Below are 71,756 nucleotides of genomic sequence, written 5' to 3' on the forward strand. Positions count from 1 at the left end.
TGGATAAAATGAGAGTTCCTGTGGCCAGGATCCTAAACTGGCCATGGTTGACTAGCTCACTGCACACCTGTGAGCAATACATGGCTGTTGACTCTATAAAAAGAGCTCCACCCAGTGTTCTGGGTGCGACACAGTGGGGTGGCAGGGCTGCAAGGCTGCAGGAGAGCAGAGCAGAGGCTGGAGTGGTGGCAGCGCCAAGGACAGAGGCCCAGAGGACGGCTGTGTGGGACGACTTTGTAGAGAGGCCCAGAGGATGGCTGTGTGGGCAGAGAGGCCCAGAGGTAGAGACCAGCTTGCTGCATGCAGACTTGCTCTGAGTGAACGGGATTTTAGTGACTGACCTGCCACCTGGAAATAAAGTTGGGTGATAACCCTTTCACCCCAAGAACGTTTGCTGTCATTTTTTTTGGTCACACTGAATCTATAGTGAACTTGCCCAGGGCTGAAACCCATTGGCAAGACAATCTGGAAACAGTTTTTCGGAGGCGGTTAGTGTAAGTGACCCGAATGGGCAGGGCCTTCATCTGACAGGACTGGTGGCCTTATAGGAGAGGAAGAGATACCTCCTTCCCTCTCTGACCCTCAGCATTCACAGAAGAGAGGCCATGTGAGGAGGGGGCCCCCCAGCACGTGACTGGCCCGGACCGCGGTGGGACTCCAGCTCCCAGAGCCATGGGAGGGCGGTCTCAGGTGTTGGACGCACCCAGTCAGCAGTGTTTGCCATGGCAGGTGAATGCACAGGTTATTGATAGAAGCCAGAGTCTGAATTTTTCCTCTGACACCCTATGGTCTCGTGGCTGTCCATCCCAACCCACTTGAAATACCTTGTGGGTATACTGGTTTCCCATGATTAGCCAGCATCTTCAGTAACAGAGCTAAACTGAATTGTCAGAGGACCAAAACGAGGTGACAATACTGTACAAGGTCACAAAAAGGCAGGTGATCATTCATTGGTAGGTCTCAGGACCATGTTCACCTTCTCAGAAAAGGCAGGTGTGCAGTGAAGCTCATGAAGCTTTACCTCAGGGCTCCACATTTGTAGGGATCCCTTTATAAGCTCTGAACCTCATTCTGTATTCATATATATTTTTAAATTTTTTTCTAGAGTTGCCCCTGCCCCTCCACCCCCATTATAGTGTCTCATATCCCCACATCTCCCCTTTGCATCCAGCAAGTATTTATCACATCAGGCTTTACATCAGAACAGAGGATATGGGAGGGAACAAGACAAGCCATCACAGGACAGGTGAGTGAGTTTCAGAATAAACAGATGACCTGTATAATTCAGGTAAAAACAACCAAAATACCTATTAGTAGGGGTGGGAGAAGAAGAGTTTACGTCCACTCCACAACCTAGATCTGGTTTGTCCCTTCATGCACCTGAAGGCTTTTATGTGCACTTCTTAACTGGAGGAAAATACATTTATCGAGAGCCTGCTGTGCTTCAGAGAATATTCAGTATTTTGCTTATGTTATCTTAGTCATTTCTTACAACATCCATGTGGTATGAGCATTATTATCTCCACGTAGTGAGAACACTGAAGCTCAGAGGAGTTAAATACGCCTCAGGGTGGAGCTAACTTGATATATCAGGCCTGCCTGATTCTAAAGTTTAGGAAGCTGCCGATTTGCCAACCCTTCGGCTGATAAAACCCCACGGCTGGGGCTGGGCTGTGGTAAGGGAAGAGATGATGGAGAAAGGTTGGCACAGGGACATGCAAGACTTACAAATTATTCCTGCCCCGTTCTCCAAATGCCATTCTGTTCACATGGCTGTTACTCACATGAGACCCAATTTCACAGGGCGGTGCCTGAAGGCAGTGGATGAGCGTGGGCTTTGGGCACCACTGAGTCTTGGGGTGCCGTGTTCTGGAGCTTCTTCTACTCTTGGTAGGGCTTTGAGCTCTGTAAAATTTGGAATTTTAAATCCATGGACCCCCCTGGTTATGATTCACACTTTGGTCATCTAATTCCTTAAGAACATTCCAATTTTGAAAAATTTGGAACTGAATTAATCATGCTTGACTATAAAATCTCCCTGTGCAGCCCTTATATAAGCTCCATCAAGGATGGGTCCTTGTGCAGACAAAACAAATAGTGTCAAATGATCATAAACCACCTTCTGTGAGGGTAACAAGAAGTATAGTATGACATGTAGTTTTTCTCCTTTTATCTTCTTAAAAGACCAACCAGAAATCCAATGCGAAAAAAGCTAATGTGATACTAAGTTTGCAAATTTAGACGAGGAGTTCTGCAGTCAAGACATGTAAAAGTTTCCATAGCAACATTAGCTCTCATCTTTTGGATTTTCAGTTATATTAAAGCTATTAAAATCATACTTTTGTATACACAAGTGCATATACAATGTGGTGGGATTTAAGGCTGAGGCTTATTTTCCATATTTTAATTATAAGTGACTCCTGTCATGGGTTTGCATGCCTGTTTTGTAAATGTACCTTTTGTAAATGGATAGTATTAGGTAGCAGGTTGATATTTTTTGTTCTTCCCCTAATATTATCCTCTTTTATATTCCAGTCCCTCAATGCCCTGGATGCTGAGAGAAGGAAAGATATGAACTGCACGAGGTACCCACCTTGCTGTGATCATGATACCACCTCCCAAATAATGCAAAACCAACTTCCTTAGGGAGGCGGGCTGGGGAAGGATACACACACATTCACCAGGTTCCCACCGACTGACCTACTCCCGCGGGCTGCGCCCCACAATGGGTTTCTGTATCTTTTAAAGCTAGAAAGGAAACTGGTTTGCCAGTGGCCCCAGAGTCAGCCAGCTCCAGGAGAAAGAAAAAAATGTCTCCTCAAACTAAGTCTGAGTAGGGAACCTAGTAAAATCCTGCACCAGCTGGAAAGGATGGTTGTACTCAATATTTCATGAGCTAAGCATAGAAAAATCACATGTGTAATGAACATTTCCTTGAAGAAGAAAAAAAATCCCTAATAATTAGATTCTTGCTCGCAATGTGGATGGTGTTTATTTTTCCAAAAATGAGTGAAGCGGGCGGGGTGGGAAGGCAAAGATGCTGGAAGATTCCTGTGAGTTCCCCTAATGGGAAGCTGTGTCGGACAGTTGGGGACATCTGGAGTGAACATGGGGGAGAGAGAGGAAACATTTCTTCACTGCACTTTTCATCTGAAATCGTATCACAGTGTCACAGACAAACAGAAACCCTGAATGAAACAGACAAATGGATGTGGCAGAAGGCTTAAAGTGAAACCAGCCCGCAATGATTGGGGCTATTTTTAGTTTTCTAATGAAGAAAGCAGCTGTCTGCAGAAAGGCTGTCACTCGCTGCTGTGAGACCAGTCAGTTCTGTTCCGGGGTTCTAGCATCCATCACCCACAATCCTCCCCTGGGACCCCCAGAAAGGGGCCCATGGCAGCCATCGCTGTGGGTTTGGGGTTTTTAAAGGGACTTGGGGAAGATTCTTAAGAATCTGAGTTTAGAGGCCTATTAGAACCAGAGAATGATAAGCTAAATAATAAGCTATTTCTATGCCTTGCTGGTACAAACCTGGTCCCATACAAATTATTTCAAAGCCTGAAGGAGCAAAGGACAAAATTCCAGCTTACTCTTTCGATGTCCTAAAAGGTGAGTCTCTGTCTCCTTCCTTCCCTTTGTCCTGGGCTGCTAAACAAGAGAATGGAAAACAGGAGACATTTCCCAGACTCTGAAAGGCAAGTACTGAAGAGTGACCCAGTTTTAGGAAGAAGAGCAAGCCAGAAAGCAATTTACTGGTGTATAAAAGAGGTATTGAAGGAGAAGAGGTAATTGTAGGTGAGAAAGTTGTTATCTGAGCTGTTTCAGCCCAGAGGCTGCCGTCTTTTGCTGGGATGACAGCATCTGTGTCCTTGAGTCTCTCCTCACAGGAGTTTGTCTAACACATCAGACCCCAGACAGGACCTTCATGAAATCTGCTCTTATTTGGCAGTAGAGTACATCTTCTTATCTCTAATATGCAACTTCCTGGCAGAAATTGCCCATTATGTTAGCAAGAACTTGTGAAAATGCAGTAGTCCTGACCATGTGGGTCATAAATCACACTCACAGGTCCAAACCTTTGTGTGCTTCAGGGGGAGGGGGGGATGGACAGAGCCCCTCCCATAGCCAGGATGAGGACTGAGGCCTAGAGGGATGGTTGCTCCTCACCCTCTGTACCCAGCACACCGTCCAGTGTGGCCCACATCCAAGAAGAAAGCCTGTGACTGCTCAGAACTGGTGCGTCATTGGCACAGACCCCCAAGTTCAGCTCGAACGAAATGAGTTTGAACATCTCATCTGGGCTAAAAAAAATAAAGGGGAATAGGGGGGATGAGGATGTAACCAAGTCAGCAAGCAACAGAGTCACCAGTAACCACCAAAGAGGCCCCATGTGGCCTTCAGTTATTGGAAATCATGTCAGACTCCATGATATTTAAGTTCCTTCCAGTTCCTAAATTTGGACACACAAGATAACAGAACCTCCCTGAAGCTTTCATCTGAATTTGTCAGAGCTCTCACTCAGGGAATTCTTCCTCTTGTCCAGTGGGTCTTGGCCCTGGATGCACATTAGATGCACTGGGAAGCTCTTACAACATACTCATGCCTGGACCCATCCTGAGCCCATTTATGTCAGAATCTCTAAGGTAGTGGTACCAAGGCCTCCCTATGTGTAGCCACCTTCAGCCTCATTCCCCATCCAAACCTGCACTGTCCCCTTTGTAGCCACTTGGCCACATGTGACACTGAGCCCGGGAAGTGTGGCTTATGCAAACTGAAATGCCCTGTGATAAAACACACAGCAGGTTTCTAAGGCTTAGCTTGAAGAATGGAAAACATCTCACTGAAATCATTTTATACTGATTATGTATTGAAATGATAACATTTCAATTACATTGGGTTAAATAAACTCACAATTATTTTTACCTATTTCTTTGGACTTTGTTTCATATGATGACTAGGCAATTTTAAATTACTTTTGCAGCTCACGAATGTTTCTGTGGACATGTGCTAGACAAACTTTAAGCTACTGTTAATCTCTCTATCATCCTCTTCCCTACCCTGGAGAGTCCCAATTCTCATTTTTCTCCTAAGTTATTTTTCCAGTATGTAGGGCTATTATTGCTGTGCTCTGACCCTCTTTCATGGTGGGGCTTAGAGTAGATATATTTGGACTTACAATTTGTTCAGTTCATGCCTGGTGTTGGGAGCTGTTGAGGGGGATGTTTGAGGACTATCAGAAAGTCTCTTAAGCCAAACATACCTCCTACAGTTCCGTAAGACTGTTAGAAATATTCCTTTGGGTTAGGGTACTAGTTCCCCAAAAGCCTTCACCAAATGTTCCCATAAGGATTCAATCCACTAACACCCATCATATTTGCAAAGAGCAGTGTCCTGAGGGGATGAGACCCAGAAGAGACAGCTTTTCTCGTGAGCATGCACAGATCAGAGAGGGCCCGTGTGGGATGGGAGTAGTGACAGGGTGTGTAAACCTGGGTGGAGTCCTCACAGGCAAGCACTCTGGGCTGCCAGGGAACTCATGAGGTTCTAGAGTTCCCTCAGGAAGGTAGAGAAAGCTGGGAAGCAATCAAGAAAGATTACCTTCTCTGAACAATTTTGCCAAACGATTGTTCCCTTTTTAAAAAAAAATTTTTTTAATTCAATTTTAGAAACAGGTAAAATAGCATATAATTATTTTGCCAGAGAATCCTTCCTTTCAGATAAGACTGGCTATCTTTTGCCTTTAAATAGCAACTCCCCTCCTAGACATATTTTTTTCAGGATTCTATTTACAAAAAGTCTTTTGGATCACACCCCCAGCATAGGAGGAAGCCCTGCGTCCCAGAGTGGGTCAGCACCATGTCACGGGTGACGGCAAGGTTGCTTTGTGAGGCACTCTCATCTCATCGGCCTGCATGCGGCTCAGGATTTTTCTTCACTGTTCACCGTGGAACCCCTGGGGGTCTCAACTTCCACCCCTCAGGCAGGTTCCTTCCATAGTCCTGGGCATTGCTCCTCAGGGTGACCCTGTCAAGGGCTGGATTTTGTTTGTCCCTGACATTCCCTTCTCCTGATCGAGGTGCTCTCAGATGCAGGCCTCCAAGGGTCACCCTCCCTGCTGGGGTCAGCTGCAGGGCACCCAAGCGCTCTCTCTGTTTCCTCTTGTGGGTCATCACTCAAAATATGGAGCAGCCTAGGATGACACCACATGGTGGGGTTGGGCCCTCAGCAAAGTTGGGGTGATTCTAGCCTATGGCTTCTAAGCTTCTCCATCCAAACCCAGGTCTCAGATGCCATTTAACCTTGAGGTCTCTCCACTCATTTCACATTTAGCATGCGAAACCCCCATTGTCACTTAACACTTAATATTCCATTTGAAACCCCTTCCAAGGTGCAGACTTTATTACCCTCCACAGCACACTGCTGGGCAAGACTGACTCTCTGGTCTATGCTCTTGTTCCTGTACATATAAATCAATCTCATGTCACCAGACAATAATGATGAGAAGCCTCCAAACCCAAACTCCAGGGAAATGGAGGACCTGCAATCTTAGCCAGCCATGTGGAACTGCACCCTCCTGTGCTGATCTCAAACAACCGCATCTGGCATCTGACTCTGTGTTTGCACACATCACACTGAACTGGGATTTGTAGTATAAGCCTATTTCCCCTACCACTCCTTAAGAGAAGGAATAGGTCTTATATCCCTCCTTATCTTTAAATCCAGGATAGTGCTAGTCACATATTAATTACTCGATAAATGTTTGGCAAATGGGTGAATGAATTAAATATGTTAATCAGTTCTGTTCAGCAAATGAACTGAAAAAGAGATATCTCTCAGACCAAAATCAGAAATCTGGTTAGTGAGCCATTAAGAATGTGGATATTTGAAGCAGAAATGATGGGTTTCTTAGGCTGGTCCCCTTATGGAGTATCCAGGAGGGGTACTCCTAGATACACCTAGCAGTCAGCCAGCAAATATTTTTACCAAACATTACAGGGCAAGGAGAAGCAATGGGATGTGGCCACAGGACTGACACCCACCCTCTATCCCCGTCAGGGGCACCAAGCCATCCATGGGGATCTGAAGGGAGGCATCAGTTAGGTGTGAGCAGGACAGCACACTGCCCAAGGGGAGACCAAAGTGTGGCAGAGCCCCGGGGTGGAGGGGATTGGGTGAAGGGGAGAGCTGAGACTGAAAACTGGGAAGAGGGTGCTAAGGGAGATAGAATTCTCCAGAGCAGCGTACCTCCTGCTGGGCAGCTTGAGAGAGCGTGTACTTCTCAGATGGGCCGGAGTCCCTGGCTCACTGCTCAGGACTACATGGAGCACCTGATACATGCCAGGGAATCACTGACTCGCTGCTGAGCCAGTCTCACCCCTGCTAACCAGTTCATAAAAGTGTTTCCCATCACCAGCACTTCTCACGGGGAGGCACCGCCTGGGCACCTCACCAAGAACTGTCATACGTGTACGTTCTCAGGTGTCCAGGGCCCAGGCATCTGTTTTCTTACCAACACTCCAGGACATTCTGACGCAGGTTAGTCTTGAGAAACACTGTCCTCAGAGGCTCTACTCGCTCTGGAGGCTTTGTCCCCAGGTGATTCTCATTCACAGCCAGTGTTAAGAACACTGCCTTTATGGCTTCTACAAATTTGTATAACTTGAAGCCAGTTCCTTCCTCAGCCTGGGCTTGTTACCTCTGTAAAGTGGCAATAAAACCATCTTATTTATTTCAATGCAAGGTACTGAGTTAGAGGATTTTTTGAGCTCTGGAGAAAATGATTCCTTGAGTCCTTGAAACAGAAAAAGGAAAAAAAAGGAAGAACGAAGGAAAAAAGGGGAAAGGAAATAACCAATAGAGGCTGGTGTGATGAAGAGCCATGGGGCTAATGCCCCACAGACCAGGAGAGGCTTACAGAGGCAGTCAAGCAATAATTGCAGCCAAATCAAATATGTGGGACAAGGACCACTGCGCTCTGTTTGTGACTGAAACATGCTTTCTTAAGATCTTCTCAGAGGAAGATGTAAGTGTATTTTAATGAAAGGACCATTTCAAAATACAGCAAAAGACTCTGGAACCGTCTGCAGTTTCCTTGATGAAAACTCTGTTAAGGGCCAGACCAGTACTTATTAACAAGGTGGGCCAGAATGGGAGGGGTTTGCATCTTTGTAGAGATAATTTAGTATTCCCTTCTTCTTTCCTCTTCCCCCATCCTCTACTTTCCAAAGGAGAGGATTCTGGGAAGCTTCTCACTATTTCCAAACATACCTGGGATCCAGGAGGACTAGACAGGCAGGAAAGCCTGGGGTCTGGGAGTAGGGATCTAACTGGAAATAAAAACATAAGCCACAGATCTATCGATGGCCCAAGAAGCAGAGTCCTGGCTGGGAGCCACGCTGCACTGGGAATCCCCAGGCATTGCCAGGGGCAGAGCAAGCACCCAGGTCGAAATGGAGCGAACTGTGTGGATGGACACCCAGCTTCAGGAAGTTGACTGAGACCAACTGGGATGATAACTAGAGTGGCTACGAAAGACCCATTTGGAGGATTGAGTGCAGATCACAGCCGGGGGACCAGGATTCAGTATCAAAGAAGGAATGTCAGTCATCAGACCCATACACATAAGGTCACGACAGGAACAGTGTCCCCAGTCTGGGCCGTGCTCAGCATGAACAGCTATGTGTGGCCACACTGCAGACCACTACAATATATATGAGCTGTAATTGCAGGAGGCACTCTATTTCTCCCAAATAATGTCTTTTCTCAAGTACTGATAAAGAATACTTCTTACATTAAAGATACCACACAGAGGACATAAATTTAATCTATCTCCTGATTTCCTTTTCCCTCCTTTTTTCTCTTCTTATTACCTGCTTCCTTAGCTTCTCAAAGACTGACAGAGTAGCTGGAGGAATCAGCATTAGCAAGAGCCCTTTGAGATTTAATTAGATAACCCTTTAAAAAATGTTAACTTTGAATCAATTTGGCACAAATTTAAACTAGAAAGCTTGAATCTTTTCTACCTGCTAATGTGATTATTTTGAGCTGAGAAAAGAAAAGCAGATGACAAGATCATTACATTTTGTAAACTTCTTTCTGAAGAGATGATGCAGAAGTCCCAAAGTGGGTACCAAATACAATCTTGGAGATAAATGAAATCTATAGTTTTATTTTGATTGTTACCAGTGAGCTCTGAGAGAATAAAGCCATCTCATAAAAGAGAGAAACATGAGCACAAGGTCAGCTTGGAATATGTCTTGGCATGAGATGGCCAAGATACAAAGAAAGAGAAAAATATACCCTCTTTAGAACAGAACTTCATCTTATGGAAGACATAATTATCTGCTAACTTCTCCAGTGCTGGCTGTCTAGCTAATTCCATAGAGACAGGTTATTTAAATGTAGGAATGCCGCGCTGGTAGTACTTGCATATGAAATGCAAGGCCTCCCAAGGAATTTACAAAGCAGTGAGAACTATGATGCATAATTCTATGGAGTGAATAGCTTGACAGAACTAAAAGTAGGCACGTTTTGCTTTTTTATAATTCCATGCATATTTTAGAGACTGTATACATTTGTTTGTTATATTTATGGCTATATCAAGGTTAAGAGAGAACTCTGACTGATGTCTGAAATAAGGAATAACTTAGAAAACCCATTCGGTGAGGGTCCTACTGTATGTACCTGTGGCATAGGCCCTTTAGCTATGAGGGATAGTGGATGCAAATACTCATTTTCAGAAGGCACTATGGCACTATGGAACATAAGCTCCGTGAGGGGAAGGCTAGTGGGGTGGTTCTGATTTCCTACATCAGTCAAGGCTACGTCCCATTTCCAATTGTCCCAGTTAATGGCAGACACAGTGACGATCCTCGACATGTTCCTATGGCAAGCTACATTTCCACACGGTCCCGTAAATAGGGCCGATGCTCTTTATGGACAACCCCAGCTAGAGCAAACTTCCCAGACTGTCATCCAACTTACGCCGTGTTTAAAAAGAAAGTTTGGGGTTATGCCTTCGTGCTGTTTGTGAAGATATATAGGAACACAGACTTCTCTACTGTTACGAATGCTTCCTGAACTCAGTTAACTACCCCGCCCCACCCAGGCACGGGAGTCACCCTGCTAGGATTTCTGTGGTCCTAGTGTTGTGTGTCAAGAACCCCAGGGGAGCCTCCACGTTGTAGAGAGAACCTTACTGGGGGAGGGGCAAGGCTATTCTGGGGGTGGGGAACGAATTCAGGGGATGTTAGCCGAAAAGCAAGAGCGTACCAGTCAGGGTCTTGGGAATCCCCAAGAAAGTGATACAGGAACAAACTACGAAGGACTCCTTGATATTCCTGCTTTCTGGCAAAATGAATCGATACTTCTATTGTTTTTTCACTGAGTTTCAAAGCATCCTCCACAGATGAGTATTAGCAGAGGCATCAGGCACAGGCACATCCAAGAAGTGCTTTAATTACAGTGAAGCCCAGAGCGCAGTGCAGCAGCTCCAGCCGCCTCCCATCAGAGAGTGAGTCTGAGCCGACAGAGCAGGAGGGAGGCTCGTCCTCTCCTGCAGGAGGATTTTCTTAGGGCTAAACATAGGCCCAGCAGTCAGCAGGTCGGCACGGGCCGTCGCTGCCCAGGCACCTTCTCCTCCTCTTCCCCAATGGGCTTGAGCACGACCCCACACCCCACGGCCCCGTCCTGTTCACAGCAGCGGAGCAGACCGCCAGCTGCAGCCAGCGCTTCCATCCCAGCCCTGCCCTTTCCAGCTCTGAGCTTGGCCAGGTGGCTGAACCAGTCTTGTCTGTCAAATGGGGTGACAACAGTGCTCCCCGCTGAGTGTGAGAATGAACTGAGTTAATGTCTGTGCACTGCTTAGGACTCTTCCTGGCACATAGCAAACACTCAGGAAATGCTGAAGTTTCCTTTATTACCCTAATTTCCTGTTTTTCTCAGCATTGCTGAGTCCTCTAGTGATGACCACTTTTCTTCATAGGAGGCAAACTTGCCAGTAAATTAGAACCTTAATGGATGACCATTTGGGGGATAAACACATGTTCTTTCAAAAGAAAAATTTCCAGGCTTGAAAAATAAATTCTACCCTAGGACAGGGGTAGGCAAACTTGTTCCATAAAGGGCCAGATAGAAAATATTTTAGGCTTTGCAGGCCATCAGTCTCTGCTGCAACGACTGGATTCTGCTGTTCTGGTGCAAAAGCAGCCACCGGCCATACATAAATGGATGAGCATGGCTGGGTTCCAAATTAAACTTTATTTACAGAAACAGGCACTAGGCCAGACTTGACCCACAGCTAGAGTTTTCCAACCCTGTCTAGACTATAAACTCCAGAAGAGAGGGACCAACCCATCATGTTCACCTCTCTCTCTTAGTGCTCAATGTGGTGCCTACCACAGACTTGCTGCTCACATTCTGATAATTTCTGAGGGAATAAATACTCCAGAGGGATGGGTTTTTCATTTCTTTAAACAGTGGACTTTGGTACATCCATTCAAACTGTGAAATGCACACTCCTCAGTTCTGCCAACAGTCACAACAAGTTTCTAGGGATGGTGGTGGTATACCATGTCCAACTAGGGGTTCAGGTTCTCTGGCAAATAAAGGGTATGTCCAAAAAAAAAAAAAAGGAAAAAGGATTTAAATAATGACAGAGACCAACAATCCACAGAGCTGACATTTGTAAACCTTTATCTGATTGTCCATGATGGACTCAGAGACATGTCAAAAATAGTTGGGTATCTCCTTCCACTGGGCAGCCCCCAAGTCTGAGGAGCGTGAGGCCTGAAACTCTGCAGTAACCCTGTGAGCTGCAGCAAGTGACTTCACCTCTATGCACTGGGCTCTTCACCTGCACAATGGAAACCATGATACAACCGACTTCCATGGCTAGAGGTGAAGAGGAGACAGGATGATGCTCTGCATGTTGCCTGATTAACAAGCACACAACCAAAATTAGCTTTATTATTTCTGGACCAGCACCTAGTCTCTGTGGACATAATCACTAAAGGCAATTTTGGCCCTGGTCTGAATGCACAGCTGATGCCCAGAATAGGAGGCTGGGAGGGGGCACTTAGTCCTTCCCTCCCCCTTCACTTAACCTCCCCTCTCCTCTCCAGGGGCTTCCACATCTGCAGGAGGGGACCGTGTTCTGAATCCTTTGGGGACCAGGGAATCCTCTGGGAAGTCAGAACAGACCCCAGGTGCTTAACAAGAGAGAAGGGGACACTTGGAAGCTTACGTGACCAGGTGGGAAAAACTGGGGCCATTTGTCAGTAGCTTTTCATGATGATCTGGAATTTGCAAGGCAAGCGCTCCATACCCAGCGTGAGCAGCTTCTGAGGCACGAAGCCATCAGGTCCTCATGGGCCTCAGTCTCCCAGACTGAAAGTAGGACTGTCTAGGGCATAATTACAATGAAGGTTAAAGCAACTTGCAAAAGTGAAACATAATCTTCGTAGGGTGGCCTTATTTAATAAAAGTGATAATATAGATGGCAGGATAAGATATAAGCCACCAATAGTCTAAAATAGTTTTAGGAACAGCTCTGTCCAGAAGCTAAACAACCTCAAAGCACCTTCTAACGGATTCTCTCGGACCACAGTATAATCTCATCAATTCCAGAGTAATGGGAGTGGGAGCAAATCTATTGGAATTAAGGAAGAACTGGACTTTACTGCAATCAGTCTGCCAAATCGAGCCCTTTTAGGAATAAAATAACCAAATGTTCCTCTGAGATGTTTGCTTAGAAACAGATAAAAACTATTTGCAGTTGCTTGTACCTGAGTAGGTGTTTATAGACAGTTCCAGGGTACTTGAAAACTGTTTATTTTCTTAATTAATGTAAATTTTGTCTGCAGTCTCTGGCCCATCCTGGGGGTGTTGTTTTGTTTTTAGCTAGGTACAAAAAGAAGACAGGAATTCCTTTAGTTTGCTTAGCAAACCCTATCTTCATAAATATTACAAATGTAAGCTTCAGGCCTATCTAAATCACCACAATTTTAAATTTATGGAATCTGCATTCCTAAGGGCTTCAGGCCCCTGAGCTGCAATTAAAGTCCCCAGGAATGCTGAGGACTCAGCTTGTGGCCTTTCAGGAGAGTGTGGGTCACACACAGGGCCCTCTTCCCCACAATCCCCTCACCCTGACCACAGTGCACTTGGCAGCTGGGCTGTGGATGAATGCTTAGTCTCTGACTGGCTAGGAGTTAAAGCAAATAAAGTGGAATGACTTATTAGCCCATCTGTAGGCCCAGGCCTACAAGAACTTGAGCCAAGGTCCAGACCTTCTTCTCTTCCTGGACCAACAGCCAGAGGATTGTGAGCGAGCTCACGTAGCTTCCCTGATAGATTGGGGTTGCCCCTAGGTGCCCCCTGTGTTGACCAGACTGGGGTTTATAGGGAACAAGGCAGGTTCAGAGCAGAGGTGCAAATTCCAATGAGCAACTTCCATTATCCCAGGGATGTGTATGCTGGGGAAGAAGGACAAGAGGCATGGAGGGGGCTGGCCGATCACTCTGATTCAGTAGAGAATCAGGATAGGAAAGGTGCCTGGCCAATGACAGCAGGGATGAGGAGGGCTCCAGGCCCCACCTGCAGTTTGTTTACCATCATTGTCCTGTGTCCCCAGCTCCAAGCCCACGGCCTGTTGAGAATGGGCCCTCAATTGTTTCTTTGTTGAATGAAGTTTCCAGCCCATGCAAGGGTTGGAAAGTCTGAGAGGCAGTTCAGCAGTGTGTATCCATTCTGAAATTGCTTGCTTAAGAGGCCAGTTTCCAAATGTCCAGTGTCTACCTCTTGCTGAAAGGTGAGCCCACCACGTTGGTTCTTCTGAGACACAGCCCTGTGATCTCTGCATCATCCTTTTTATAACTTCAGTGCTTTTTTTTCCCTTTTTCAAGAGTGGAAATTGCCATCTATGAAGTTGATGATACACCATGGGCAGCTCAGGTTTGCTGAAAGCGGTCCACTTCTTAGGATCAGCCAAGTATTAGCTTGCATCTGGTAGATGTCATTTTGACAACAAAAGCCTCTGAACTCATTGTGGAATTCATAATGGCTTTTTAAATTCATCTAAATTTTCAAAATAAGAAGAATCAAGCCACAATCCACAATTGTGGTTATAGATGGTCAGTATTTGTATATAAATAAAGCCATAACTCTCTAAAGCCCCCTAATTTCAGTCTGAAGATTCAGGGAGAGGAAAAATTTCCTGTGAAAAATCTAAGGCAAAATCATTCCAAACCCTGAAGAACACTGAAAGATACAAGGTCACAGGAACTTCCCTAGAGCAACAGAGTTTATGTTGGGTGATTTCTTTCTCTGCTACTAAATGTGCCATCTGCAAGCAATCCTTCCATCTGGAAGGACACTAAGTGGGCTCCAGATGGATCTCCCTTTGATCCCTTTGGGATAGAGAGGAGAACACCTCAAGCAAACTCTACCCATATTCCAAGTTGGCTGCTAGAACGTAGATCTTCCAGAACCCAGGCTAAAACGAAGTCCTGTATGGGTATGTTAGCAGCAGGCTCTTCAAGAAGAAAGGACAGGCCATGGGAGAGAGAAACACCTGCAGAGAAGGGCCAATATGTGAAGTCAGAGCTTGAGGGCACCCAAGTATTTACAACACTACAGGCCACTGCCTTGGAGGACTGTGTCATCATTTCAGGCTTCACTTTGCCTTAGCTGGAAGGTCATGGTCTGCTTTCATTGTCTGGCACATTTGGGAAGAGTGGAAGAAAAAAGGTAAAGATAAGCTCAATTTTTTTCCTACATGGCTACGCCAAGCTGCTACTCACACGATGCTACAAAGTGGAGGAGATGAAAGTCAAGTGCAAGGTGCCTCGTGTTTCTTCACAGGAACCCCACCAGCCCTAGAGCTGCAATCTGAGGAGTGAGATGAGATTACCTGGCAGTAAGAAGGCAAAGAAAGGCTTGGGAAATGTGAGCAGCAAGTCTGTCCTTAAATGGGTACAACACCTGCTTCAGGAGATTGTTGGGAGGAACAGAGACAGGCATGGGTCCTGGTCCGATACCTGGCACAGAGCAGATGCTCCATGAACTGCAGAGTTTTTCTTTTTTTTTTTTAAGTTAAACAACGCCTTCCAGCCACAGTTTACAGAGTACTTTTATAACACTCATGTATCTGAGTGTCACAATAACTTTGTGAGATAAGAGGAACGATTATCTTGATACTGTGTCACTCGTGAGGAAAATGGTACTTGGTGAGTTGTAATGAATTGTCCAAAATCACATGTCTGCTAAATGGAAATCTTGGACTTGAAAGTGACATGATTGGATTCTAGTTTCAAGTGGTCTTTCCACTGCACCCACTGCACCCTCTTTATAGCTTCAATGCTTTCCTCCTATTTTCCTGAATTCACCATCTATGAGCCTAGGAAGTTGGTGAAGAATACTGAGACTTTACAGTGTTTTTTCAGAGATGCCTCATTTCAGGTTATGTATAATATTGACATTTCTGATTATTTGGAGATACAGTTATCTATGTGTGAGTGGGCTTTTTCTGCTCTGGCCTACAATACTGAAGATAGCAAGAGGCACTTCACCCTGATACTATTCAAAAAGAGAATCACTGCTGTAATTCTATGCTAGACACAAAATTTAGTTTACTATGCATTTTGTAAACAGCATATAAAATGAAACACTTACAGGATTTAGTGTAAATAGATAGATAACAGTGATACATAATCCAAATTAGAAAATGATAAAAGAAAACTCCATAAAGAAAAAAAGGTATCCTTTCCATGTTTTATTATTATCCAATGTGAAGTTATATAGTTCTAATTTGTTCCTGTAACTTTACTGAAGGCTTCTGCAAAGTCTCCTCATAAGGCTCTATTTATGGGGAGCTAAAAAAATTTTTTAAAGCGAACCCTTTTCAAGGGAGAATTTTCTATGTGGTTGGACACAGTCTAATTTTTGCTCAAAAGATGGCTTTTTTCCAGGCCTGTTTAGCTGTTGGAACAAACCTGGGTGCCTCAGCCACAGACACTTATTCAGTCTAATAAAAACATTGTAGAATTTGCATAACATATTTCGATACCCCGGAGGTATGTATGTATGTATTTATTCATTCATTCATTCAATCTTATTTCTGAGAAACATAATAAAAAAACAGAAGAACATTAAAAAAAAAAATCATACCAGAGAGGCATATGTTGAAATCATTGTGTCTAGCGGTCTTTGGTCCATGTGCCGAGGAACAAACGTGCCCAGTCTTTCTTGGCATGTGACACACCTCAGGCTCTTTTGCAGAGTTGAAATCTGTGGTTCCTGGTGGGAAAAATATGACTTGGCTCCCATATCTTTTCCTTCCCTGGGAGCAGTGGTTTAATTAATGATGTTGGAAAACTAAGCTGGAAAACACAGACACTGTTGCAGTAGGAGGGAGCAGTAGAAAGACACAACCTAGGGTTTGGGGCCTTGAGCCAACAGGAATTCCAGAGAAAAGTGGTGCCATCTGCCCAGCTCCTTCAGGGATTGCAATGGCCAGATGGAAAGCTAGGCTATAATGGTGTCTCCCCTTCTCCCGTGAGTTAAGGTTAGTTACAAGTGCTTCTCACCTTCTTGTCATGTCACAACACACTGCAAACAATATTTGAATAAGGACACAGGGGAACATGGATGCTGTCCTTAGACTGGAGGCGCTAATTCAAAGAGCTCAGTTCTTTTCCTTCCCACTCACAATGACTCAGTGACCAACTTTCTTGGTGCACCTGTAGACCATTCATGGTACACCAGGAAGCAACTTCAAATTTGGGTCCCAGGGAGTCAGGAAAAGAAAGCAACAGAACATATGAATTTCTAACTAAAATGCAAGTTGGTATTCATAAGACTATTAATAAATTCTCTTCATCATCATTTTTTAATGGTTCTTTTCAACTTAAAATACAGTATTCATCTAAGGTTGAAGTTAGAGAAAGGAGATATACAACTGTACCTGACTACTCAATCAATCATAGTACCCTCCAGTAATCAAACCACTTCAAAGTCTGGTCTTCAAATTCTCAAAAAGATCTGGATGTTTGATTTTTTTCAGTGCAGCCAGATTCAGAAGGTCTGGTTCACATTAGCCACTCCCATAAGAGACTGATGCATAAACCGTAATATCAATTTAGAAGGTTGTAATAGAAGCTATTTTTTTCTTGTGCTGAAAATTTTAAGCTTATTATCTAGACCACTCCCTTTCCAATATCAGAAAAGTCCATTTGGAACCAGAAGGTTTTTTGGAGAGCACAGAATCAGAGCATAAAAGGGTGGCTAGATTGCCTTTAGAAATAGTTTATCTAGGCCATGGGAAAGCCTGGTGAATGAATGATCCTTACTTTACCTATAGCACCCCTCTCCAGTGACCATGATACTCATGAATCCCAGATCCAGTGTCTCAATCTTTGGATAATACTAGATAAACACAATTCTTACCCTCTGATTTCCACTTTTAAACACTCTAAGCCAGCCATCCTCTATGATATATATAAATGATCAGGTTAGTAAAAATTGCAGTCTAGACACACGCCCCTGAAATTATAACCAGGTTACTTCAAATGCTCCTAATAGTTTTTCAGATCTTCTTTCCTAAGACATTCCTATGGTTGAGGTAGGTATGGATTGTTAATGTGTTTCCATGCTCTGGGGACACCTTACTTCACTATACTTCAGCAGCATCTTCCAGTGATAAGTAATGAGATAAGATAATAAAATCCATTTTCACCTGAAAATTTGTGGGTCAGTACTTTCTATCTAATAAAAATTGCAGACATTCAAAAAAAAATCAGCTATAACTACAGCTCCTTAATTCAGCTTAATTGGGGAAACACTGGTTTGAATTAGCAAAAGTCTTAATCACAGCTTTTGTTTTTTAAAGCTCTTATTTAATTAAAAGTACTCTGAATTGAAATGAGATCTCTATTCCATTTCCCTCCTCCATTCCCTTGGCCAAGACCATTACCATCTCCAAGTCTCAGTTTCCTATCTGTAAATGACAGGATGAGCCAACTTGCCTCCAGAGACCCTTGTAACTCAGTGTTCCTTTCTTTAATGTGTCTACCTGTAGCTCTCAAGCAAAAGAATTGCCATGTTCAGACCAGAGTCTACAATAGTCAGATGGTCTTGCCCCAGTGAAACACAATGTTCAGTCCCTGAAACTTCCAGAAGTTTAGTGATGACAACAAATATTAAATTCCAAAATTAGTTCTATGTTTACCTTCAAGAATATACAGCATACTGAATTGGACTTGAATGAATGCTAATTGTTCAAACAGTTTATGCTTTATTAAGCACATACTATTTACCTGGGTTTGGGAGGTAAAGGGGAATTACAAAGATGGAAACAGCATGGTCCCTGCTCTCAGAGCTCAGACCCAGCAGGGGATACAGCACATGCATGCCTACTCTATATGATACCAAGTGAACAGACTGATGTGAAGCCCACTGAGAAAGCACAAAGGATGGAGTAATTAACTCTGACTCAACAGGAAAAGGGGAAAGAAGGTTTCCCCAAAGAGGTGACATCTGCACCAGGCCTTGAAGGATGAAAACGAAAGATGGTAGGGCTAATGCATGAGGAAGGGTAGTCTGAGAAGCAGGGGATTGGGAGGAAGGTGAGTTGGGAAGGGGAAGAATTGCTACAAGATGTGGCTGGAAAATGTGTGTAAGTATGTGAGTGGCCTTTGAATGATATGCAAAAGCATTTGAACTTTGTCTTTAATCAGAAGAGTAATGTGACCAGATTCATGTTTTTGGGGAGGCTAAAATGTCATGAAGAAAGGTTTTGAACAGGGAATATCTGGAGACCAGAAGAATAACCTGGAGACTGTTACAATAGGCCAGGTGGCAAACAATGAGGGCCTATGCTATGATGGTAACTAGGAAGGGTAGACCTAGGAGACATCACAGGAAGCTGGTAGCTAATCAGATGCAGGAGATTATAAGGAAGGGGGGCGTGAAAAAGACAGGTTTTTTTTTACTAGATCAGTGGGACCCAGTGGACAGTGGTCTTTAAGCTTGTAGACACTGATAACGTGCACTATATGGAAAAGCAGTGCTTATAAGAGCTCAGTGAACTTCAGCTTGGTCCCATTTGGATAATCACAACGACTCAATAAATAAAACCCACAAACAAAAGGATTCCCAATGTCTCTAGACTTTACATGTCAGTGAGAAATTAATGACATGAAAATTTAAATGACCCAAAGAAATGATGAGCTTTTGAGAAAAAGTGGTTTTGAGGGAGGTTGAAGTTATTGTTTGCTTAGGGTTTTGTTTGTTTGCTTTGTGTGTGTCTTTTTTTCTGTTTGTTTAGTGCTTTTTGCATGCTTGTTAGTTTGCATAAAGCATTGTTATTAACCTTATTATTGTTAACCTCTAGTAACATTCTTAGAAAGAATTTATATCCATAGTTCAACAGTGATTATCTCTAGGTAGTGGAATTATTGGTGATTTTTATCTTCTACTTAACAATTTTCTGTTGTTTTCAGATTTTCTAAAATAAACTTTAAAAGTCACATTTGAACTTCCAGTTTCCAGTCCAACTTGTAAAGAGCTTGGAAGCTGTCATCCTTACCTTCAAAACAAGAAAAATGCTGAACAATCTAACATTCAATGGCCTTCCTTAAATTCACCACAGAACTGAGGTCACAGAGCAAACTGCTGCCCCCCAAACTGGAGAAACAGACTGGCAGACACTGAAAATCCCAGCTTACGTGGAGCAGAAGCTCAGAGCAGGAGCCAGCATCTGTAGAAACACGTTAAAGTGGAACTGACAAATTATTGGAGGCTCAGTGTATTCTAGCTTGTGAGTTAAAAACTTCTAGGAAGCTAGCCTTAGAAAATAGGAAGCCTATTTTCCTGAGTTTTACCTCCAGAAGCCCTACCAGCTCCCACTGTGAAAATAGATGAAAAATCCCCTCATGCTTCTGGCAAGGGGAAGGAGAAAGTAAACATCTTGAAACATGCCCAGAGCATTCTGTTCTGTTGTAAAGACTGTGCTCAAGAGAAACTGTTCAACCAAGTGTAGTGGACTGGGGTTTACCAGAACATAACCAACCCACGGAATGGGAAATACCCAACTCCAGCCTGCTCTAGCCTTTGGCATAGGGGAAGGGAAATACCCACCACAGGCTCATTAGAAGACTGAGACCTAATAATAGACTATAGAACACTTTCCCTTCCCCATACCTTACTTCCATATCGATTAGGGCTCCTGTACAATAACAGGGGATTACAACTAAAAGAACTGCAAACCTCGGTCCCTATTTAAGGAGTCTTTAGGTGAACCCAAAGACTACAGGGGAGACAAAACTAAGGACATCAAAGGAAATGTTAGCCTCTGATGCCACAGCTACAGCAAATAAACATGGCCCAGCTGCTTAGCTAGATAAACACAAAAGCTCATGATAAAAGCCTACCTATCTCAATTCCCTTTACCCCATATATCATGTCCCGCTTTCTATAAATAATTGCAAGACATAGTAAAAAGCAAAAAAACATGGTCTGCAGAGACAAAGCAAACATCAGAACCAGGCTAAGATATGGCAGATATTTGAGAATTACCAGGACTTTATTAGAGTTATCAGGGAATTTAAAAATAACCATGATTAATATGCTAAAGGTTATAATGGGAAAAGGAGACAACATGAAAAAAAGATGGGTAATATAAGCAAGTGAAATTGAAACTCTAAGAAAGAATCAAAAGGAAATTCTAGAAATGCCATAACAAAAATAAAGAATGTCTTACAGGCTTATCAGTAAACTGGACATGGCCAAGCAAAGAATCAGTGAGCTTAAAGATATGTCAATAAAAACATCCAAATCTGAAATGCAAAGAGAAGAAAAGAATATAAAGAACAAAACAGACTATCTAAGAATTGTGGGATAATTACTAAAAGTGTAACATACACATAAAGGGAATACCAGAAAGAGAAGAAAGCTAGTAAGAGAAGAAATATTTGAAGTATTAATGGGTGAGAATTTTCCAGAATTAATAACAGACACTAAACCACAGATCCAGCAAGAGAATACCAAGCAAGATAAATATTTACAAATCTATACCTAAACACGTCATATTAAAACTGCAGAAAATCAAAGACAATTAACACAAGACCCACCTTACCCACAGAGAAACGAGGACAGGAATCATATCAGACTTCTTTTCAGGAACCATGCAAAAGAAGAGTGGAGTGAAATATTTAAAGTGTTTAGAGAAAAATCCACCGACCTAGAATTCTGTATCCAGTGAATTGATCCTTCAAAAGTGAAGAAGTAAAGATTTTCTCAGACAAACAAAAATGAAGAAAATTTGTCACAAGGAGACCTACCTTGCAAGAAATGTACAAATAAATTCTTCAGAAAGAATGAAAATGATATAGCTCAGAACATCAGATCTACATAAAGAAGAAAGAAGGTTGAGGAGGAATAAAGGAAGCAAGCCAGGAGCCCATACTTAACACCAAAGTTTCAGGAACCTGAAGTCACCAACCATTGTCACCATCAGTGACAAAGTCAGAGCTCCACGGAGGCAGGGCCCCCTGCACTGCAGTTATAGGAACTGCCCTACCTGAGTAGGAATGCAGAAGCTTCTGGAAGCCCCATAAGAAGCAGGAAACAAGAAAGGGCTTCTATCTTTAGTCACTCTCCCATTAGTCTCCCACAAATAACCAGAAGAGTCTGCCCTTTTGGCTACTCAGCAGCATTCCCACCATTCTACCAAATTTAAACTTCCATATAACAAGAATAGAAGCAACATCAAGGGTCTGACAGCAGGAAGCTGTCCCTGTAGAGGTGAAGATGCCTTCCTCCTCTTCCTACAAAAAGTTGGCATGAATCCTATTGTTATCATAGCCACATCTTGGAGATGATAATCCCACTTCTAGTTCAACCACAATCCTACCTGGATATTCAGTAATCTAAAGACTAAAGCATAAAATTAACAGCCACCTGGCAGACCTGTAGCTAGACTGATAAAAAAGAGAGAGAAGACTCAAACAGACAGCAACACTTTTTAAATAAAGTAGGAGAAAGAGAAAGAGGAAAAACAGTTTGTCTGATACACATAACAAGTGTCATGGGTTGAACTGTGTCCCCCAAAAAGATATGTTCAAGTCCTAACCCCAGTACATACCTGTAAATGACCTGACTGGGGAATAAGGTCTTTGTAGAACCTGGAATGAGGAGCCTACAAGCCGAGGATCTCCTGCAACCACCAGAGGCTGGAAGTGACAAGGGAGGATTCTCCCCTTGAGTCTTCAGAGGGAGCAGGGCCCCACCAACACCTTGATTTCAGATCTCTAGCCTCCAAGAACTGTGAAAGAATAAAATTTGGTCTTAAGCAAAAACAATAATAACAACAACAAACAGTTTTATCTACTTTACAATTTTTAAAAGCATCCCCCTCCTGCTCCCTGGCCAACTGGCCTGGCTTCCAGTGGCCACTGAGACACAGTTGGGTACTTGGATCTCCATCCCCTGTTTTAGTTTAACTTGGAGCCTGTCTTACAAGAACCAAATTGTGCTTTTTATTCCCCAGTACACTATAAACTGCCTTCACTCTTCAAATACACATTTAATTTTCAGGTAAGTGCTTAGCTACTCTGGTGTTCAGAAATGTAGATGAAAATATTAAAATGGTTTTTAAAATTATTCAATTCCCTCTATACATTTATCTGAACCACTAATTTCTTTTCCCCCATCTAATTCTTATCTGTGTCAGTCAGGTCCCAGCAGGAAACAGGTGACACTCGAACTTTAGGATAATTTGAGGAGGTGTGAAGAAGGTTTTGGAAGAAGAACACGGGGTACAGTGAGGAACCCTGGGACCCGTTACAGCAGAGCCTTTACCACCCCTGAGACAAAGAGACAGATGACATGAAATGGAAGAATTTCTCTTAGAACAAATATTTGGACTCTACCATGTGGTAGAACACAGGGTGCTAGATGCAGGGCATAGAGTAATACGTACTCTCCCCTCTCTCTTCATGGGACTTTACAAGCAGGTGGGAGACAGATACTCAACAAATGACAACACAACACATATTGCAGATAGTGCTTAAGTCCTACAGACCAAAAGTAGAGGAAGCTCTAAGAGATTTCAGCAGATGGGGTTTGAGTCCCCATCAGGGAGGGGCTTTCCTGAGATAGTGATGTCTGAGCAGAGAGCTGCAGGATGCAGAGGCGTTTCCGTGGTAAAAGCGGGCAGGAAGGGACACATGTGAGATGGTGGGAACACTACATGCGGAGACCATCACATTAGATGGGACACAGAGCATTAAAGAGTCCAAGAGAAGCCCATTCTGGTTGAAATTCACCCCACAAGGGAGAGGGACAGGACATGGAACTTCAAAATGAAGCGGGATCAAATCACGCTAGGTCTCTAAAGCTAGGTTGGGAATTTGGAACCCACATAAAGAGAGAAAAGTGACAGAAGGATATACATAGGGATCCAGGATCTGCCTGCATTTCTAAAATATTCTTAAAGACAAGGGCTGTGTTTTGCTCGTTTTCATATCCTGCATGGGTAACCTTACACAGAATTGGTGCTTAACATATTTGTTGAACTGCATGTCAATTCTGTGAGAAAGGGGTTTTACAAATTGTGTTTAGTAGTAGAAACGAAGGTACGGTCTATAGAATTAAATTTGGGATGAAGAAATACGTAGGTGCTCTCTTTCCGGAAATCCGTGTTCTCTGATTACCATATTGTCAGGGTCACATGAAATGAAAAAGATGCAATTCCTTGTAACAACCTAATAACGGCATAGAAAAGATAATTATTTCTCACATATGCTGGTTAAAACCAATCAGCTCTGACATTAGAATTCACTTACTACTTATTAGCTGTGGGTCCTTGAGCAATTTATTTGGCCCCTCCGTGCCTCAGTTTTCATATCTGTGAAAGGAGATTATAATAGTACCTGGGTCATCTCTTTGTTGTGATATTCAGTGAGAATACATGAAAAGCATTCTGAAGGCTGCCAGGCACAGAGTTAAGGGCTCAATAAATGTCACCTATTATTAATTGCATCCAAATTTCATGGTGCATGTAAAAATGTTTTCCCCAACTGTAAAATCTCTTTTAAAATGTTCTCATCCTTGATTCTTAACAGTAGCTGTTGTTTATGCACTCGTAAGAATTATAGAATGAAGATATGACTATCACAGAAATGTTTCATGCATCAGATTTCAGTTGGACTTTTTTACACCAGGTAATAAGATCTCTCCCCAGTATTAAATTGTGTTCTGATATGTTCTGGATAGTCCATTTTAAGAAATGTTTAAAGCTAACAACATGTAAACACATGGCACCTTAAATTCCTTCATTTCCAGATGATTTGGGGCTTTACCAGTCAAGTCTGGGCTTCAGTGGGCAAGCATGATCTTTTTCTCCTTTTGCCCATCTCTTAACTTGCAGAAAGCTGAGCATTTTAATATTTTTTCCTTCCCCATTCTCCCCCGACATATTCATAGGTGAAAATATGCACATTAGCATTTGAACATTCACACAAATTCATCACTGAAGCTCACGAATGCTAAAAGTTGTGTCACAGCTCAGTACGTAAGATACTCTTTTCTTTTCTTCTAGCAGCAAAATAAGACTCCTAATCTGTCAGTCTCAGAAATCATTCTCCACCTGGTCCATGACATACAAAAATCAAAGAACAAGTTAGCACTAAACGGGTGAGAGATTAGAAATCAGGGGACAGCAGGCCCGAAAGGGGTACACTGCTGTGCATGGGTTAGCACGCCCATACTTGTTGACAGAATTATTTTTAGAAAGTAATGCTTTCCCATTTATAAAACCCAGAGAGAGGCAGCATACTGTGTAGGCGGCAGTTCTCAGCCCTGGCTGCAAATCAAAGTTACCTGTGGTGCTTTTAAAAATCTGCAGATGCCGCGACCTCACTCTAGACCAATGGTTCTCAGCTTGAGCTGCACGGGTGAATTGCCTGGAGAGTTTTTGAGACCTAGGCTGCCTGCCAGGTGCCCCCGCCCTAGACCAATTGTATTGGAATCTCTGGGGGCAGGGCCTAGAGAGAGGCAGTGTTTAATCACTTCTGCCCGTGATTCCAATACACAGCCAGACCTGAGCACCACTGCTCTGGATGGACTGAATTCACTTATTCATTTAACAAATATGTAAGGACGGCTGCCATCAGCAAGGCATTGTTGGCGACATAGCAGATAAGGAAATAAACAGCCTCTGCTCTCCTAGGTTTAGAAAGCTGAATCAGAATCTTCAGGGGAGGGGCCTAGGAGTCTGAAGTTTCTAAAAGCCGACCCGCCAAGACTGAGACTCAGGGAGCAGCAGAAAGAGCAGAGTCAGGCAGCTGTTTGAGTCTTGGTTCCTCTGCTTATTGGCTGCTTGAGCTTGGGTAAGTTACGTAACTGTTCTGAGCTTCTGCTTCCTTATCTTTAAAATGGTGGGGAGCAAATCTTCCACGGTTACGCTGTTAGGAGTTTTAAATGAAAAACAAGAAAAGATCAATAGAAACCTTGGTGCAGTAGCTCATACCTACTGGGCATTCAATAAATGTCGTTTTCTTCCTCCTCCCTTTCATTTCTTCCTTTATTCCTTACAGCAATGTGTGTGCCAAGTGTGTATGATGTACACCTGAAATACCAGACACTAGCCCCTGCTTTCCAGGAGTTACTGTGTAATAAACAATTAGAGAGCAGCCACACCCTACATAAGCTATTCCTTGGTGTGAGCTCTTGGCTGCTTTGATTGCTGCAGGGGTTCTGAATGAAGAGAAATCATCAGTGAGGATCAGGAGCCAGAGATTTCCTAAAGAAGGAAAATTGAAGAGGGGTCTTAAAGGCCTGTAGGTTTTGCCAGAAGAGGAAAGGGAGGGCATTGCAAGTTGCGGAAACAGCATAGCAAAGGTTACTTCTAAATGCTACTTGCCGTTAGATCATGTTTAAAGACAACACAGACTTTTCAAACATTACTTGACACCTGTCTGTGCATGTCATTGATCCAAGAAAGTAGAGTTAACATGTTTAAGGACAAAAGGTTTATGTTTTTAATGATACATGTATTTGTTTTGAATGCATTTTTCCCCACTATGTTACTTAGGAAAATTTTGCATGCATCTATTTTTACTTGCCTTCTCCTGCGGGGTACCAGCATGCCTTCTTAGAAATAACTCACTAGCCTCATAAATAACAATGAGTTTTCCCAGCACGAAGAACAAAGAGCTGAATCAAGATGACATCATCCTTCTTATAGTGAGTTTTCATTCAGGTTAACACTTAAGTCGTGCTGGAGCTTCATCCTGAATAGTTAGTCCCTGACTGGGTTGTGAAAGGCTGAGAGAGTGGATTTGCTTAAAAGCAAGCCTGTCTGGTGGCTGTTTGAGGACGGTGAGCAAGCACCCTGCAGGGGCCCTCCCGCGGGGCAGCCCCGAGTTGTGCCCTAGCCCTCAGCTGAAGGGGCTGAGCCTTCCCGCAGTCTCCGTGGGCTGTTGCTGACAGCGTAGCCCTCCTCTGCAGAGATGACTTGAAATGACCTACTTTGAAAATGGTGTGAACTCGGCAGAGTGCCAAGGAATTGGGTGCAAACAGGCCTGCCCAGAGGCTTCTGGCAGAAGAGAGCAGACTCCCTGGGGACCCCTACATGATGCTGTGTGTGTATGGTTTTGTTTGGTTTTGGGGAGGGCAGTGGAAGTGAACTCTTTTTTTTTTTTTTTTTTCCTAATTCCCAGGGCCTTGGCTGTTACAATTCATTTTTATGCTTTTGGAGTGCAGGGTATTGATTGGCTGGGCCTCCTGTTACATCAGACAAAGGCAGCCAGTCAGAGTAGGGCTCTCTGCCTGTCTCCTGCTGCAAACAGCTGAAGTAGTAATCAACAGCAGCGGGAGATGCAGGCCGAGGTCTCAGCCCGCCAGGAGCGCTCTTTCCAGGGTAAAGCCGGAGGAGCAGGCGAACTGGAGGTTGAATCACAGATCGGGGCCCTCCTGAGGCCTGTGGCCGCGTCCCTACCTAGAGCTTGGCTAAACATCCCTTCCTTCCAGGTTCACTTTTCTCTGAATATCTGGCTTTTACAACCAAATGGATGTCTTTGGGGAGTGGGAAAGGGAGAAACCAGGGGAAGGGGACGGAAATGTGAGCGTTACATCACCTCCACCACTTGAAGTGATGACTCTAGATGACTCCTGGTGTTTTCCTACCTTCAGGACTGCCTTCTAAAAAACGAAGCCAGTTTTGAATCTAGGGAAATTATCTGCACTGTAAATCAGCTTAAAAACGACTTATTTTCCAGAGCAGCTGCCTGGAATTCAGAATAAGTAAATTCCAAGTGTTTACCATTTGATAAGACTCTTCTTAAGATGAAGTGCTCATTTATACACATAGGAAGAGAGTAGGAGCTGGTTTGTCCACTTTTCCCTCCAGAAACCGACAGCATGATAATTTATCTTTGTTGAATCACCTTGGGCTGTTATCAAATATGAAGGAAGAAGGAAATTTTACTTTAACTCCTCTATTTGATCCTAAAGTGGAATATTCAGCATTTATCAGACATCACCATTTAAAGTTATATACATATAACAATTGTGACCTGCTGCTCTGACTGCCTCTCTTCTTGTTTATTTAAAGCCATACAACATTTTTTTTTGCCATGATTTTCCACCCTGAGTCCTCTCATTGCCAAGGACTCTCTCCACCTTCAGCTTCAGCCCAGCATGGTCTTTTCTGACATTGGTTTATGGAACACAATCAACTGAGAACTAGAGAAACTATCCTGAAGGAAAGACCTGGTGAAATGTTAAATATGGAATTCTCATCCCGAAATACTATAGGTGGTTCCTCATGTAAATTCACAGTTGGTCACACATGGGTAAATGTTGACAAAAGTGTGCTATAAGGGTTTTAAAATAGGGAGAGATAAGCACATTTTTACCTATCCGGAGGCATATGGAATCTCTTCCATGCACTATGCATGGAACAGTGGACAAAGTACGTGGGGGAAATGAGAAGAGGGAGAAAGGGATAGAATTAGAACATGAGTTCGACACACAACAGTCGCTGGCTGTGCTTAATATATGGGCCAATCCAGATCCTTACATCATCTTTGGCAAATCCTCCTCTCTTTTTATTCAGTCTAACTCCCTGGGGCCTGCTGGCCAACAGATGTAAGAATAGAGGCTACAGTGGAGCTGACAATTTCATATCAGCAGGATCACTCACATAAGCTTCACACTGGCAGAGGGTTTTAATTTGAAAAGCTGAGTGGAGCTTGTTATGCCCAAAACTTGATGGCCACTAGGCAAAAAAGACCCAAACCCCTCTGGTGGGACAGCCAGTGAGGGAGGACCAAGCCCTAGGCTGAGAATGGCCTTTTGGATGCAAGAGCAGAGCCAAGTGCTGAGAAAAAGAAGAGCCCACAGTGGAAGAGGCCATGTGTGTGTGAGCGTCCTGAGCTGGAGGGCAGTCATGTAAGTGACAGGCTGTGGGGCAGCTTAGCCAGACAGGATGGAGAAGGTAATGTGGTGGAGTAGACATGTCCATATTTTTTTCCCTAAAGAGCTCAAAGTGGCTTCTGTTTTAATTGTACAGGCCACGCAAAATGTTGCAGGCTTTGAGAAGTTCTCTGTCATTTTAACCAATTAATATTCATTAACTTGTTAAGCATCTGGATGCAGGTGTCACTCAAAAGAGTTTGGCAGCCCTAAAAGCCTCTTGGAGGCTGTTCGCTATAGTGCCACGTCTTCCTCCTTCTTCCATGAAGTTCTGTAAATGTTTGTATTTAGAAGAGCTGCTTCAGTTTTCACTGGATGAGTCACGGAGTAATGATGACAGAAAGGAGGGGAAGAAGGGAAGGTGAAGGCTTGGCTCTCTGGACAAGACTTAGGGTGCTTGAGCTGCTCACATGGTGTACCCATCCTCAGCCTGATGAAGAGACCCACCTACAGCTGGAAATGCCTCAGTTTCTATCTTTCCAACCGTCCTGACATTTTCAATGTTTTATCCTTCCTCCAGAGGAAGGATGACGGGCCCGAGGTTCACAAACGGCCTGGCCTGCTGCAGACCCTCTGGTGTCCCGGGAGTCTGGCCTGCTCGCTGGCTCCCCCTCCCTTCTGTTCTCTCTTTGTCCTACACCTTGCTCACTTAAAGAACCACATTGAATTAACTGGTAGTAAAAGGAAATGCTGGTAAACAGACATGGAAAAACATTTCTTTTTTTGTCATTAGAGATTGCATTGATTGGGAAAGAGCAGGACTTCGGAAGGAAGATCACGACTCTAGACGAAGGCTTCAGTGCACACGCACCACCAGGATCAGGAAGAAAAGCATTCTGATTTAATATCTGGGGTGCAAATTTTGTGAAGCCTTCCAAAGAAATAGGTGAGCAAACCCTGAAACATGTATGGGGAAATGACAATGATTAGATTTTGCTTTATCATCTTCCATACAAGGAAGCTCATTAGTAGGCAGATAATGTAGTGTTGTCAAATTTTCACTGGGGTGCACAAAGACAGGATCTCCTGATATCTAGTTCCCAGAAACATGCATAAGGGAAGGTAGGAAGCTATGCCCAAAACACAGAAACAGGGAAAACAATGCTGCGATTTCTCATGTACAAAGACAAACAGGTAGTGGAGTGCAAATATCAGTTAATGCTTAGTAGAAACTTCATATTTGCTGGTAACAGAGTTTAGCAAGGAATTCTCTTTAATTCCATGATTGTCCGTGGGAAGAACTGGTCTAGGTGTTGCAAAGGTCTTTACTGACATCAGTGTAGGGAGGTTGTTGATGTCATCTAGGAGAAAATAAAAAAATAAGCTAAAGCCCAGTCACCAGGTATTAGAGCTACAGGAAAGAGATTTTCTTCTTTAGATTCTGTGCTGAGCTCTTCTGGCATCCTGCATTCACATGAAATTAACAACACACTACGCACACAGAGCCTAGCATCTGAAAAAAAAGCTCACATTGGGCTTTCAGCCCTTTATTACAAAATAATAGAAGTCATGAGGTTATAGTTTGTTCCTGCAGTTTTCTCTGAAATATCCGTACAGTTTTGTATGGGGGTGAATGTACCTCTCATGTGGATCTTTTGTCAATTGCAAATGCAGCTGAAGGACTAGTGATTCAATACGAAGGGCCACTTCCTGACCCCACCCCAGTCACATATATATATATATGTATATATATCTGATTTCTGACTTCCGAGCACTCCAGAAATTTTTTTCTAAAATAAGAAATAGCTTTTATGTTTATAGTCACTGTCATTATTGTTATTTGCTGCATCTCAACAGTGTGACTCATTCCCACTAAAAACCCCCAGGAGAAAAAGAGAGGAAGGTCAAGAAGCAAATTCCATTCAACAAATTTCTATTGAGCTCTTACTATGTTTAGCACTCTGAGATTAGAGTCCCTAAAGAGTGTGCAATCCACTAGGCTACATAAAGCAGGTACACAAATGACTATAAATCAGGGCAGAGTAGGGTAAATGTTTTACGGAAGTTGGTAAAAACATGGAGAGATGATTATTAGAAAAGGTTCTGCAAAGAAGATGGTAAAGGGGGAACAGGTAAGTAAGCCTGATGTCAGCCGGGCTCTCCCTGCCATCAGATCAGGATCAGACTGGCCTGAATCCCTACTGCAGGCCCTGGAAAATCCAGTGCCCTCCTCTCTGTGTTCTCATAATCTCCTCTCCACTGCATTTTTCACCTTCATTTATTCCCTCCCCTGGAGCTCCACCTGCTTTCTTGATTTCCACTAAAAGCTGCTTACATAAAGACTTTCTGAGATGTATTTATTAGAGAAGGTGTTGGAAAGACAGGGTGTACAGCCTCCTAATGTGCACATCTTAAAACTGAACATCAGCCATCCTTCTTTTTAAACATCCCTGCCTTTTTGCTCATTCATTCTCCCCTTTGCTTCCTCTCTTCTTTTGAGGGGAGGTAGGGGGAGGGAAAGGGAGCAAAAAAACCCCCAAATTCCTTTCAATTTCTTAAACACAGTAATTTACCCTATATTTTAGTCTGCATTCTTCCTATAAACTGTGGATTGGGGCTTACTTTTCCCAACAAAATGACCAATTGAGTTTTATTTTATTTAATCAAGACTTTGTTTTTGCCTCCTCTAAGATCTATTCTGGTTGAATATACTTTGTTTTTACCTTGCTACAGTGCCAACTTGCAAGGCAGCATGGGAAGATAAGGATTTTATACAGGGTCATAAGTTTTAAGACCTAGAATAACTCTTAGAGATTTTTCAAATACCTGTCAGTCATTTTACAAAATGAAAGCTGAGGCCCAGGCCTGCTCAGGGTGCTAAGTAGCAGTGGAAGAACTCTGCCCATTCAGTGCTTTTTCTCCCCTGACAGTGGGGGGCGGCAAGATGAAGATACTGAGATTGGAAAACGGGGCGTTCATGGTGGCAGGTGCAGTTAGGAATGCTGTAGGGTGTCGTGGGTGTGGTAGATCATTCTTCACTAAAATGTGCATAGGACAGGAAGCTCCTTTGTTTCCTTGCAAGTGACTTTATGAGCCACTATCCCTTCCTGCTGGTCAATGGGGACTACCTAGGCTTTTCAAATAAGAATGTCTCCATCTCTTCCAGTTCAGTTGCCTTGAAGTTTAAACACTGTCAATTCAAATGTCAACTTCCTATCAGGGTGAGCTGACTCAGACTCTGTGAGTAAATACTCAGTCACATAGGAGACATGCCAAGTTCTCATGGCAGAAGAGAAGGGTCTGTTGGACTCTTGCTGGAACCTGGCAGAACTGGTCTGCTCCACACACTGGTGACCATGAAGGGGCGGCTTGTCCAGTCTGGCTTCTGGGGGTGATGTGCTGGCCCCTACCACTGGAGGATGTGACCCATGGCTGAAATCTTCAGCCACAATGGCCCCCTTATTCCAAACTTAGACCACTGGGGCCTTTGCAACATCTAGAAAATATGGAGAATACAAAGGACCTTAGGACTGGGAGATGTTTCCTGAGAGCAGAGCATCAAGGTGACTGCCTGCCTTTCAGAGAACTCCAGCCTTGATCTTGGTGCCCTGTTTGGGAAATAGTGATGGCTTGGAGGTGGTTAACAAAGGTGTGTAACAGCTGAACCCTAGGCAGTGTCCTGACTCCACCTCAAATCCTGCCAAAGTCCTGGTGATCTGGTATGTGGTGGGGTAATCTAACTAGCACCTTAATTTTTTTTTTAATTAGAATTTTTATTTGGAGTTAACAGTAGATACATTTGCACTTGTAAGAAATAATACAAAGATCCCAGTGTTTAACTGGGTAAATACCCTTTACCCAGGTCATTCCACCTGCAACATCTTGCAAAACAGTAGTGCCCTACCACAACCAGGATGTTAACCTTGACACACTCATGGTACAGAATGTTTCCATCACCACAGGGATGCCTCAGGTCATCCTTGTACAGTCACCCCAGCTTCTCTCTCACCTCTATCCCCTCCATGACCCTAGAAGCTACTTTTGGTTCTCCATTTCTATAATTCTGTCATTTTAAGTACGTTATAAAATGGAATCATGTAGTATGTACCCTTTTGGGACTGGCTTTTTTAACCCCACGTGATTCTCTGGATATTCATCCAGTTGTTTCTGCATCAATTGTTCATTCTTCTTGCTGAGTGGTATTCTTTGCTATGGCTGTGGCACACTTTGTTTAACCATTCACCCTTTAAAGGACATCCACGTTGTATTCAATTTGGGGCTATTGCAAACGAGATTACTGTAAAATTTGTGTACAAGGTTTTTGTGTAAACATTAAGTTTTCATGGTTCTGGGATGAATTGCAACGAGAGTGCAATACCTGAGTCTCAGGATAACACATACTGATTTTTAACGGCCACTGCAAACTGTCTTCCAGGGTGGCTGTACTATTTAGGATTACGTCCTCACCAGTAATGTATGAGTGATCTAATTTCTCCATATCCTCACCAGCATTCGATGATGTCAGTACTTTTCCTTTTAGTCATTCTGATACCTGTGCAATGATATTCCATGTTTTATTTTGTCTTTTCCTAATGGCTAATGACGTTGGACAGATTTTTTACGTGCTTATTTGCCATCTGTATATCCTCTGGTGAAATGTCTGTCCATGCTTTTTGTCATTGGATTGGTCTTTTTCCTGCTGAGTTTTCAGTGTTCTTTATATATTCTAGATACTAGTCTTTTGTTGGACGTGTGGCTTGCAAATATGTTCTCTCTGCCTGTACCTTGTCTTCGTTTTCATTCTCCTAACAGGGTCTTTCACAGAGCAAAAGCTTTTCATTTCTACGAAGTCTAATTTACCAATTTATCCTTTTTTGGATTATGCTTTCAGTGTCAAGTCTAAGAGGTCTTTGCCAAGCCCTACTTACTGAAGATATTCTCCACACACACTGAAAGTCAAGGGAGCAGGAAGCCCAGAACCTAAAGATTGTCACATCAGTGAGTCAGCTGCAAGAGCTTCCAGGCCTAGCGCTGCCATGATTGAAAAAGGTGACTTTAATCAAATTATGTCTCCTCTTTAAACCTTCCCTGGTAAAATGAATGGGTTGAACTAAAACCCCTACTAAGTTTCCTAATGCTAAGGCTTTATAAAGCCATGTAACAAGAACATACATTTCTGGTTGGAATTTTTCAGAAATCATGAACTTGGGATATTTCTTACTCTTTTCTCACCAGAAAAGAATTTGGGGATAAAAATATAGAAATATAAAGAGCGTAGGCATTCAGGATTTCTCTTCACTACCCCTCCATCTCTTTATTAATTCAATGTTATTGAGCAGCTAGTGTGTACCAAGTATATAACACTTTTTGGTTTAGACATTTCATAAGATGGTGATAAATAGCAAGTAAAAAGATCAAAATTCTCTGGGAGGACCATTTGACATATAATTTTCCAAAGTTCAGACAGAAACGCAGTGACTTCCTAGGGGAAAACTATATAGAAGGTGCTAAGAATTGCTCTGTACAGTTGCATTTAGAAACAGTTATGTAACCATTACATTGAATAAGCATGACTCATAGGATGTAATCAATCATAAAGCAACACTTCAGATTTATTCCACATAACTCTGTTACTTCACACTTTCTCTGCTCTTTAATGAAAGTTAAAGCAAATTTTTATTCTTCTGGCCACTTCCAGGTAGTAAAACATCCTTTGGCCTTTAGTCAGTCATTAACGTGTCTAGATTTCTGTCACAGTAAAAACATCAATTTTGTTTTGCCCTGAAGCTTCCCCCGTCCTCAGCTCATCTCCCATGAAAGGCTGCACTGGGTTAGGAGAGCAGCCAGTGGTTTTCCTCTTTTCCCCATCCTGCCCCTCCCAGCTTCCTAAGGGAGATTGCACACTCCTCTCAGGTCAGGGTACTGGGAGGAAGATGAGGAAGGGGGAGCAGGAATCTCTTACTCATATGGCAGTCTTGTGAAGATCCAGTATCAGAGTTCTCTGGCCTTGACAAGCATTCGAAGTGGCCTCTCTCACTGGTGACCGACGAGTTCTTTGGAGGAGCTCCACGGTGGGGCTTCTCTCACCTGCATTTCCATGGGGACAGATGGGAACATCTTAATATGGCTGCTCACTCACTCTTTCCTCTGACCAGCACCAGCATTTCTCTGTTGAGTACTGGGCACCATCCAGACGGTCCTCTTAGAAAGGACAGACAATCACCCCATTCCTGCTTTCTCTTGTGGGTGGCCATGTCTGCTCCAAGGGACCACTCACCCTTTCCTTGCTTCTGTCAGGCTCAAGAAGGCAAGAGAACACCCAGAACGCAGACTGTACAAAAGAATCCTCTCCTCGCATCTCAGGTTCTCATTTTCTTAATGTGCTTTTGATTTGTGTAAGGGGTTAAAAGGCCATGCAACCAGATTCTGACAACTTCCTTTGCAAGTTTTGCAAGATGAGGGTTTCAGACCTCACTTTAAAATGTGGTATTAGTGTCTTAGTGCTTTAGCTGAAACTTCATTCTTTTACTGCCTTGCAGTGTTAGGATGACCAATTTCTGATCAGGTCTTTGGCCCATACTTACCATGTTGCTGTGAGGTAGCCCTTTCCTCTTCCTCTTCTGGTTTCATCATCTAAGGGAAAGTTAATGCCAACTCTTTGTGTAATTTAAAGTACTTAGTTTCATAATCTGGAGATTGGTCATTGTATTAGCTTCCTAGGGCTACTGTAACAAAAGGCCATAAATGGGTGGTTTAAACAACAGAAATGTACATCTCACATGTCTCACAGTTCTAGAGGCTAGAAGTCTGAAATCAAGGTGTCACAGGGACAAATCCCTCCCAAGGCCCTCATCTAGAATCTTCCCTAAGCCTCTAGCTCCTGGTGGTTACTGGCAATCTTCACATCACTTCAAATTCTGCCTCTGTCTTCATGAGAAGAACCTCCATACGTCTGTGTCTCTGTGTGGTCTTCTTACACAGATTTAAGCCCCATCCTATTCCAGTGTGCCATCATCTTAATTTGGTCACGTCTGTAAGACCTTATTTCCAAATGAGGTTATATTCACAGGTTCTGGGTAGACAGAGATTTGGGGGTGGGGGATGCTATATGATCCAGCACAGGTGCTATAATGTTTTCTGTAGAAAGGTTCAACATCAGTGCAAATATGATGTTGCATGGCTTTTTCCTGAATAATGTTTTAAGAAATAGAAGATTACATTAATTTTGGAAAGGGCTATGGAAATGGGTACCTCTGGAGAACACTGCATAGCAAGAGTCATATTCATAGGGAAATAGAAGGCATACAAACTGCTTAATAAGCATGGGTATATATCACATGAGAGAATCAAAGCAAGCTAATAATAGCTACCCTGGAGATGAGTGAGCGATGCTTTTCCACAGCTGAATCCTCAGAGGGACGATGTAGTATTTGTTGATTTCGCCATGTGACTCGTGAAAACAAAGAGATACAAAGAAGAGAAATGACATTGTAATTTTAAATGGTTTGACTATAACTACACATACTAAAGTTATCATAGCACACATATTGATGCATTGTTCTACATAATTATCAATTTTTAAGCTTCTACAACATGTTAGAAATTTTCCTTGGGAGTATTCTTTCCCCTGTACTGGGTTTCTCTTTTTCCAAAAGTTCAAAGGTTTTGATGGAACCTTGTTCAAATAATGGCATTAACAGCAGGCATCCCACTAAAAGCAGCTAAAGGGGAACCTTCACAATATCCAGCAAAACCCGTCCTTCACACAAACTGCAAATACAGGTTCCTCAGGATTTACCAACAAAAGTCTATCCTGGGGAAATGTGAGCCTATAGAGAGGTACAGTGAATAACTATTATATGTTCTATCTCCTAACCATTTGCTCTTCCTAGTCTTGAGTAACTTTCTCCTAGGACCTATCATTTTGCTTGGCCAAGAATGCCTTTTGGAAACCATGTGTTTATCTATTCCTGCTAATTCAGTGAGGTTGTTGAGCGACCTTAGACACTTGGAGTGACTTCATGACATAGCGTGTAGTTATTTAAAATGTTTTTAAACATTTTTTTCTTATCGCTGCTTTAACCTGGTTCACACAGGACTTCTTTTCTGAATGTGGCAAACAGCACAACGTTCCGACTTTGTATGTGTGAATGGAGTCAGTGGACATTTATCCATTCTTTCTGTGCAAATGATGTATGCCCAATTTAAATCTTCCCTTGGGTAACTCTTTTCTTTATGCTTTTCTGTGTTACTTCATCTTCATTGCCATTTGTATTGTATTTTCTTTTGTAAGTCGTTTGGGTTCCTGTGAAAGTGTTATGTGTGTAAACAACGGAAACAACAACCATTACTTAGCTTCTGTGGGTGCTGTCACACATCTTTCTCTTCGCTTTTTTCCTTCCTTCTTTTCCTTCTTTTTCTTTTTTTTTTAATCACCATAGGAATAGTCCTTCGGAATAGATGATGCAACCATGTTAAAGATACAGTCAGTGCTCTATTATGAATTAAGGGAGAGTAATGTTTATTTAAAAATTAACCTCTACAACTGACAGCCAACCTGATTGTTTCAAATTTCATGACATTTTGTGCTGGCTTAAAACACAATGGCAGGTACAACACATTTTGTATAATGGTCTACCATCAGTTGAGTATGGCAGGGGGTATATACCATCAGTCCAAGGGAACCAGCTGTATGGTAACCAGAGAACTTACTTACTGAACTTCTATATGGATTGGCCTGTTTTTATAAAATAAGTCAGGTAACCAAGAAGATTTTTCTCCATCTAGGAAAAAGGACCAAAATTAGTACTTACACAAAGCCTCTGAGTCTGTGTGTACTCAACAGTCTTCTAGGACTTTTAGAATACCTTTCACCTAAAGGGCTCCAAGGGCAGTGTTTGGAACTGCAAGGTTCACACAGAAGCAGGCCCATGTTGTCCTGGAGGCATAGATGTTAAGGGAGAAGGGACTGAGGCCTGCTTTCCTGGGTCTCTACGGCCTCTTCCTCTTTTGTAGGAGATGTGTGGGTGCAGGGCAGCCTGGGACCACATCAACACAGGCCATGGGAAGGGGGAAGAAGCCAAGATCTAGTGGGACAGAGGGTTCAGAGCATGTCTACAGAAGCTGCTGGGAGGCAGCTAGCCAGGCCAGTGTGTGGTGGTCAAAGGGCATGGCGAGCTCAGGTGGGGCCAGGCTTTCTGGATATCTGAGTGAGTCCTATCTGCCAGCAGAACACAGCTCTGGAAGAGATCCAGGTAATAAAATTCACAATCAGCCTCAGTTCTAAGTGCTCAGTCCACTCACAGCAGGACCCCCCAGCCAGAAGTGGAGAAAAGAGTAGGAAATCACATCTTGCTTCGTAAAGGGAAGAGGGAGAGCAACAGTTTGGCAGAGCATCAGGACCAGAGCCAAGGAAGCAGGGGTCCAAGGCAAGGATCCAACCTGTGCAGAGAACTGCTATGCTTAGCAGAGAAACTGAGGCCAGCTGGAGTCACATGGCTTTGGCCAAAGTGGTGACAGACATTGAGACTTGGAGTCTGCACCAGGAGCCAGATGTGCAGGTGTCTAGGCAACCAGACCAGTTTCACCTATCCATAGGCCTAGGGCTGATGACACTGATCAGGACTGGCTCAAACAGGTTGGGGGCAACTAGGAGTTCCTGGGATTTGAATGTGCTTAAAAATTGCCTGGAGATCTTGTGAAAATTATTTCCGATTGGGTAGATCTGAGCTGGGGCCAAGGTTCTGAATTTCTAATAAGACCCTGAATGCTGCTGCTGGTTTTCTGGAGCAGCAGAACTCAGAGAATCAAAACTTGCAGTCATTTGCTGTCCCCACCCATTTCACCTGCCCAGTAGGCATGGTACTACCTTCCAGACCCCCCCCCCTGACCATCTTCCCTTCCTTTCCTTTTCATCATCCTGTCCTCCCAACCTCTTTGTTCTACTGCATTTCTCCCACAAGACCTCCAACAGAGAAGGAACTTTTGTTCAGATAATAGGACGGGCAACAGAACAAAATCCATAAATGTTATCCCCCTTGTCAGCACACAAATAAAATGCTTTTATGCTTGAGGGATGGTGAGTCCAGATTAATGTCTTTCCAGTTACTTTCTCATAGAGTGTAACGAACATGTAAAGAACCCTTAGCTTTCCCTCCTGAAATACTCCAACAGCTAAAGGTACCACCTTCTGAGTGCTCACTTCAGCAGAACATATACTGAAATTGAGCAATACCGAGAAGGCTATTATAGCCCCTGCACAACGGGGACATGCAAATACCCAAATCATTCCATATTTTTAAAAAGACATTAAAATAGACATAAATTAATGAAGACATATACTGTGTTTGTGAGAGGAACCAATATAGTAAAAATTTTCATTCTACTCAAATTAATCTATAACAATAATGCAAATCCAATACAAATCCCAGCAGAGTTTTAGTAAAACCCAATTCTAAAAATTAAATAAAAGAGCAAGTGGCCAAGAATAGCTATGAAATTTAAGAGATAAAGAATAGAGTGTGGGAAAAAAAAATTATAGAGTATAGGAGGAGAGTTCTTCCTCTAAAGAGCTCAACTTAATATGCAGAGTTATTAAAATGGTATAACCATAGAGAGTTCTACTTAATGTGATCATAGGCAATTTCAGTTTTATTTGTGTTCTTTAGATTTTCTACACCAAATGTGTACTAGTTTTTTGACAAAAAATAAGCTAGAAAATAAATGCTTTGAAAAAGAGAAACTATCTACTAAAAGACTGAGAAATCAGAATGGTGTCACATGTTTATTTTATGTCCCTATTCACTGAATGTGTTTCCACTTCCAACACTAAGGGTCACTTGTTCCTGGCTTACACTAAAAACTAATTATGTAATGTGGGTCTAGTTACTTAAGCTCTCTCAGTTTTCCAGTCAGCAAAGTGTTGATATTAATAGCTTCTCAGTTCACCTGGGAGGATTTGTTGTTTGAATGGTACAAGGTAAAATGTGAAACTGCTGAATGAAATATCAAACACCATACAAATGAAACTGCTGTTACTAGTAAGTATCTGAAACTGAGCAATGGTAGATTACAGTATTGTGTACCATCCTGGGTTGGTGTGACTGAACTATTGGAAGCCATTTGTGCTCAGTGTGTGAAGGGAGTTGGGAAAGATTCATTTCAATCACAGACCCTCTTCCCAGGGCCCATCTTGCACCTGTTTTTCAGTCATCCAATGACTCTATTTATTGAAGGCCAACATGCACTAGGGCCTGGAGAGGCCATGGGGAAACAGACTCTGTCCCTGCACACAGGAGCTCATAGATTAGCAGAGTATTTGTGGACAAGAAAATAGCCAAAAGAGGTGACAGAAGCTGTGATGTGGTTAAGTTCAGGGTACCATGGAGCTCATGTGGGGTCACTGGCCAGGCTTGGGTGGCCATGGAAGAGTTCTGCTACCATGTGGTATTTAGGATGATGGAGAATGGTGGGGTTTGCCTGGAGATAGGAAGCATGTTCCAGGCAGAGGGAAGAACACTTGTACTGCTTCCAGGGGCAAGAAAAGCTCTGAAACTACTGGGGTTTAAAAAAAAAACTAGATTATTTTGAAAATCTACTTCATAATGTTGCTGAGGCCAGGCTCAGCATGAGCTCACCATGCCTCGTGTTGTAATAGGTTTTCAAACAACCCACACCCCTGCCTCAAGCCTCCTGACCACTCCCCTGCCAGCCTTTCTCCCTCACTGCCTGGCCTTTCCTTTTGAAAAGAGAGCACTCTGAAGAAGTGGAAGGAGGCTTTTCTCTTTTGAAGCAGCAGCATTATTACCAGAGAAGGGAAAGTCTCCCATGAGCTATAGCAAAACCCTGCAGATTGGTTTATGAATCAATGTAGCTTAGGCTAAAGCAACCTAATTTCCTGAAAGCCACTTCATAGCTTTAGGCTTCTAGAGGGGCGTAAAGCTTGTATGCTATTTACTCTTAGTTAAAAGTAAGTGGAAATTGAAAAAAAAAATCCAAGGAGGGATTCTTCTGAAAGGTTCTATTATTACAGAAAAAAAAGAAAATTAGAGGTTACGGAGCAATGTGGATAAAATGTATATGTTGTATTAAAAAAAAGTCTGGCAGTATACATATCAAGGTGTTAAGTTGGTAGGTTTCATATCATTTTTATACCCTTTATGTTATTAAATATACACTCAGGAAAGTGCATGATACATGAAATTATAATTTAATGAATTTTTATAAAATGAATTTATATAATGAATTTTATAAGCACCCACATAACCATTATAAGCACTCACATATAACCATTACTCATGTCAAGAAATACAATATGGCCCAGAAGTCCTCCATCCACCCTTTCCCGATAGTAACCCACCCTCCCCACTCAAAGGTCACCTCTGTCCTTGATTTTATGATAATCTGTTTTTCTTTAGTTTTACCACATCACTGTATATTGCTAAATACTACATCCTTTCCTGTTTTCTGAACTTCAAGTAAATGGGAGCATATTATTTTTTGTCTTTGACTTCTATATCTTAACATTAGGTTTCTCAACATCATCCATATTGCTAATGGTACTATGTATGGCACATTCTTTTTTTTTTTTTTTAGCAACCAACATTTATGGAGCCTTTACTTTGTGTCTGGCATTCTTCTATATGCTTTAAGTTTTTTTGTTTTTGTTTTAAATAGTTTTCTTTGCTTTATTTATTTTTTAAATTAAGGTACCATTAGTATACAATCTCATGAAGGTTTCACATGAGCAACATCATGGTTTCAATGTTCACCCATATTATCAAGTCCCCCTCACCCTGCCCCATTGCAGTCAGTGTCCATCAGTGTACTGAGATGCTATGGAGTCATTACTTGTCTTCTCCATGCTGTACTGCCTTCCCCGTGACCTACCTATATTGTGATTATGAATCATAATGCCCCTTAATGCCCTTCTCCCTCCCTCCTAACCACCCTCCCCACTCCCTTCCCTTTGGTAACCATTAGTCCCTTCTTGGAGTCTGTGAGTCTGCTCTTGTTTTGTTCCTTCAGTTTTGCTTTGTTGTTATACTCCACGAACAAGTGAAATCATTTGATACTTGTCTTTCTCCGCCTGGCTTATTTCACTGAACGTAATACCCTCTAGCTCCATCCATGTTGTTGCCAATGGTAGGATTTGTTTTCTTTTTAGGTTCATTCATTTTCAATGCTGTATACTAGGTTGGATGTACCACACTTTCCACTCTACTGTTGATGGACAGTCTGGCTGGTTTTCAGTTTGAGGCTATCATGAATAAGTTTGCTATTCTTCTGGTGCTCATATGCACATATTTCTACTGATATATACTCAGGGGTGGAAATCTGGGTCACTAGATATGCATATCTTTACAAAATAATGCCAAAGAGTCAACCATGAACAGCAGTAGCAATTAACATTCTGTGTACCAGTATATGAGCCTTCTTATCACCCTACACTGGAGTTTTGCGTAAGTTTTTTCTTCAGCTTATCTGAATTTTCTATTTCTTTTTTTGTGTAATATCTATTGGTTTAATTAGGCAAAATGCTATTCTAATACTTCTTAAAATTGTCTTTTCCAATGAGGATATGACTTCCAAACTTTTAAATTGAAGTAAATCATTCTTAGAGAGAAAGCACACAGACCAGACCATAGGTCCATGGCTAATGTGTTACCACAAAGTGAACACGCCTCTATATCCACCACCTCAGTTAAGAAATAGAACTTTCTAGCCTCCTCGAATCCATCTTCGTGCCCCTTCTAATCACAATCCTCTCTCTCCTCATCAAAGGTAAACCATTATTCTTAGTTCTAACACAACAGATTAAATTTGTGTGTTTTTTGAACTTTATACAAATGGAAGAATACAGTATACAGCCCCTTTTATATCTTCCAACATTATGAGATTCATCCATGTTGTTGTGTGGAAGAGTAATTTGTTCATTTTTTTTTCTTTTCTTGCCACAAGGGAGAAAAATTGACCTAAGGTAGTTGACAGCTCAAGTCTTCAGCTCCTGGAAGGTACTGACTGATGCAATCGTATGGATAAGAACACTTGACAGCCATTTGTATTTGTGTTGTTTCCACACAAGTAATAAGCTTTCAGGTTAGAGGGGCCTTAGGGAGAGCGAGTGTGATACCCTGGAGATGCTGTCTGATTTCCGAAATAACAGCTCCACTTGGCATTGTCTATGTGATAATGGTTGTTTTCTTTCCCTTCTTGTACACATAAAATGCAAAACAATATCACATCCACAGGCTGCACACGTTTATGTAAAACAGAGCTATCACACGATTTTACTGGAGAGCTGGTTTATTTCCAACGATCAAGAGAGTCTGGGTAAAACTGGCATCTGGCCACAGGGAGAGCCCTTGACCTAGAAGAAGGACAGCTTCAAAGCTGGGTCAGTACCTAATGGAACAGGGGCACTTCCCGCATGAATCATAGGCTCAAAACTTTCTAGGGGAAAAAGTCCTAACACTGTTCTCCAAAAGCAAGGTAAAATCAATAGCTCATATTTTTTACTTTTTCAAATAAGCAACATTAAACTTTCTATGTAACACAATTGCTTACATCTAGCTATTGGGTTTTTTGGTTTGGTTTTTTTTGGTTTTATTATTTTTTTTTTTAAAGAACAAAGTGGCAACTGGGATGGAACTCTTAAAACAGAATCTTGATATCAATCTATTTTTTAAAGCAGCCAAACAGACTCTCAGATGGTAACGCTCTGAGAGGCTATGTGTACATGTGTAACAAATGTAATTTTACTTCTTTTTTTTCTTTAGGCCTTGAGCTGTAATTGTTAAAGCTTCAAATGTCCCTAGTGATATTAGTGAGATAATCATATTGGGATCACAGGAATGAAATAACCTGAAGTGTGCCTTCATTACAGCTCTCCTCAAAATGATTCACTTAAGATAATTCTACCATCCCCATCCACAAATCTGTAACTAGACCATGGAGAGAGCCAGTAAATTTAGCAAGAGTATTCAAAACAGTCAACTTGACTCTCAAAGCAAAGAGTGCCGTATTTAAACACAGCAGGTAAAAATTTTTCCACCACAAAAATAGAAAAAAAATCCTGCTGAAATTACGTGCAAAAACAACCAATTAAAATGCTGAATCGAATTGCAAAATTTAGGAGATCTTTTTGCTAAACTACCTATTGAAGAGCTTACTGATTAACTTTCTAAAACAACAGGGAAGAATAACATTTCTTCAATGGCTGAAAAAAGTTGTTATCAGTGAACTACATAGGTACCCACTGGAAAAACTATCTATGACTGTATAAGTCATTTTGAACAAACATATAGTTAATCTGGTAGAAACTTAACTATGCAAAACAAGATTCCATCAAACTGAGCAGTGCTAAAGTGTTTTTGTATCCTTTCTGTTCACAGGAAGATAAAAATCCCTTTTTTTCCCACCTACCACTTTCTCCAGTCAAGGCTAGGAGAAATTCCGAGAGCAGGAAGGCCCTGGCTGGGAGGTTATTGTATGAGGCTCCCCGTTCTTTTGCCAGTGCTTTTTAATCCCTGTCTACCAATCTTCCCTGCTATTTCATGAAAAGAGAATCCCAGCTGGGCAAAATCGTGTGATCGCTCTCTAATCTAGACACAGTCCACAGGGGTTTAGGACAGAAATGAACAAATACGTTTGAGCTTGCAATCTTGGCTATGAAGAATATCAGCTAGTTTCCCAAACAGTCATAGAACCGTCAGAGATTCCATCATCTTGCTTTGTAAGACCCTAAGAGTGAGGATTTCTGTGAGAAAGGTCTAGAATTGGATTTTGCTTGTCACAGACATGTCCACCTACTGTGGGTGTTAAAGAAGAACAAACATTGGGCTGAGAACTGAATGTCTTAAGGTCCTGTTTTGGGTGCTGAGTTTACCACCAACTAGTTGTATAATCTTTGCCAGTTTCCTGCAACTCTGGCTCAGATTCCTGTCTACAAAATGAAAAAATTGAACTAGATTCCATAGGATCTCTCCAGTTCTAGTAATATTGTGGTGCATAAATTACATTTCTAGACTATGACTAAGTAATAGACCACCCTCTCCTCATTATTCCACACTGACAGCCTTTCTCTCTCGCTGATGCATGGGGAGAGAGTGCTGAGATTAAGAACCTAGCTCAGTGGGACCTAACTCATCTCAGGCCACTTCTCAGATGCGGAGTCAGCCGAATGTTTTGGCATCCTATCTCCCCAGGTTGCCTTTGGAGCAGTCTGTTATCCCATTTGGTCCTTATTCTGTCACTGAAAATCCCAAGATATTCTATGGGGACATTACGCCAGGAGGAAAGTTCGAGACAGGCTAGGTGTAGAACTCTGGGCTGCCAATTCGCTTGTGATGCTCCCTGGAGGGCTTAGGATCCATAAATAAAAGGATCACTCTCCTTTTAACTTTTGAGGGTTAGCAAACGGATAGTGTCAGCATTTAATAATTGTATCTAGAGCTCGGAGGACAATTGGCAGTAGCATGTTTTAAAACATCATCAGTGAGACCCGACATGTGAGAGAATGCTCCTGCACTAAGAATTACAGCGGATGCCACACTGAGGAGCTGGAAACTGGGAGCAAATCCACTCTATCCTACAATGAGCCCTTCCTGTTTTGTCAGCCAGCATGGTTTCCTAAATCTCAGATTGCAGCAGCACTGTTCTGCAATTCCATGGCCAGCTATTTTGGGAGCCTAACACAGCAGGACAAATGTGCACAAGTCCACACAGTATGACAGAAGAATTAAAAATGTATTTACCATCTGTTGGTAGTTTCCTTGTGGGGCTCTTTTCTTTTCCTCTCCTGCAGCTACAAATAGGGTCTTCTTACTTCCTCCCATCCTCAGAGAGCAGAGTTCTCTCTGAACATCTTTGGAATTGCAGGTTGTTTTTGTTCTTGTCCACCCTCCTTCCTTCAAGTTTCCCAGACTATTGAACCCTGCACCTATTTCAGCTTCCAGGGTCATTTCCTTCCAATAGGAAGTGGAGTGAGTCTATGAAGAGGTTGTAGTGTTCTAACTTTTTTTGTGGCCAGGTTACTCTTGGATCCCACACTGACGTTCTGGTCACAGGGGATTCCGGGAGGCAGAACAAGAGAAGTCAAGCCCAGACTAACTGAACGGAAGGTAAGTCCTTAACCTAGGCTTGGGAATTCATGTTGGCCCTTTACAATCTACTTAATTTTTGTTGAAATGGGATGTGCCAGATGGGAGCCAAAATTTACAGTAAGGAAGGATCTTAGGGATGCGCCCATGAACTTCAAATGAGAGTCATTTCCAGCAGTGTCATTACACAGGTCAGACTCATAAAGTAGAGTATAGTTATATTAGTCGGGAAATCAGTTAGGTTGATGTTTGCCTAAGAGGGATTACCCCCTGGGCAAGTTCAGTCTGGATTTGGTGAGACCGAGTAACAACGACGATATGTTGTGAGTAAAGGGGTTTATACCAAGCTTTATTCTCATGGTGGCAGGTCGAGTGCTGGAATCACATCTGCCTCTGACAAGCCCGCAATCCATCATCTTCATCTCTGCCTCTGGGCAGAGCACTGGGCAGAGCTCTTTATGTAATAACACTGACAATAATGGCTCATTGCCAATGGGTGTGGAAGCATTAGCCTAGCAGTACGCCAATTACATCACCAAGTAGTTTAGGATCAGGTGAGGATCCTGACCATAGGGATTTCCATATACCCTACAGTTGGTCTGATGCTATTTGGTTTATGTAGGAATCCTCAATTCCTAGTAAGAATCTCTAGCGTTAATTTCTAGGACACATGTATTATTCACTCAAAAATAAAATCTAATAAATTGAGACTGGTCATTAAAAATGTTGCCTTAGCCAAAGTATTGCAACACATTGTGATGATTCCAGCAAGCTTATCTCGTTCAGGTAATGACTTAAAAATTCCCACTGTACATAGGTGGATTAACTTGACTTGAAATCAGTGGTGGGTGACCTTGGACTTTGGGCAGGTATTTTGAACTCCAAGCCTCAGTTTAATCTCCTAAAAAATGGGAATCATGATGTCTGCCTCAGTGTATTGTTATGCAGATTAGATGAGATGCCACCTGCAAAACCCTTGGCACATTGTCTGGCACAGAATAGAAGCTTGATAAATGGTAGCTTTTAAAAATTATTATTAGTTGTAGCTGTGCTATTTCCTGTTTTTCTTAAAACTTGTGGTCAGGTTCGGACATCCTCTTCAGTTCTGGTTCTGAATTTTATTTTTTGAAGTTCTTCACAAGACTGAGCCTGAAAGTGAGACTCAGTGCTTTCCAACTCTGCGTTATTAGTTTCACCAGGCATGCATAATTAAGTCAAGTAAATACAGTATATGCGCACCAGAGCTGAGACCAGAAGCTCTTGTTCTGGACTTGATTCTAATGTGATCATTGTTGTGTTGGGGCTTATAAGGCTTTTCACGCAGTCCTGAAAAGCATTATTCATTCAATAATTTATCTAACAGTCAATAATTCTTCAGTGGGTGTCTGTCATGTGCCAAGGGCTCTTAGAGGTGCTTAGAGTTTATCAGTGAGTATGACAGACCAAAGAACCTCGGCTCTCCTGACAATAAGCAAATGAGAAGCAGGAAACAATACAGAATCTTCAATGGTAAAACATGTATGATAATAATAGAGCAGGGAAAGGTGGATCAGGAAAGTAAAGGGATACAATTTTAAGAAGGGTGGTTACAGTAGGCTTCACTGGGAGAGTTTTTTTTTTTTTTTAGAAAAAAGACTGAAGGAGGTGAGGGAGGGAGCTGTGTAGTTATTCAGGGAAAAGCATTCTAAGCAGAAAGGCCCTGAGGCAGAAGAGCATTTGGCCTATTTGAAGAACAGCAAAGAGGATGGTGAGGGTGGTGCTGGGAGACAGGGGAGAGGAATGATAGGTTGTGGGATCCGAAAGAGTGAGGGTGCCCGGGTTGTGTGGGCCTGGGAGGACTTTGACTCCAAGTGAAGTAGAGCCATTGGAAGCTGCTGAGTGGAGCTCCGGTGTCACCTGACATACCGGATCAGGTGCGCTGCAGGCTGGTCCTGGAAGCAGAGGCAGTTACGTGCTAGGACCCAAATCCTAATGCATAGTGGTGGCTTAGCTCCAAAGGTGGCAGCCCAAGTAGTGAGAAATGGTCAGATTCTGGATATGCTTAGAAGGTAGACTGGATGAGGGCTGTGAAAGAAAGAGAGTCGTCGAGATCCTTTTTGACCTGACAGTTGGAAGGATGTAGGTGACATTTATTGACATTTGAATGCAAATTTCACGATGACTCTGAGAGAGCAGATACCTCAAGGTTCTGGGCTTGAGTGTAGGGCCTCCTTCTACCTGCTGGGGGGAACCTCCTGAATCAAATGAGCTTCCATTGGTTCTTTGAAACATGAGAATCAGAAAGACTGATCTTCTTCATAAGCACTTTTATAACAAACAGTAGGAAAAAAAGCAGACTTTTTTCCATGTATTCTTTTTTCCTTCTTTTTTCATTTAAATATAGTTGATATGCAATATTAAAAGCAGCCTTTTAAAATTGTATTTCCTCAATGCCAAATGTTAATTCAGTTTTTTAGCCTCCCCCCCACACCCATGCTCTACACACTGAAACTGCGTTTCTGAAGAGGAAAGCTGCTGCTACGCCTGGCACCCAGTAGGGGGAGCTCAGGAGGCCGGCGGAAGACCTTCGAGCGGAGGCCCAGGGCAGGAGCAGAGCTTGCGGTCAGACCTCTAGTGACCTCTGCGCCTGGCACCAGGAGCCAGACCTTTCTGGGAGGATGGGGAGGTGGTTCTAGAACTTTCCTATTCCCTTAGTCCTTCTGTGTAATGGTATTGTCAGGCATGAATGACCAAACATTCATCCAGAACTGATGCCCTGTGTGTATCTACGGAGGAGAGACCTGTAAAGAGAAGAGAGAAGAGTGCAGCAGGCCGTAGTCATGGACTGCTTTCCTAGGGCTGCTCTAACAAATCACCACAAACCGGCTGGCTCAAGACAAGAGAAATTTATTTTCTCACAGCTTTGAAGGCTAGAAGTCCAAGGGGTCAGCAGGGCCTTGCTCCCTGTGAGGCCCTAGGGAGGAGTCCCTCTCTGCTGTTCTAGCTTCTGGTGGCTGCTGGCCACCTTGGGGTTCCTTGTCCCGTAGCAGTACAATGTGCCTCTGTCTTCCTTACGTCTCTTCTGTGGCTCTGTGTCCTTTCCGCTTCTTATGAGGACAATGCTCATGTCGGACACAGGGTCCACTGGAAACCAGGAAGACCTCATCTTAACTGATTACATCTGCCAAGATCCTCTTTCTAAATAAGGTCACACTCACAGGTACTGGGGTTTAGGACTTCAACATATCTTCTGGGGGGACACAATTCAACCCATGAAAGAGGACGACGAGAAGCACAGGAATAAACGGCCAGCTGGGGAGTCACAAAAGTGTGGCCCTAAACACAACGAGCACAGCCATAGGCCCAAATAGTGGATTCCAAGCAGGTCTGAGAATAACAGGAAGCGAATGCAGAAGATTCGCGCTCACTCAGAACCCTCTCCCTGTCTGTACTTATGGCCCTGGTTTTTTTTCTCAGAGTTAAAAATATATATATTGTATAAATAAAAAGAATAAGAAAATAGCACTTCTCTGACTCACACATTGGGCAGAGCAGCAAACTCTTGTGATAATCAGGGAAGACTTCACAGAAGTGTCGATGCTTGGGCGGGATCTCAGAGCAGGAGGATAAAGTCTCCATGCACAGGGTGGCAGGGAGGGGAAAAGGCTTCCCAGGAGCACCACGCACGCGCTGCTTGAGCCGTGCACCCTTTGTCTGCTTACAGAGGGGGGAAGGTCATTAAAGGGAAGGCCCATATTGCCTACTTAGTCTGTGCTCTCAGACCCAGTATTAAAAAAATGAAGGGGGAAAATGTTTTTGGTTTTAATAAATGCACAAATGAGCACGTGATAATCTGGAAGAACGTTAGAAGCATATACGGGGAGGAGTTAATTGTTGGACACATTTGCCAAAGCACTAATATGGAAACCCCACCCTCAGCCAGATCTGGAGAAATCAAAGGGCTGAATGTGGTATAAATTCCTCTGCCCTGAGTACATAAGGAGATCTGCCAAAATTTTTTCCTCTGATCTATTCCTTTCTGTACAAAGGGCTGAACTGGGTTCTTAAAAAACCTGACGGTGAACTGAGATACGCAATTCTGAATCACCCCCATGATTTAGGAAAATTAACTCCTTGCTGATCTTCTCAGATAAGCACCCAAGCTTGCTGCTTCTGAGATCTGCATCAGGATCTGGCCAGGTTTCTGTCATAGAGCAACTCCCCTTTTTTGGCGTAAGAATGTACAGGATGCCAGTAAAGTTCACCCTGGGTCATCAAGTCTCTTTAAATGCACAATGATTCATTGCTGGGGGTGGGGGAGAGAGGATAGTGAGGGGGTAGGAAGTGCTGAGCAGAGAGGCGGAGCGACGTAATTATGAAATTGACTGCAGAAAGCCCAGCTCTGGGAGAGATGGGGTCACATGTCCTTACTATTGCTATTTCAGCTACAACTTTTTAACTAGAGGCAGGGGGAGGGCCTGGAATAGATCCTGCAACTCAATTGGCTTTCAGAGGAGGTGTATCAGAGGCCTCACATGTTTCTTAGAGTTACAATGTATTAATTTCTCTTTATATCTGACAAAGCAGAAAGGTCCTCTCCTGACAGTACAGTTAGCAGAGTAAACATTTGGCTGTAATGGTATGAATGAACAATTTGTCATCTTCTACTTGACTTACTGGTATTCTAGGTGACAGGGTCTTCCATTCTGTGCATTCATTTTGTACTTAAAAAGGCATTGTTTGTAATTTACAGTTGAAGTCGGACTGCCATTATTCTGCTCTGTCAGAAACCATCTGTGGCGGTAGCTATCATTCCACGTCTGTACCACAGACACAGGGCAAAGCTGGATCTTCAGCTGTCGGTCGTGAGAGCTCCCCCGATTCTGTGTGCAGTTCAACTTTGGAGAAGGCCCGACGGACAAGGGGCTCAGCAAATATCAGTTGCCTGAAATCCCAATATGGACAGTTTCTCACTGAACTCTAGTTATTCATGTCAAAAAAGCAGTTTGCCAATGCATTTTTTCCTCTAACTTTTCCTCTTCAGGGTAAACTTGGTAAATTACTCATAAAATAATTTTCTTAAACCCTGACCCTCATTTAGGGTGAGTTCTCTCTCCTACCCAATATTGACTCCAGAAAAATAAAGTAATGGAGAGAGTTTATAGCTCTGTCTTTTAATGGCATGAAGTTAGAATAACAAAGAACTTCACTTCCCTCTCCTGTAACAATTTGTTATTTATTTTTTTAGCTTGTTGCCTGTGATCTTATTTTGAAGGCAAAATAAGCTTAGCATGCACATCCCATCAACTGCCACTACTTTAAATTCGAACAAGGGTGGCTTTGAGTTTTTATTTTAATTTGGAAAATGTGTTTCTTTTGAAGAAACAAAATGCCAAGTTGTTAATGAAATGCTTTTAATAGATTTCTAAATACTCCTGCCCAATACGAAGCAAAACTCAACTTATTCATTCTAAGCCTGAAAACGTCCATTTTCTTCTCATGTAAGAGGAGCTATATGTTCTTAAGTTGATTAAGACCATAAATTCTGATATTTCACAGTTCACTGCATTACATTCATACGCCGTCATAGTTACATTGATGAACATTTATCCAGGTCTTGCTTGCAAAATAAATAACAATGTTAAAAATCATCTCGTTTCCTTTTGATGTGTCCCTGTTGTACTACATACATTACAAAATTAAAAAAAACAGATTTCCTTTTGGCGGTCTTGATTTGTTTGCTAGTTAAGCAGCAATTATGTAATAATTGTCATTATCAATGCCCAAAGCCATCTTTTACTAGAAGGTATCGACCCCAAATCGTTCAGCCACAGTGGCAATACAGGTTGTAATTCTAGAATGCTTGTGCTTTCTCAAACAGAGCATGAGTTTTCCATTAGCTTCCCAGGGTGGCAAAGTACCTGAGATCCTCTCTGATGTGACCAAGTCACAGATGAGCCTAACAAATTGTTTTACAGGTGCATAAACCAGATCTACCAGTGAGACTATGACTGCACAAACAACCTACTCTCAGGGATCATCTTCACAAGGTTTCTAAGGATCACTGCAAGGGGAGAACCTCCGGAAGGTAGAAGAGTAACTTAAGTTTTCTACGCTACTGCAGACAGCTGCACCAGGATCCTAAGGCTTCATTTGCAGGTTCTTAGAAGTAATTACTGCACCTCCTTAGCCCTGTTATCTAAGCCAGTGCTATCTATTAGAAATGTAATATACAACCCTTTCATGTGTAAATTTAAATTTTATAGTAGCCACATACAGAAGTAACAAGAGGTAAAATTAATTTTAACAATATATTATTTAACCCAATCTATGCAGAATATTTTCATTTCAATATTTAATCAATATAAAAATCGAGCTACATATGTACATATGTGTATATATATGTATGTATATATGGATGTGTGTGTACATGTATGTACTAACTCTTTAAAACCTGAAGGTATATTTTACACTTACATCTCAGTTTGTACCAGCCACATTTCAAGTGCTTAATAGTTACGTTGGACAGTACTGAGCCCTTACTGTACTAAAGTACTTGTTTTTGTTTTTAATTGTGGACAGAATCTTATTTAAAATTTCCTGATATGCATGCTATTAAGTCATAAACTGTTGGCAGATGTGTAAATACAATGATTTTAATTTCATTCTTGACTACCAGTGATTTTATTCTTCCCAAAACTTGTCTTGCCAAGGGTCAAGAAAGATGATTCAGGAGCATATCCTTCAAGAGTCTCAGTGCCACACACTGAGCCCAGTGACTTTAATATGGGTGTGGTGAGCTGACCTCAGAGTCTATTATGTGAGTGTTTTTCACTTTTGTTTTTAGTTTAGTTTACTTTTCTGGTCTCCCCAGCTCTGCTTGGGAGCATAATCTAAGGAAAGTATGTTTGTTTTGCAAGCACACTATGATTTGCTCATTTTTAAATGACATGTGTAGGATAACACCCCATTTAAAATTGCATGGTTAAAATTCTGTCAGTGTTTCCATTAAAAATTCAAACTTACCAGGATTTATTACACAGCCATAACAAATTGCTCCAGGCAGAAAATTCACAAGTCTTTCTTTAACATAAGAGGAAATTCTTTTGAACACTTTTTAAAAAGATAAAAATACATGTTTACTGCTTAAATTTACTCAGGTGATTTTTTTGATAGGGAAGGCATCAAGTAAAATATACATTATATCTTTAAATTTTGTTTTATAAATTTGAAATATGAACATTAGCTTGGAAGTCATATTGGCAAAGAGTTATACAGTGCCCTCCCACCTCGCAGATTTTCTATTATTCTAGTATTTGATCCTCATATTTGGAAGTCTGAGTGATACAATTATTCTGAGAGGCGCTAAATCAATCAACTGGATCTTTCTGTTTCAGTATGGCGAACCTGGGCCTTTTTCAAAAGAGGATATTTGTTCTGCTGTTCTTTGCAGGTGGAGACACCTTCCTCATCTTTATATTCTCAGGGCCCAGTTATTGTACATGCACAGTAAGTGGCTGCTGGTACATAATGATAACGAGACAAAAAGCAGTTTGAGAATTAAGATATAGTCTCTGTTCATAAGTCTCTTATTCAAATATTCACTTATTAAATATTCACTAGCTCGTAACTTTGAAAAAACTTTGAAACTGTAAAGAACATGCTGCTGGATCTTTAACCTCTATGATTTACTTCCCTCATCTCTGAGTAACTCAATGAATTGGTGTAACAGTTAAAAGACCCAGTGACAGTTAAAAGACCAGGAAAGCTCAGGCTGGTTCCAGTAGTTTTTTGAGGCTTGTCTTTACCATGGCTGATCCACCTCACAGGTGTGTTTGGAGATGCAAAACAGAAAGTTGTGAAAACTGCTGCATAGATATAATTAAAATGGAAATCCTCACCAGGGCAAATATTAAGGATAAACCCCTAAAATTACTGTGAAAGTAAACACCGTGAAAAGTATGCATATTTGGCTCCCAGTGAAATGAATTTATCTGACATAATACTGGGTTAACTGACCCCAATATTTTTAAGTAAATGAATTACTCTTAGAGTTGCCTTATTCTGTCTTGTGTTATCTTTACATTTTTTTCCAGTTTTATTGAGACATAATTGACATACATCAGTACATAAGTTTAAGGCATACTGCATGATGGTTTGATTTGCACATATTGTGAAATGATTGTTTTCGTTACTTTTGACTGGGGAAAAGCTAAGGCATCTTTTCCAAGTATGACTTTGAAGCCCAGTTTCCTTTAAGTATCAAGTCTAAAAAACTCTAAGTAAATATATCTGTATTCTATTTAATTTCCAATCTGTTCAATTATTTCGTTGTTATAACCTGGTAAGCTGTTTGTGTTTACTTGTTTTGGTTTGGCTTTCTTTGATCTACAGAAAAGGCTACTCCCAGTACAAACACGGACTACAATTTAAAATCCCTTACGGTTTGGAGGGCCTGTATACACTTACTTCATTAAGCACTCTTGTGCTCCCTCTGCTGCCATGAAGGAAACCTTCATGTTCAAGACCCCAGCACACTGCTCACTGAGTGTTCTCTTGGCTGTGATGATGCAGATTTGTGTGTAACTTGAGGCTCTTTGGAAATGCAGTACTACTTGACATTAAAATTAATAACTTTTCATCAAAAAGTGCAGATTAATAAAAGGGGGAGGGAATAAAAGAGGAATAAATGTTAAGAATTTGTGGCCAAATTCATCCAGACAGAGTCCTAGGGCAGACAAGTGTTCTTCACACTACAATGTGCTTAGGAATCACTGGAGGGTTGGTTAAAAGACAGGTTCTGATTCAGTAGGTCTGGGGTGCAGTGCCTATTCTGAATTGTCTGAAAAGCTCCCAGATGCTGCTGCTGTCATGCTGAAGACTCAGCTTTCAGAAGCAAGATGTAGTACATAATTATATATTTTGTATACTTGATAGCCCATTTTAAACCTTCAAAAGTAGATACTACCAAAACAGTGAAATAGATAAAAGAGATGAAAATGATCGTCCATGGTGTTTAAGCAGTGCACACAGATTAGGAGTAAGGCTCAGCAGGCTTTATTTCCCAATTTCCTTTAATTTCAAAGTTTGACTTAGGCTTGTATGCATATAGTATCAGGTTTATAAGTAGGACCATAGTACTATGTATCTGCCTACTGGCTTCTTGAAAGCCCTGCTCTTCTTCCATTGAGTTTTTATTTGCATGAGAAAGTCGTGTTTTGAAAGAATCAGTGCCAATTACTTGTGATTGTACATTTAATATTTTTGCCTGTGAACATAAAACATTTCAGTACTAAAGGTAGTGTAACTGTATCATATTGTGTTTATGTTGGGACCTGGCAGGAAGAAATAGTCACAGATTTCAATGGCACTTTGTGGTTTTAATCTTAATGGCTGAGAAAGTAAATGACGCATTTCTTATTAATTGTTCTTAATATGTTTGGGTAATATACATATTTAGCTTCCTTGAGGGAACATTTAAATTAATTGAAGAACTCTAATCTGAATTATGTTTTAATTTGTCTAAGATTAAAATAATTGTGTCAATGTAATAATTAAAATATTAGCTTTTTTTTTTTTTTGCCAAAAATTCTCTAAATGTAAGATGTCTAAAAATAAAGTGGAGGTGGATTGGACAGTCTGCAGATTAGAAGTTGGAATAAAAACATCTCAGTTAAGCCAAAAACATGGCAACCAATATTTTCTGTTATAAAAATATTTGAGATGAATTCGGTTTTTAGGAAAGCTGCCTGAAACTGAAATTAATAGCAGAAGCTCTGTTTATTCACAAGCCAGTAGTAATACCTTCAGCACAAGGTTTAGATCTTTTCCCGGAGCCAACAGCTTCCGCTCTTTTCAGAAGCGGGCTCTGCGAGTTGGGGGAAGAGATATTACCCAGTTGTGTTCTCAGGTACTAACGTTCCCCTTGATAATGCTTGTCAAACGGGCACAACACCAGGTACAGTCTTTTCAGGAAACTGTTTTTAACTGTCCACTAGAGGCTGTACTGAAACCAACAATGTCACTTTAGACCAACCCCGGGTTTAGACTAACAATCATTGCTTTTAAATGGAAAAAAAAAAGTTGTAGGAACGAGTAAGAGTGAACAGTAGTAGTTCTATTTAAATAGAAATGTAGATTTGCATGGTATTTCAAAATGTGAGAAAAAAATAATTTCCGGGGTTCTGCACCTTCCTAGTTAGTATACTTATTTTTATGTAGCATGTTGGCTCTATAACACAGTTGCTCATAAGCCGACACACTTCTCCTGGTGACTCTGTATCCTGCTTCAGTTGGTGACTAACCGTTAGGTCACAAGTAAACTCAGCCAGAAGGTTTCTCAGATACAGCTTACAGTCAATAGCGGTGGCTTCCAGAGAGAAACTTACGTGGAGGGATCATATTTCTAGACAGTAGGTTCCAAGCACCTGAAGAAGGTCAAATGCTGCTCCGACCCCTACTTGTCTTCCAGAAGTATCTTCAGCAAGGAGAACGCTGCACTGAGCTCCCGTTAGCGTGGCTGTGCCTGTCTTCCTCCAGGGGCCATACCTGTCGGCGAGGTGCACCCCTCCAACGAGGATTCTTTGCCCTGAACTAACTCCTGGCGGTGGTATCTGCGCAGAGGCGGGGCGCTGGGGCGCAGCAAGCCGCACACAAACACTGAGTCCAGAGGAAGTGCTTCAGCGTGGATTCACGAAAACTGCCGTTTGATGCTCGGTTCGCTTTCTCTAGCTCCTTCACTGGTTACCTCATTTCCGATTAAATTAATGATCCCGAATTAGCTGCGAGAGAAGTGCGCGGGCCGTCTATCAGGCCGGAGCTGGGTGCTCAACAACCCAAGCAGATTTCCGGACCTGCAGAAAGAGAAAGGAGGGCCAGGAGGTCGGCAGCTTTCACAGGCAGCAAAGGTGAAGGTGCACGTGCAGTGGGGGTAACCCCTGAAACTTTCCTGAGTTGCACGCAGGGGCAATCCCCGCGGCCTGGTGGTCTGGGTTCCCGAAGGCCGAAGCTACACCGGTTTGAGGGTTAATGTGCACCGCGGCTGGAGTCACCCTCTTGGACGATTCTCGGCGCGCCCGGGACGAAGGGCACGTCGGGATCGGAACTGGCCCACCTCCCCTCCCCTAGGGTATTTGAGAGGCTTGGAGCTGAAGGCCCACAGCCCTCGGAGAGTCCTCCAAGGTGCCCGAGTTGCGTCCCGCCGCCGCTGTGTCCCTTTCAAGTAGGTGCAAAGACCGGGGAGCCGAGCGCGGACTGACCGGTCACTACTAAAATTACCTCATCGCCGCAGCTCCCCGCCCCTTTCCCAAACCTGGAAGAACTGTCCCCTCCGGTCCGCGTCTCCCCTCCCGCTCCCCGCCACCCGATCCCGAGCCCGTCTCGGGAAACGCGCCCGCCTTCCCGGGGCCGCCGAGCCCGGGCCGCGCACCGAAGGGGTAGAGGGGCCGGTGCTCACGGGGCTCCGAGCGGCTCGGCCAGCCGCCCGCCCGAGGGGGCCCCGCACCCCCGCCCCGGTCGGATCCAGAGCAGCGGCGGCGGCAGCCAACTGCTCCATATTTGGCCTCTATTACACATTTACATACTGGAGCGAGCGGGCGGGCGGGCGCGAGAAAGCGCGCGGGGGTGGGGGGGGGCCGGCGGCGGAGGGAGGAGGCCGGGAGGGGCGGGGGCAGGGGAGGCGGCGGAGCGAGCGGAGTGTACCGCAGACATCATTTCTACTACGGTGGCGGAGCCGTGCAGGACCTGCCTCACTGCAGGGGGAGCCGAGCGACCCCGTGGAGCCGCAGCCAGAGCCCCAGCAGCCACGAGACTCCGCTTCTCTCCCTCAGCCCTCCCTCCCCACGCAACCCCAGATCCATTTACACTTTACAGTAAGTGGCTATTTTTTTCTCCTCTGATTCTTTCCCCCCTCCCCCCACCCCTTACCCCTTATTTAGGTGACCCCTCTGATCCCCGCTCCCGAGAGGGGCAAAAGCATTAACCAGCAAACAAACCCCAAACCCCAGTCGGCGGCACGGAAAACAGCTGGAAGAGGAGCGAAGGAAACCGACGCGTCGTGTTGTGTGTGTGTGTGTGTGTGTGTGTGTGTACATACAGCCTAATCCGGCGCCAGCCTCCTGGGCCGACACCCCCATCTGGGCGCAGGAACGGCCGGCAGGAGGGCTGCCGGGGGCGCGGGCGCCCGCCGGGCGAGGGGGCGCGCCCGGGCTCGGGGCGCGGGCGGGGAGAGCGAGCACGGAGGGCCGTGTCCGCCTCCCTCGGGGCGGCGCAGGGGGAGGCGGCGGCGGCCGGGGGTCGCGCTGCCCCCTCCTCCCGCCGCCCCCTCCTCACCCCTCTCTCCGGAGGGGCGGCGGGAGCGCGAGGGTCTGGCGGAGGGCTGGGCTTCCTCGCGGAGGCAGTCTGGCCTCGGCGCTGGGGCGGGGGTCTCCCCGCGGAGGCCGGCCTCGGCGGGGGCGCGGCGGCGGCCCGGGTCGGGACTTTGCGCGCAGCGCGGCCGGGCGTCTGCCTGGCGGTGGGCGCGGGCGTGCGGCTGGAGGGGCGGCCGCGGCCCTGGTGCCGCCGCCGTCGCCCTGTTGGTCCGACCGCTTCCTGATCGTGTTCAGCCGCCGCCGCCCGGGGCCAGGAGCCCGCGAGCGCCCCGGGCCGGGCCGGCGTCCCCGCCAGGAGCGGAGGAGCGGCGGCCGGCGCTGCCCTGCCTGCGCCGGGAGCGAAGGGCCGCACGGCGGCCGAGGGCGAATGGAGCCGGGAGGAGGGGAAGGCGGCGGCGGCAGCGCTGAGGAGACGGGGCTGCGCCCTGGAGCCCCGCCGCCTGCCTGCTCCGGGCCGGGCCGGAGACTCCGCCGCCTCTGTCGCCGCCTCCTACGTGGTCCCAGCGCTGCGCGCAGGCCGGCCCCGCAGGGGGCAGGGAAGGGGCCGGCCGGGCGGAGCAAGAGGTGAGGCGGCGGCGGCGCGCGGCGTGAGTGTGAGTGAGCGAGTGCGTGCGTGTGTGTGAATACGTGTGCGCGCGGGGAGGGGGCGGCCCGGCCGGCGGCGGGAGCGGCCCCCCTGTGGCCGCTGGGTTGAGTCCGCAGCGCCCCGACCCCTCGGCGCCCCCTCCCTCAGGCCGCCTTGTCGAACTGCGCGGCTGGCGCTTTCATTTTATTTCCGACCACGTAGGGGGCTGCCTGGAAGCGGTGAAACAATTCAGGTTTTCTAGGGAGATTGAGCAAGAACCTCTCTGGGGGGTGGAAGTAGGGTGGTGGTGGAGATCCTGCCAGAGCAAAAAATTCCGTCTTCTAAGGACTGTGGGGTTCGGGTCAATCCCGTGGCTGCTCTGTTTTATTTTGTTTTCTTAGTATATAATCCCTCAGATAAGAGGGTAATATAAATACTTCGGAAGATTGGGAAATTGCTGAAGAGTAGTAAGGGCAAAGAAAAAAAAAAGCAGTCGGAAGCTGGTTATATAATGCGCGGTGTGGCTAACGAGAACGGCAAGCTATTTTTATTTTGTTTACCGTATGCCGTATGCTGTGCGGTAGGGACTCCTCCAAACTGGTTCTGTCCCCGAAGAGATTCTTTGCTTCTCTGTGAGATCCACAGGATACAATTAGCAAAATTAGAAGACCCTATTACACCCACAGAATAAAAACTAATGCCTTCGAGTGGCAGGCTCCCAGCACACCCCGCCTGCATGCACGGGAATGTGCGTATGCAAATAAATTCTCCTTTGGCAATCTAGTAGTCACAGCTCAGTGACATTTGTGTTTTATAATGCAGGCTGTTCTCAATTTTTAAACATCGTTACCTGTCGCATACAGCAGTGGGTATTGGTTATTTTTAGGCATAGCTGGTTTTCAACAGTGTTTAGCTAAGCCATTTCTACCTGCATTTTTTTAAGGAGCCCTGCAGTTTGTGGAAGCCCCTGTTAAGCCCACCTGTGTAGTCTGGTGACTGAAGGTAGTTTGATACTTGAGCTTTTATTGGAGTGAAGCATATGCCTGAGGAAATCACCAGAGAAGGACGAGAAAATCCTGCACATGAGCCCTTGGAAAGGGATTGCACCATAACCGCTAATGCTGTGGCATTAATCTCCTCTGATTGCCCTCTAACTGTGCATGCATCAGTCAATATTTTAGCAGCTCCACAGACAAATGGGCCTGCGTGCCGCTTTCTACAGAAAGCAGAGGTTGAAGGGCTCCCCTGAACCTCCTGCCTGCCTGTCTTTCTCATCATGTAGATACGTGTCAGTGGTGTAGGTTTTCGGTGCACTTACTCCAGCCCTGATCACTCATGTAATTAGATCGAGCTGCCATGGCAACAGACAGTGTTCCTTGTCCATTCAGGTGGGTTTGTCTTGTGCCTGGACTACTCCAAGCATTTCCTGCACAGTGTATGTGTGGTGGCCTTGCCAGACGAGAGACTTCACTGTTTCAGTTGTCTCTTTCAGATTTGGACAGGAGATACTGAATGAGGCTTCTAGCCACTCAGCGTTTGTAAAGGAGACCAACAAGCTGTTCTTAGTGGGTGCAGTTTGTAAATGCATCGCACCGGACAGTGAAAGGGGCCTGCGATCCTGCTGACGTTTTTTGTGAACAGATCAACAAGTATTTGGTGCTCCTTGGAAACCTTTGAGAGCTCACTAAAGCCACATTTCTTTTGCCATCTGGTGCCTTTGGCCTTGTAGACACTTAACCCTTTCGAGTGTGAAAGCATCCATCCATCCTTTAGAACCGAAGTTGCCAATAGTCATGTCTAGTTCTCTAAAGGGTTTCCTCAGCGGAAGTAATTTATTAGGGGAGGATATCCCTCTGGTCACATTTCAGAACCTTACAGCTGTCATACTAACAAGAAATGGTACCAACTGCGGGCAGCCCTTTGGAGTGTATTATTCATGTTTCACTTGGATCTCGTGGCCTTTGTGGTTGGGTTGGTGGTAGTCAGCTAAAGGCTTGTCTTTCAGATGAGAGATGATGGAGGCCTACAGCTGGTAGGCTGATAATGTGTGGGGCTTTTGCACAGTAAACAACTTGTACTCTGTTTTGATCTAATTTACTGAGCATTTAATAATTTAGAGAGCAGCATTAGTCCTTAAGTTGGCCAAGCAAAGAAAAATAATTTTGTTGCAAAAGAAAAAGGCAAGAAAAGTAGCTTTGGTTGCTGAAGCTCTGTGTTGCTCAGGATTATTTCAATGATCCTGACAGATGAACGGAAACATAGTTGAGAATAATGTCTGGATTTAGTTGTGACCCTGCCAATCAGCGTACAGGTTTACAGCCCCAAAGCTAAATTGGTAAGTCCTTTTGTCCCTGGGGCTAGGATGGACCGAGTACTCTATGCTCCTCCCATGGGGTTCCAAAGGCTCTCCCATTTAGTTAGCTCATGCCATACATTGGTAACTTGATTGCACCCTGCTCGGATCAAGTGTTGGCTGTAGTTAAAATGAGCTGTTTTTCTCTAGGAGGTAAATAATGAGAAACAGGAATATAAAATAAGTCACAGAGGTTTTATGTTTTTGACAACACCTTTGAGGCCCTGGATTTTATTTTGCAACATACAGAAAACTTTACTTGCAGTAAAACATGAACACTTATTTTTGACGGCACACATAAATTCATGCTAAAATAAGTATGAAAAATGTACTTGATTGGGAACTGTGCATGTCAATATTTGCCTCTCTGGATTTCATTCTAAGAGGGTTTGGTAAACAGAAGTGATGCTTTATCAGAAATTCTGTAACCAGGCTCCAGGGCCTTGAATTCAGACTTTTACAGAAAGTTTCAAGAAGAACTCTTTATTCCTGAGAGGGCTTTACTTACCAACATACCTTACTCTGTTGTTTCGAAGTCCTGGAAAAGGCTGGCCTTAAGAGATTATTAAAATATTAGTAAACACATTTCTATGATTCCTATTTTTGTTGTCATTACAGAACTTAAGGACTCACATTCCTTCTATATAATGTACCTTTGTTTTTCTCCATTCTGAAATGTGGATTTTACTTTTCCACTTAAGCTTACATGACACTTTCTGATGACTAACACATTGTAACACCAGCTCATTTTGTTTATTAGAAGTTAGTCAATAGACCTATTTTACTAAAACTTGAAATTTCATAAATGTACATAGGAGCAAATGCTCATTCTTTGAATGATAGTTGTCTGAAAGTAATACATACTATAGTTTCTGAAAAGCTGAGTTCTTGCATGTGTGAAGTCACATAGTGCACCAAGACAGAATATCATTTTTAGTGGGGAGATAACTTGATTTCCATGGCTTTATATTTTCAGAGTAATTCAGTAATTTGAAGGACTGGCTTCTGTGAGAGATTGCAGTTCTTAACTGCTTCCCAGAACAGATTTAGTTTTGGTCATACTTCTGAAGTTGTCAGAAGTAGCCCCCCTTATTTTCTTAAAAGCATCAAAAATAATGAATTGTAGAGATCCCAATAGAGATAATAATTTCTGTTCCACAGCATTATATACAGGACTGCCTTTTTTTTTTTTAAAGAATGAATTTTATAGTCATCAGTTATGCTGTTCAAATTTCAGTTTCACTTAATTTAGTTTAAGAAGATACTCATTCAAAATTACTTTCGGAGATGATACAATAATGAGTATACCAAGTGATGGTTTTGGAGAATATTTTTAAATGTTGGCTGAAAGAGTTGTGATTGAATCAGGGATTTAAAAATATAAATAAATGCTTAAACTTACAGGAGTAATAAAAAGATTTAGGTAAGTAATCTTTATTTGTGGGAACAATTTAAAAAATCCTTTTCTTATTTCCTATTTATGTGTTTTGTCTTTACCAGTGTAGTAATATATTTTATAATCCTTACAAATCTGAACTTTTCAGACTAAGTGCATCCTAGATGCACTAAAATATGTTGAGAACTATTACAGGCAAAAAGGCAGCCAGCATTATATTTCTTTGACAGACTTGATGTTAGCAGAAATGTTTCATTGATTTTTCTGTAATTTTTAATGCATCCCATTTGAGGAGTAATGAAAATGCAATGATAATTACTGTTACGTAAGCAAAAATTCTGTCCTACCTGAAAATCACTTTTCAGAAAATTGACTGTAATGTAATCAGAATTTGAGACTTAAGGGGGCAGAGGTTCCCCTGATTATGGTGTTTTGGTTCAGGCTCAGAGGAATTCTTTTTTCCACTTTCCTGCTCTTAAATGTGACACATTTTGAGGGAGTTATTTAGCAGAAGTTTTTAGTGATAATTGTCATAGCTGCTAACCCGTAAGCATTTATGCTTCTGACATTCAAAGGAACTGCATTTTTCTGTCCCTATATTTTGGCAGATTTTCTTTTGTTGCATCCTTAGCTTTGGCCTACTTCTCTGCAAAGTATTTATATGATCTCTTGTACTTACATTATTTCTGTATTATCTCCTCTTCACTGACCACTGCATCAGTATTATTCAGGCCATCTTCCTTAGTAATTTTCCATTATTAACAGTATTGTGTTACATTGCTCTGTTGTGCTTTTTAAATGTTAGATATTTCATCTTCAGTGTATATATCGTACAAAACAGTCCATAGGTTATTTCTTGTGTATTGTGCATATGTTTTATCAATGAACCCCTCTGCCTTGCTTTTATCCTTGTCTTTCTTCCTGCTAATGGCATACAGCAAGTTCACTCTTTCAATTATTCTTAACTGGTGTAGCAACACAAATCCTTTTGAAATAAGTAGGCACACAGATGTGAGGGTAAATTAATATTTTACAGCATTTGCATCATGTTTGACTGTTCTCTGCACTTCAACAGAACAGGAGGAGACTGTAATTTGGACTCTGTAAAAGCTTATCTACCAGGTGATATGTAAATAGGATTGTGTGCACACACATCAATATATAAGCACGTATTCTCTCAACTGTTAGCTCCAAGAGCAAGTCCCATCTGTAAATCCACAGTACCTGCACCTTGTTCAAAAATTATTAAGTGTTTTGATGCTTCATTTGAGAAGTTACTGGATAAAATCCAAACACCCCCCCTTAAAACAAGTACTGCATAATAATAGAATTTTATGAGCTTCTGTTTAACTTGGTCACTACATTCGCAATTCAGCATGCTTTTTGTGAAGAGATAGTGTCTTTGAAGGACTGCGAGACGTTGTAGTCTAGGATAGCTTACCTTCTTTCTCTGTATGCACAGCTTGCATGTGGGGAAACCAAGGGCTAGAAAACTTCTTTTCCTGTCCTAGGCATGCAGTAGATGCTTAAATCAGTACTTGGTGAATGGATTCGTTAGAAGTCAGACTGCTTTGGCTAGTATTTGTTACTTTGAAAAGCGTTGGAAAGCAATTGAAATTATTTTCCTTTCCAGCTGGGCTGGGCTCTTAAAAATAGTGAAGTCTATGGATGAAAATAATCGTCACTACTGAGGTGTGTTGCCATGTACCCAAGGATAATTGGCTCGCTTACCTGTTTACAGATTATTCACGTTGGAGATCATGTTCCTAGCTCCAGAATAGTTTCTTCCTGTCACTCAATATAATCCTGGGCCTTCTCCTTCCTACTGTTACCTGGCGTGGGCTTAGGAAATCCAAAGTAAATTTAAAATTAGCCTAGACAATAGGTCAGTTCCAGCAATCAAAGACTGAAAATCAGTCCAGCAATGATTAGTTTGGGGGTTATTTTATAACAACTGAGCTACTGATTCTTTCTTCTTAATGTGGACGATTGGGAATTCCCAGTATTTAAAAATATTACTTGAATATAGGACTGAAAACTATGTTAGAAGAACAAGTCCGCAACTTCTTCCATTTCTATGCATAGGTCTTTACCTCACAAAAACTACTACAAGCACCCAGTTCCCCGATGGAAAGGTATATGGAAGATTCATTCATTCTTTCTTTCATTCATCCATTCACATATCCACTCATTCATTGTATAATGGATAATTTGTAGTTGACCATGTGAAGGGCATTGTGGCAAAATGGAAATGAAATAGATGTACATTGAATAATTAAATAATTTAAAGTGTAGCAGAAAGTCTAGTGAACATGTGCAGACTTTAAACATTTTTTTCTGCATTTGATACGTTTTCTATCCCATTAGACTGGTATGCTAATAAATATTCTTTCATGATTGTCTCTCAAGTTGCATGTTGATAGTAATATAGGCCACATTAAAATTAGACACTGGCTCAATTGCTATTCAGTTCATGCCCATCTTCACCTGATATATTCCCATGATTACCAGCATGTGCTTATCAGATGATTGGTTGGAATCATTAAAGAAAAGAATGACAGTAGTTGGCTCAAATGGGGAGACCAAGCTCTTAATTTGATGAAAGGGATGACGTTTTTTGTGTGCTGGCTTCCCTCCAAGCCCTGTTGAATAAAACCAGACCTGCGTTTTGAACTGGCTAGTATCTGGGTAATTTGCATAAAACCAAGAGCAAAATTTGATGTTATTAAATTTTAGGTTTCAGTGCATAGGCACTTTAAGGTGGAATTGTTTTTTAAAGCACATTGTTCTGTTTTTCATTTTGAATTTCCTCTTCTGCACCCCCTGGACCACTGCAGGAACATCGTGCAGCAAACCACCGGGTGGTCCATTCAAACTGCAGATTTGTTTTGTCATCCGTGTACACCTGTCTCTTCCTCCACTGCCACTGCAGGGAAGTGCGTCACGTATCAGGTGAGAGTTTTAGGATGCTCTCTAATTTCCATCTGAGGATAAAGTCTAACCTGGGGAAATTTTGCCTTCTAGTCATGCTTTAAGACTTTGTGGACTATTTAATATAATTGTCTTTGCAAGCTATATTACATGGGAAATTGAGGACTTGCCAAGAGTGTTCTTTAAGACTTGGATTCAAGTATCTTCCCTTGGTGGTTTAATATACTTGATGAATGAAGAAGCCTACATTTGACTTTGTGACGACTGCTTATTGCTTGTTGGGCTTGAACCTGATCAGTCACCTTCACTTAATATGATGAGAATGTTTTGCTACCAATCAGTTATCATATCACCAATCAGTTATCATAAGTCACAGTCTCAATGTTGTAGGTTTTTATTGTGGAGTGAGATGTGTAGGGAGCAGGAACCCTGTTTGTTCAGTGGCGACAAGTATTTGTTGAATCTTGAATTTCTTTGTGTCTGTTTGGATTTTACAACTTCCTGATTTCCTCCCGCACAGTAAGTTTTTCTGGCCTGGAGAGTCATGCAGACACAGGGTTCATGCTGGGTTGATGACTCATGGTTCTCTATTGAAGAGAGGTCAACAGAATACTGCCTGAAGAAATCTGAGGACGTGGAAGTTAGAGAGAAGTTGGGGCAGTGTGGGATTTAGAACGTGGGCATATTCAACCTAAGGAGATTGTGAAATTGACCCCCTCTTTCTGTTACCTTGGGATCAGTCTTGCTAAAAACTGTGGAAATAGACTGGTTAATTCAGACATTCCCTGACTGGACAAAAGAATGATCTGGAGAGCTTAAAAAAAAAAGAGAGAGAATTTAGAGCTCCACCTACTGAATCAAAGTGAACCTTAATGGTCTCTTAGAATCCGAGACACTCCACAGGTTTGGATTGGCTGCTCTGTCAGGCAGTTCTTCCTGAGCTGTGCTCTGTCCCTTACTTGGTGAGACGCACCGTCTATGCTTGGGAAACCACGTGCACAAAAATCTGGGCTTTCAACTGGTCGTTAAGAGGCGGATATTTGCTTTACTAGAATGTTCACTTTAAAAATGATTCAACGGATTTCTCTAAGTACAGCACACCCTCTCCACACGTGAGATCCTGTTTTTATGAAGTGAAATATAAAGTCCCTGGTATCTGAGACAAGAACGCAGGGCTCTGAGTCCAGCTTGTCTGGATTTAACCTCTAGAGCTACCATACCACTCTGTCTTTGGGCCACCTATAACCATCCTGTGCCCCAGTTTCTTTGTGCATACGATGGAGACAATACTAGAACTTTCTTCTTGGGCTGCTGTGAGGATGGAACGAAATCACATATGCGTACTGGGTAGAATAGTGCCTGGTGTGTGGTTTGTGATCCATGAACATAAGCAATTGTTGTGGTCAAGTGACTTGTTTCTTGACAGGGTGACTGTAATGTTCTTGCCTTGCGATGGCTGCTCCTGGGCCACACATGTCCAGGAACAAGTAAACATACCTGTACCTTGGTCTTTGGACCAACACGGCAGATCTGCAGCTCTGCAGAGCAAATGAGCCTTTTATTTATTTTTCTGAATTTTTTGCTAGTCCCGCTCTCTTGCTGTAGTAGGATGCATATGTGTGGGTTTTTTATGTTGTAAGATGAACTGATAAGTTGCATGCATAAATGAGGTTGTTTGTGGTCGGAGTAAAAACAAACCAAGCCTGTAGTGGCTGAAGTACGAGGCTTGGAAAGGGTAGTCCTATGAGTCCTATGTGGAGGAGGGAGGAAGTGATCACAAACATTATATCCTTGCGAAATGTAGAACTGGGTATTTTATATTTTATTGGCTGTGGGTTAGGGAGCTGTTCTTTAAAAGGAAATAGAATAAACTGGAGTTATGTGCAGAGGTCTGGAAAGTGGGGCAATGCCTTATTCCCGCACTCTCTCTTAGGGGTGTTACCTGTTTTAACAGTTATATGCCAGGCAGAAAATCCTCCCATCTAAGGTTTTAGGGAAGTAGTTTAATTGCTCATGTGTTTAATGCATATGCAAATTTTCTACCCTGTGGTGTTCAAAAGAGAATTTTACTGTGTAAAAACAGACATAAAAAATACAGGCATCGTATTTCTTGGTCAATATGTGCAGTGCATTGAGGTGTTTAAAGCATATTAAGGATATCTAAGTGTCTTATGAACACTCAGGTTGTTTAACTGGCAAAGTTCAGTCACCCTGAGTTTTGAGCAGCTGACATTTTCTGTTGATTGCATGTAAATGACGCTTACAAACATTATCTAAACATTTTGCTTACATTATGGCCTCATTACAGTCCTCGCAGTAAAAAATTAAAACCTATTTATTTCTGGTGCTGGTTATTTTGTGAATATGATATAGCAAAGTATGACCTACCCTGTTCACAGGCACTGTCTATGTGAAGAATTCATTCATTTATTCACTGTGTATTTTTTAAAACGACTACATGGGAATGGAAAATAAGAGCTCCCAGAAGGAGGTTATATTCTTCGTGGTCAGGTAGGGTACATAGGAAATACTCTGAAATAACTAATCCACAGCAGAACAGGTGGGTCGTACTTACTGGGGTAAGGAATTCAGGGGAACGATGCTGAGGGGGATGACAAGGGAAGTTTGAGGAGGAGGGATCATTTGAGCTCAGCTCTGAAGCTGGTCAGCATTTTTGCGGGAGGAGACGGCTAGAGCTGGGGAGGGTTGGTAAGTGGTGCGAGTGCCTGGTTGGTGACTGATGAAGCCATTCAGGCTGAAGCACAGGGGCTGCCGGACCTCTGAGGTGGTGGTGTCTGGCAGGCAGAGCATTTGGGAACGCAACTGCTGAAAGGTCAGGTCTGGAGATAAATTTGGAGGAGCCCTTGGCATAAAAGTGATCCTTCCAATTGGCTTTGGGTTCTTGCGCCTGGCAGAAAGTTAGGCAGGAGGGGATGACTGTGTTTCAGGAAGACATGAGCTGGCGTCGAACACGCAGAGAGAAGGTGATGGGGTTGCGCAGAAGGAAGCTGGGCGGGTGGTGTGGCACAGCCTCTTTGTGACATGCAGTGCAGGGAGGGTGAGTGGGGAAGGGGTGACTGCATGGGTGGATAGTGGGGGGGTCTTCCCTAGAAGCTCAGGCACCTTGGAAACTCAGTGCATTACAGCAGCTCAATGAAGTCTTGTTGAAACCTGTATTCCTTTAAGACCTTTAAAAGAAATAGGAACTTGAGCTAATTTTAGCTAAATCTAATATGTGTGTGTATGAAAATGAATGCCGCTTTTGAAATTCAGCACATGCAATATCTCTTTTCATTTAAACAAATGATCCCTCTATTTTCCTCTAAACAGTTATATTAAGAAGATTTTCAGTGAAGCCCTATATGTGTTAACAATTCCAGTATTTCCTTTGATCTTTTCCACGGTTGATTTATTCATCTCATGTGATTGTGTAAATCACATTGTACCATTTACTTGACTCTGGAGCAGTTGTTCATTTGTGGCAATTCATTTACTGTACTTTGATAAATCACATTAATGTGGGTATGTTTTGTAACTTTAGAGGCTCTTCAAGAGGTTTGATGTAGGCTCTTAAAAGTGATGTATATATTACTATATATACATAAACACACACACACACACACACACACACACACACGCTAGGCACAGCTCTCTGGACAATTTGGCTTCCCACTTATGCTTTATAGAAAATAAAGAAATAATAGAATTGGTGAGCCTTGAGTCTGGGGTGAAAGATCCTAAGATTACATGGCCCAAAATGAAGGAGAAGGATGGGAGTGGCCTAGTTACATCACTGTTAGTGGGTAGACAGTTTTAATATAATTAGAGAAAATTTGGGGATTAAGTTTTTTTTATTTTTTGACCTGAGTTATTTAGATGGTTGTCTGTATTTCCCAAAATGACTCAGAATGAGGCAGACAGAGACTTACCTACCTTTCATAAAAGATGGTTAGGACAGGAGGAAGAGGGATGGAAAAACAGCTCGAGGGGCAGGTCATTCTGCCTGCAAATACTGAATGAGCATCTAATGTGTGAGAGGTGTTATACCAGCTCGGCCCTAAAGGAAATGTGGGGATGTTCAGTCGTTCACATTTACTGTGCATTAACTCACTTACTCCTCACTGCAGTCCTTTACTAGGCCTATTATTATCTTCATTTCACTGATGAGGAAACTGAGGCACAGAGAGTTATTAGTAATTTGCCCAGGGTTGCAGGTATTAACTGGTAAAGTGGTGCTTGGATCCCGGCCTGTCCTCTTAGCTGCTGCCATGCATGGTGTCTGAATCCCCGAGCCTCGTCCTCAGAGGTGCCGTCGCAGAGTGGGTCCAGAGCAGGCACGGGTTCCTGGGCGATGGGCCTTTCCTTTGGTACTTGTGTGTCTGCTCAGTAGTCACATCCAGGCTGTCCCTGTGGTGTTTTCACCCTTTCCTTTGCTCTCCTCATACCTCCCTGAGATTCCTACACACTTTCAATAATTATTAATTGAAGAAAATGATGATGGGGCAATATGTTTATCTGTGTTCCAGCAGATTGGCTTCAGCTGGGCTCTAAGTGTTGGGCATCAAGTCCCAGCAAGACGATGAACTTTTGACTCTTCAGAGAGCTCCCCTGGGTCATTAATCAGCTTGCAGGATCGGCAGATAGCAACTGTTTATCTCTCCAGTGTCATAGGTGGTGGGGTGGTGCAGAATGCGAGCTCTAGGAACAAAACGTGGGGTGAAAGGAGGACACACCTCAGTCAGGGCGGCCCCCGGAGCTGAGGCCCCCCGTAGCCGCCCCTCCCAGGCGCTCGTCTCCTCGCCTTCACTGAACCGCTGGATGAACTGAATGGCCTGGTGCCAGAAGGGTAGAGAAGCAAGGTCACTTTTGCCTTCAGTTAGGGGAGGCCGGTTTGTCTTCCTCGTGCTGAGTAAAAATCACCAAGGATTATAAAAAAAAATGTCTTTGGAGGCAACGTCTTTCACTTTATAGACACATGGAACAGAAGAGGACTTGGGATTTACTACTATCTGTGTGCTTGCCTGGCAGCCCCAGCCCACATCCCAGCTGTAATCATATGCGATGCATTTTTATTTACAGATTAGGAGTCTCTGACTCTGACATATGACTAAGCGGGAAGCTCCTCCCTACAACAGTTGTATGTCATCTGCTTCAGAGAACTAATTGCTTGGCAATTCCCCTTTGGTAATTCCCTCTTTATTTTCTGATGAGTTACTTAACAGTGATGGACTTGTTGAGCAGAGCATTGAGTTTACTGTGTGCTCCAGAAACTCCACTGTAGGCCTGGGGGATATGTTTTTTGAATTTTGTTTAGCTTTACTGAAGGAACACTGAAACTGTTATATGGCCTGGTAATATTTCGCTCAATACTAGGTTAAACACTGAGCCGTGTGCAATTTTCCAAAAGAAATTAAAACCAGGCTTCTTTAAATGTGCCCATGTGCATTTAAAAATTATTAAAAAGGAATTTAATATTTATAGAATGTATAATACTCTTTAAAAAATGTGATTTAAAATGGACCAGCTTTCCAGTACGCTGCAGAGGGAGTGTGGTGTGGTGAATGCAGTCGGACTGGGAGTTTGGAGACTGGATTCGTTTCCTGCACGGTAGTACTGCTCACTGTGCCTCACTGGGCCTTGTTTTCTCCATCTACAATACGCAAGGTGGTTGAAAGGAAATCACCCAGGTCCCTTCTGTCTCTAATACTGCACAGTTGCATGAATGGATTTTATTGTAATTGCCTCTCTCGGGCCCCCCAAGACCTTTGCTCTGTCAAACATCATTTGCTGCTGTTTGACTTTTTTATATTTAAGTAGAATTTACATTTCAGCCAGTATTGTGTCCTTGTTTACACAGGAAGTCGTCAGCGGGGCTTTAAATCATTGATGACCCAACTCTGTTAGTTTCAGGCTTTAATACTTCCTTTGCTCCTTTTCACTGTCCTTGCTACCAGGCCCCAGACAGCATCCATTTGGATGTGTTGTATACCTGGAGAGACTCTTTCAGGTAATTGGAGAGAAATTCAGGTAAAAGGAGACTGCAGAAGCTCTGCTCTTCCTGCAGCAGTATCAGGATCATATTCTGCTTTTAATCTGCAAGTAGAAACCCTTGTTGATGTCATTTTGTTTTACCTCCAGGTGCAAGTTTGAGTCTCAAGGTAATTCCTTTTCTCCCCTGCATCACCTTTTCCATTTCGTGTGTGCAGCATTACCTTTGTCTTCCTGGTTAATTTATAAGCAGTTCCTACTGATGTCTCTGGATTCATCGCCATTTGAATAGTGTCTTTAGGTAGCGAGAGCAAATAGGGGAGGCTGACATGGAAGACAGTTTTGTTTTGTTTGTTCGTGGGCAGAGAGGCCGGGAAGAGGCAGTACCTGCAGTGGTTAAAAGGGAGGGCTTCGAAGATGGAGACTAAGGCTTAATTCTGGCTCTGGCTGCTTAATTGTGTGATCCAGGCCACATTTCTTAAATCTGTGATGCTCCATTTCCTTACCTGTAAACTAAGGATATGTTAACAACATCTGTCTTCCAGAATTGTTGGAAGGAGCAAATGAGCATTCGTTGTATATATTGCATATGATAGGATCCCAGTACATAACAAAAAGAAAGAAAGGAAGGAGGAAGGGAGGGCATAGTATTTAAGAGCTG

The 71,756-nt window shown here is 43.0% G+C and overlaps 1 protein-coding gene, 4 long non-coding RNA genes and 1 other non-coding gene across 8 annotated transcripts in view; 3 read left to right on the top strand and 3 right to left on the bottom strand.

The window, feature by feature from the left end:
- LOC118910348 (uncharacterized) overlaps positions 1-401 on the top strand; it is a 2,245-nt gene extending 1,844 nt beyond the window's left edge. Inside the window, exon 3 of the mRNA XM_036881433.2 lies at positions 1-401. This exon is cut by the window's left edge and continues 74 nt beyond it. The gene's annotated coding sequence lies outside the window, so the exon portion shown is untranslated.
- Positions 402-11,669: 11,268 nt separating this feature from the next.
- Positions 11,670-22,320, bottom strand: LOC118909109 (uncharacterized). The gene is made up of 5 exons (XR_005023510.2): positions 22,142-22,320; positions 16,168-16,296; positions 12,786-12,900; positions 12,245-12,403; positions 11,670-11,933 (listed from the first exon to the last, which is right to left on the bottom strand). It is a non-coding gene; the product is annotated as an uncharacterized LOC118909109 (long non-coding RNA).
- Positions 22,321-22,726: 406 nt separating this feature from the next.
- LOC118909171 (uncharacterized) lies at positions 22,727-24,561 on the bottom strand. Its single transcript, XR_005023526.2, has 3 exons — positions 24,498-24,561; positions 23,844-23,905; positions 22,727-22,862 (listed from the first exon to the last, which is right to left on the bottom strand). It is a non-coding gene; the product is annotated as an uncharacterized LOC118909171 (long non-coding RNA).
- A 544-nt stretch (positions 24,562-25,105) lies between these two features.
- LOC118913987 (uncharacterized) lies at positions 25,106-53,082 on the top strand. 3 transcript variants are annotated; one of them, XR_008994429.1, is made up of 5 exons: positions 25,106-25,388; positions 29,210-29,362; positions 33,308-33,465; positions 50,248-52,314; positions 52,892-53,082. It is a non-coding gene; the product is annotated as an uncharacterized LOC118913987 (long non-coding RNA). The 3 variants fall into 3 exon arrangements; XR_005025444.2 differs by lacking the exon at positions 29,210-29,362; XR_005025447.2 differs by lacking the exon at positions 29,210-29,362 and having other exon boundaries at positions 51,473-52,314.
- On the bottom strand, positions 34,331-36,184 carry LOC130681342 (uncharacterized). The gene is made up of 4 exons (XR_008994428.1): positions 35,787-36,184; positions 35,001-35,049; positions 34,694-34,747; positions 34,331-34,503 (listed from the first exon to the last, which is right to left on the bottom strand). It is a non-coding gene; the product is annotated as an uncharacterized LOC130681342 (long non-coding RNA).
- LOC118915887 (U6 spliceosomal RNA) lies at positions 38,610-38,715 on the top strand. Its single transcript, XR_005026225.1, has one exon. It is a non-coding gene; the product is annotated as a U6 spliceosomal RNA (small nuclear RNA).
- Positions 53,083-71,756: the final 18,674 nt, after the last annotated feature.

Source organism: Manis pentadactyla, chromosome 16 (assembly GCF_030020395.1).
Source record: "Manis pentadactyla isolate mManPen7 chromosome 16, mManPen7.hap1, whole genome shotgun sequence".
Taxonomy (NCBI): Eukaryota; Metazoa; Chordata; class Mammalia; order Pholidota; family Manidae; genus Manis; species Manis pentadactyla.